The sequence below is a fragment of the Muntiacus reevesi genome, chromosome 11 (assembly GCF_963930625.1).
Source record: "Muntiacus reevesi chromosome 11, mMunRee1.1, whole genome shotgun sequence".
NCBI lineage: Eukaryota > Metazoa > Chordata > Mammalia > Artiodactyla > Cervidae > Muntiacus > Muntiacus reevesi.
In genome coordinates, this window is record NC_089259.1 from 16,579,771 (window position 1) to 16,651,577 (window position 71,807).

The window sequence follows — 71,807 nt, forward strand, 5'->3', positions numbered from 1 at the left end:
GGCAAGAGTCCTGGAGTGGGGTGCCATTTTGTTCTCCAGGGATCAAACCAGGGATTGAGCTGGTGTCTCCTGCATCGGCAGGAGGATTCTTTAGCACAGGGAATGCTGGTTCCTGAGGCCAGTGGAGTATAAGGCATAAACAGCCAACATTTAATCTAGGCAAAGGGACACATGAGAAGAATCATTCCCTAAACTGTGACCCAGTGGACTGTATCAACCCAAAAGGCATGGCTTTCAGGTCTGCCAAATGCACCCTCCAGGTTCACTGTGACCTTGGCTGGGAAAGTGCTGACCTAAGGAAGAGTCAGATTTCAGTTAAGACAAGGAGATGGAAGGGATGGCAGAGAAACCCTGATTAGGGTTTAGCCCAGGGTACAGTCTAATAAATAGTCACTCACTCACTTAAGAGAAAACTTAAGACTAGCTCTCTCTATGGTTTTATCTCTCGATTGAAACCTGGATGGACAGGCTGCAACCTGTTAACCCCAGGGCCCAGCACTATCTCGAACAGATAGCAAGTTCCTGAAATATGTTTGTTAAAAGTAGGAATGAATTTCCTGTTACTACAGTTGTAGTATGGAAGGAAATGGGGCACTCGCCTGGTGGTCCAGTGGCCAAGACTCCAAGCTCCCGGTGCAGGAGGCCCGGGGTTTGATCCCTGGTCAGGGAACTAGCTCCCACCTGCCACAACTAAGAGTTCACGAGCCACAACTGAAGATCCCTTGTGCCACAAAGAAGACCCAACACAGCCAAATAAACAGATAAAAATGTTAAAAAAGGAAGGGAAATGGGTGAGCAAAAATAGTGGTACACACGTTACACTTCCATCAGTAGAAGTAAGGTGTGGATATAGAGCACAAAGGAAATGGAAAGTCTCTGCCCTCAAGAGAAGCTCTGCCAAGTGCCCTTGTTCCAGGCCAAAATCATTGTTCCTGAAACAGGCTGTACCCTGGGATACATCCACCCAAGATGAGTTTTCAAGTACTACAGTAGAGGTGAGCAGTAGCTAAAGTGGGGGAGAGAGAGGGTGGAGAAAAAAGGAGAGTTGTCTCTATTAGAAGAGGGTGTAAATTCAAAAGTGGAGATTCAAACCCCAATTGATCTTACCCTGTTTTATATGAAGGAAGAAGAAGAATAGATAGATAAGATGCTTATTAATTTTGCAGCAGTGTCCTAGGAGAGGACCTGGAGATACACAGAATAAACTCTCACCCTAGTCATCTCTGGCCGGTAGACTTGGTTTTCCTCTTTGTACATTTCTTCATGGCTACATTTTCTATATTGAATATACCTGACTGATTTTTTTTAGAAAAACTGTAGAAAAATATTATGTCTCTTCTAAATTTCTCACAGGCTCAGACTATCTACTGTTAGGGCAAAATTGGCTGCAAACTAAAGGGATTATAAGACTTCAAACGAAACAATCTCTATAGTCATTTCAGCAGTGGTGCAATTGTGAAGAATCAATAGATACCAATTTAATAAAATGAAATGTGTTAGAAAAGTAAACAACTTGCAAAACACCAGCTGTGTGGCTTACTATTGATATTGATCTACAGTATAGAAGAAGGAAGCGTCAAGGCTACAAGAAAGTTTGCTATTTATAATGGGAGAAAGACACATTTTAGTTAATCTCAGGTAATGACAAGTTACCCAAGGGAAAATAACTAAATTAACTATTATTATAAATAGTCTGAGTGATACAAGTTTGAAACTAGATAAGAAATTCTGAAATTAAATCAAATTTTTCCTTACTTGAAGTAGCTACAAGGCTACATCCTTTATTCCAACTAAGAACAAGAAATATGTACTTGATTTCACTAGATCATGCTGCAGTAACAAACAGCCCCGCAAGTCTCAATGGCTTACAACAAGTGTATTTCTCATTCATATTAAATGCGAGGGGCTGCAGGTCGGCTATGGCTCTCATCCATTTTACCTCTCACTCTAGGACTTGCACTGAAGGAATAGTCTTTATCTGGATCTGACATTCTCATGGCAGAGGAAAATATTAAGTGAGTTAGCAGAAAAACAGCAATGGTTCTTAAAGTTTCTGCTAAGAACTGGCACATTGTAATCTCCTTTTGGTTTGGTAGTGGTTTTTGTGGAGTTTTGTTGTTAGTTGTTGTTGTTAATGAAAGTAACGTGGCTAAGCCTAGTGACAGGGCAGACTTATACTCCTTCCAGGGGATGCACTGCAGTAGACAGGACTGTACAATCATTTTACACGGAAGGGATCTGTGGATATTTGGGAGCAACAATACAATCTCTCACAAAACGTGTTCACTTACACAAGCCATGAAGATGCAAACATTCCTGTATCCTTAGGGACACAATGCGTAGCTACATAGAGCACCTGCCGTGGGGCATTTGTTGTTGATGTTTGGTTGCTAAGTCATGTCTGACTCGTTCCAACCCCAAGAGTTGCAGCCTGCCAAGTTCCTCTGTCCATGGGATTTCCCAGGCAAGAATACTGGAGTGGGTTGCCATTTCCTTCTCCAGGGGATCTCTCTGACCCAGGGATTGAACCCGCGTCTCCTGCACTGGCAGGGGGTTAATTCTTTACCCTGAGCTACCAGGGAAGCCCACAGTAAGGCATATACCACAGCAGGCCCTGTACCCACCATGTCCTCTGTAAGGCTTCAATAACCCTTTCAGGGGTCAGAGGTACTCATTATTCTCTTTTTATTTAAGAGAAAACTGGAGTTGGCTAACTCTACCAAGGTCTCTCTGGTAGCTTATGAAAATGGCCACAGTCTTCTCTTGGCATGCACACCTCGCGGTGTCAGTTGGCAGACGTTCCCATTGAGGAACAGAGGCTATTTTCTTCATTCTTAAATCAGGTTGGCCAGCCATGTGGCTGGCTTTGGCACATGAAACATTAATAAATGTAACGAGCTTGAAAAGCGCTTGTGCACTGGGACTTGCCTTTTTGCTGCTCTTGAATCACTCGCCATGAGAATAAGTCCAGGCTACCCTTCTGAATGATGAGCAACATGTGGCTCACTGCTCCTCTTGTCCCAACCACAGTCTGCTAATCACAAGTAAGTGAGGCCAACCTACATCATCTGGTCACCAGACAAACCACCGCCTGACAACAGATACACGAAGTAGATACAGACATTGAGTTGGGAGTGCTGAAGCTTTATTGATGCTTCTTAAGAAACAGTGATGGAGAAGGCAATGGCAACCCACTCCAGTACTCTTGCCTGGAAAATCCCATGGGCAGAGGAGCCTGGTGGGCTGCAGTCCATGGGGTCGCAAGAGTTGGACATGACTGAGCGATTTCACTTTCACTTTTCACTTTCATGCATTGGAGAAGGAAATGGCAACCCACTCCAGTGTTCTTGCCTGGAGAATCCCAGGGATGGCAGAGCCTGGCGGGCTGCCATCTATGGGATCGCACAGAGTCAGATACAACTGAAGCGACTTAGCAGCAGCAGCAAGAAAGAGTGAGGGAAAAATATTGAGCAGGGGAGCCATCAAACAATAACCTGATCACAAGACTGCTAACCCAGTAGGGAGCAAAAATTGCCTGTTAGAGAATCAATATTGTCAAAACGGCTATTCTATCCAAAGCAATCTATAGATTCAATGCAATCCCTATCAAGTTACCAACGGTATTTTTCACAGAACTAGAACAAATAATTTCACAATTTGTATGGAAATACAAAAAACCTCGAATAGCCAAAGTAATCTTGAGAAAGAAGAATGGAACTGGAGGAATCAACCTGCCTGACTTCAGACTCTACTACAAAGCCACAGTCATCAAGACAGTATGGTACTGGCACAAAGACAGAAATATAGATCAATGGAACAGAATAGAAAGCCCATAGATAAATCCACGAACCTATGGACACCTTATCTTTGACAAAGGAGGCAAGGATATACAATGGAAAAAAGACAATCTCTTTAACAAGTGTGCTGGGAAAACTGATCAACCACTTGTAAAAGAATGAAACTAGAACACTTTCTAACACCATACACAAAAATAAACTCAAAATGGATTAAAGATCTAAATGTAAGACCAGAAACTACAAAACTCCTAGAGGAGAACATAGGCAAAACACTCTCCGACATAAATCACAGCAAGATCTTCTATGACCCACCTCCCAGAATATTGGCAATAAAAGCAAAAACAAACAAATGGGACCTAATGAAAATTAAAAGCTTTTGCACAACAAAGGAAACTATAAGTAAGGTGAAAAGACAGCCCTCAGATTGGGAGAAAATAATAGCAAATGAGGAAACAGACAAAGGATTGATCTCAAAAATATACAAGCAACTCCTGAAGCTCAATTCCAGAAAAATAAATGACCCAATCAAAAAATGGGCCAAAGAACTAAACAGACATTTCTCCAAAGAAGACATACAGATGGCTAACAAACACATGAAAAGATGCTCAACATCACTCATTATCAGAGAAATGCAAATCAAAACCACAATGAGGTACCACTACACGCCAGTCAGGATGGCTGCTATCCAAAAGTCTACAAGCAATAAATGCTGGAGAGGGTGTGGAGAAAAGGGAGCCCTCTTACACTGTTGGTGGGAATGCAAACTGGAAATAGAACTGCCATATGACCTAGCAATCCCACTCCTGGGCATACACACTGAGGAATCCAGATCTGAAAGAGACACGTGCATCCCAATGTTCATCGCAGCACTGTTTATAATAGCCAGGACATGGAAGCAGCCTAGATGCCCATCAGCAGATGAATGGATAAGGAAGCTGTGGTACATATACACCATGGAATATTACTCAGCCATTAAAAAGAATTCATTTGAATCAGTTCTAACGAGATGGATGAAACTGGAGCCCATTATACAGAGTGAGGTGAGCCAGAGGGATAAAGAACATTACAGTATACTAACACATATATACAGAATTTAGAAAGATGGTAACGATGGCCCTATATGCAGGGCAGAAGAAGAGACGCAGAAGTACAGAACAGACTTTTGAACTCTGTGGGAGAAGGTGAGGGTGGGATGTTTTGAAAGAACAGCATGTATATTATCTGTGGTGAAACAGACCACCAGCCCAGGTGGGATGCATGAGTCAAGTGCTCGGGCCTGGTGGGCTGGGAAGACCCAGAGGAATCAGGTGGAGAGGGAGGTGGGATGGGGAATACGTGTAACTCTATGGCTGATTCATATCAATGTATGACAAAACCCACTGAAAAATTTAAAAAATTAAAAAAAAAAAAAAACTTAAAAAAAAAAATTGCCTGTTAGATAAATTCTATGTGGGATAAAAGTGCCTTGTACCTCTGCTCTAACTGTGATCTCAGTCACTGGCTGAGGAACACCATGAGAAGGTGACCTCAGTCAAAACACTGAGGGTGGGAGGATCTGAAGAGCTAATAGCTGGACAATGCTGGGTTATATCTTGGTTCTCTGTTCTATTCCTTTGGTCTATGCATGTGAGCTGAGTCACTTCAATAGTGTTCGACTCTTTGCAACCCTATGGACCATAGCCCGCCAAGGTCCTCTGTCCATGGAATTCTCCAGGCAAGCATACTGGAGTGGGTTGCCATGCCCTTTTAAGGGGATCTTCCCGACCCATGGATTGAACCTGGGTCTCCTGCATTGCAGGCAGATTCTTTACCATCTGAGCCACTGGGGAAGATCAGATAACCTTCTGGTAAAAAGATGACTCAATTATAATAAATAAATAGAAAATGTAAGGAAAATAAACAGGCTTTCATTAAAACAACAATGTATTAAAGTTGGACAAAATAATCAGTCTGGGGGATTTCCAGCACCCTCCATGGTGGGTATTCAATATTTTTGCCTGGACGGGTGGGAGGAGACGTGTGCCCTCCCAGGAAAGTCCTGGGACTGGGCATGGGAGTCCTCTGTGCCTGAGAGCCTCACCCTTCAACTGAGAAGCTAGGTAAGCTAAGAAGAGATGCAGTGATAAGATCTGTCAGGTTCTAATGCTGCAGTAACTAATGGTATGCCCTGTTCAATGGGCTGGCGGTCCTGCAGAAAGGAACTGTGGGATGTGGATTGCTAATAAGTAACATCCATGTGGGCTGATTTACACTTCTCTTGCAGGATCCCTAAACGTCAGGTCGGTGCCTTTTTCCTTTCATAACCATTGGTATTTCATGTCAATCAGCATAAAGATTTTGAGAAAAATTTTTTTCTAGTTTGCTTAAATAATAATGTGGACAGTAGCTTTTGTTCAAGTATTCAAGTATGGGGCACTTCTGTGTTAATTACAGCTCTGAGTACATAAGAAGGGAGATCAAAGACTGATCAAATGGCTTTGACACTTGATGCTCTCTCTAAGCTCTCTGGCCTGATGCCCTTCTTTTTTCTTTATTCCTTCATAGAGGGTAAACTCAGGCCCATCCTAACTCTTCAAGGCAAGTTAAGACCAGGCTGTAACGTATAACCAGACTTTATTGAAGGCTTCAGGATAGTAAAACGAAATTACAGCGTAGTAAGGGAAAACTTCGGGCTTCCCAGGTACACAGTGGTAAAGAATCCGCCTGCCAATGCAGGAAACAAAAGAGCTGTTCCATCCCTGGGTCAGGAAGATCCCCTGGAGGAGGAAATGACAACCCACTCCAGTATTCTTGCCTGGCCAGTTCCATGGACAGAGAAGCCAGGCAGGCTGTAGTCTATGGGGTTGCAAAGAGCTGGACACAACCAGGCACAGAACAAAGGAAAACCCCCATCCGGCTACTAACTGTGACTTCTTCTGAATCTCCTCATCTGCCCACTCCTATTAGCCCAGACTTCCTACTGTGTTTCAGGAGTAGGCTACCCTCCTTACCAAGAATGCCTGTGACCGTGAACAGCACCCACCAGAGCTCAGGCTCCCTGAATCTTCTAAGGCCCAGTGAGCAGAGGAAACTGCCTCCCCTTATCTCCAGTGTAACGCTAGCTTTCCAGAAGATGTCATCACTTCCACAACACCACCCACAAGGATGACAACTTCAGGTACTGTTAATAGAGCAGTTTAGCTCTGAAATGTCTTTTTTTTTGCTAAGTCACCAGCATCTGGGATCTTAGGTCCCTGACCAGAGATCGAACACATGCCCCTCGCATTGAAAGTGCAGAGTTAACCAGCAGGGAAGTCCCAAGCTCTGTAAGATCTTGAATCTTACCATTGGTGAATTGCATCTTGACTTTTCCTTTCTTCAAGTCCAAAGCACACTATGCTTTTTCTTTTTTAAGTCAGATTTACTGAGATTTAGTATACATAAAATAAAATTCACCTCTTTTAGTGTACAGTTCTGAGCTTTGACGAACACATAGCCATGTTACCACCACCACAATCAGGACACAGGACAGTTGCTTCACCCCGCAAAATTCCTCAGGTCCCTTTGTGCTCAGCCTCTTTACACCCTCAGCCCCAGGCCAAGAGTGACCTGTTTTATGTGTCTATAGCTTTGCCTCTTTCAGAGTGTCATGTAAATGGATCCAAACAGCAGGTAGCTTTTTATATCTGATTTTTTTCACCTGAGATCCATCCATGTTGTTTGTTCCTTGTACTGCTGAGTCATTTTCCATTGTATGAACATACTGTAGTAGATTTATCTAATCACAGTTAAAGAACATTTGAGTTATTTTCAGTTTTTGATGATTATGAATAAAGCTTCTGTAATATTTCCATACAAGTCTTTGAATGAACATAAGTTTTCATTTCTCTTGGGTATACATCTAAGAATGGAACTTCTGGGTTGTGTGATAAGCATATGCTCAACATTATATGAAATAATAAGTTGTCTGTCAAACTGTTCGTACCATTTTGCAATCCTACCAACAATGTATGAGAGGTCTAATTAGTCTGTATGCTTACCAGTACTTGGTAATACCAGTGGTTGGTTTTTTTTTTTAATCTTATTCATTTTAATAGATGTGTACAGGCACTTCAGTGTAGTTTAGTTTTTTAATGACTTGAGCATCTTTTCATGGGCTTATGTGCTACTCATATTTCTTTTTGGTGAAATATTTTCTATTCTTTTCAAATATTTCAAATATTTTCAATTCTTTTGACTATTTACTTATTAACTTGTTTGCTTTATTGTTGGGTTTTGAGGATTCCTTACATATTCTAGTTCCAGTCCTTTAGCAGAAATATGCTTTGCAAATATTTTCTCCAAGGCCTATATTTTGTCTTTTCGTTTTCTTAAACAATTTGTATTAGCAGATCAGCTGCTATAATCAAATATCATAGACTGGGTGGTTTAAATGGCAGACAGTTATTTCTCACAATTCTGGAGCCTGAGAAGTCCAAGATCAGGATGCCAGCAGAGTCAGTATCTGGTGAGAGCTCTTTCTGGCTTGCAGACTGCCACCTTCTGGCTGTGTCTGCACATGGTGTGGAGAGTGGGCTCAAGCTCTCTTTATACCTCACATAAAGGTATTAATCCCATCATGAGGATCCCACCTTTATGACCTCATCTAAGCCTCCTAAGTGAGTGAATGACAGTCACTCAGTCATGTACCGACTTTTTTCAACCCCATGGACTGCAGCCTGCCAGGCTCCTCTGTCCATGGAATTCTCCAGGTAAGAATACTGGAATGGGTTGCCATTTCCTTCTCCGGGGGATCTTCCTAACCCTAGGGTTGAACCTAGGTCTCCAGCATTGCAGGTGGATTCTTTACCATCTGAGTTACTAGGGAATCCAAGCCTCTGAAAGCCTCCACAATCAGATAATTGAGGGGGCTAGCCTCCAATATATGTCTGTGGGAAAATAACAATTCAGTCCATAGCAATGTCTCGCAGAGTAAATTTTAAAATTTGATGAAGTCCAAATTAACAATTTTTATTTTATGGATCATGTCTTTGGTGTCACATCTAGTAAGTTTATGCCTAGCTCAAAATCACAAAGATTTTCTCTTATATTTTCTTCTAGAAAGTTTATACCTTCAGCTGTTTTTATGTAGGTCTAATCCATTTTGTTATGTGTGCTTAGTCGCCCAGTCGTATCCAACTCTTTACGACCCCACGAACTGCAGCACGCCAGGCTCCTCTGTTGATGGGATTCTCCAGGCAAGAATACTGGAGTGGGTTGCCATTTCCTTCTCCGGGGGAATCTTCCCAACCCAGGGATTGAACCCGGGTCTCCTGCATTGTAGCAGATTCTTTACAGACTGAGCTGCAAGGGAAGCCCAAGTATACAGGAGTGGGTAGCCTTTCCCTTCTCCAGGGGGAACTTCCTGACCCAGGAATCCAACCAGGGTCTCCTGCATTGCAGGGGGATTCTTCACCAGCTGAACTACCAGGGAAGCCTTGGTAGCCTAAGAAGTATGACTTCTTAGATATGGTGCCAGATACAGATCAAGGCTGTTTCCTTTCACATTTGTATGTCACATTGTTCTGCCGGCATTTATTATTATTATTTAATATCTTGTCTGGGACTTCCCTAGTAGTCCAATGGTTAAGGCTCCGGATCCCAACGCAGGGGACCCAGGCTTAATCCCTGGTCAATGAACTAGATCCCACTTGCCACACCTAAAAGATCCTGCATGCTGCCACAACCAAATAAATAAATATTTTTTAAAAACCCATATAACATAAAATTTATCACCTTAACCATTTTTAAGCATATAGTTCAGTAAGTGATACCCTTTTAATGGTTCCCATTTGCTTGAATGAGTACTGAATTTTATCAGATTTTTTCCTGCATCTATTAAGATTATCATATTTGTTTCCTTTTTCCCTTTTTTAGTATGGTGAATTACATTGAGTTTTCAAATATTAAGCCAGACTTGTATTTCTGGAAATAACCCCATTTAGTTGTGATATATCAATAGTCTCCTTTTCATTTGTTGCCAATTTTTATTTGGGAAAATATCATGGAGAATGTTTCTGGCGCACAATACACTGAAGGCTGCTGAGTTTCTGGGTGGAAGGAGAGATGCTTTAAAAATGTTTAATCAGTTCATTTACCATAACATGTAGTGTAAGCATATTACTTAAAAATATGTAAGCAAGTGTCAGAAATAACAGCTCAGAATTAAAAGTGAACGGAAGCAGAAGTAGAAAATAAGGTTATTCTTCCACTTTTTGTACCACCTGTTAAAATTATGTGCACATTATTTTAGAATTAAAACAATTTAAATTAAAATTTAAAAAGATCCTCCCCAACCAGAAACCAGACAAATCTGATTCAGCTGGGATATTTTTGTTGGTGCATGCCATGCAAACAGGAAAGGTAAATAGGTAACTAATTCGTCCCAGCATAACTGATTAATTGGTCCTTAATTTTCTTCCCATGATTTGTTAATACTCTTGTATCACGGTGTTTCTGTACCATTTGTCCTTGCTCGGATACTGCACTGATTAGAGATACATACAGTAGCATGAGTTTGGGCTTCCGTGGTGGCTCAGACGGTAAAAGAATCCGTCTGCAGTGTGGGAGACTGGGTTCGACCCCTGGGTTGGGAAGATCCCCTGGAGGAGGGCATGGCAACCCACTCTAATTCTTCCCTGGAGAATCCCATGGACAGGGCTACAGTCCAGGGGTCGCAAAGAGTCGGACACGACTGAGCGACTAAGCACAGCATGAGTTAACTGTAGAGACGCTCATTAAAACAAAAAAAAAGATCTGCAAAGGCAGAGAGATTTATATTAAAAAAAAAAAAAAGTAGGAGGCTGGTAAGCGCGTGGAGGAATCTGAGTAGATAAATAATGAACGTGGAAACATCCACAGTAAACGGTACACGTTAAAACGAAAAACTCCGGCCGCGCAGTCCCCTGGGAGGAAACAAACATCACAATTTGAAACCCGTCTAAGTGCATTAGAGACGTAGAGACGCAAACCGCCGAGGTCAGGTTTGCAGGCCCTCACCTGCTCAGGCTGATTGACAGCGGCGGCGGGGGCGGGGCGAGCTGAACGTCACTTCCCGTCGCGGCCGTCCTGGTCCTCTCGCGCGATGACGGCCAACGTGGAGTCGCGTGGGCGGCGCCCGGGGGTAGGAGTGGGTGTCGTGGTGACCAGCGACAGGCATCCTCGCTGCGTCCTTCTGGGGAGGAGGAAAGGGTCGTTCGGAGCCGGCAGTTTCCAACTTCCCGGGGGCCACTTGGAGTTCGGGTAAGCAGTCGCCTGGCTGACTGGGAAAATGAAACGGGCGCGCAGAGGACGCCATCCCCTCCTGCGTGCATCCGTACGTGCGTGCACGCTGACGCTGCGTCCTTTCTCGGGCGTTTGTCTTTCTCGCCCGAGGCCGGAAGGGGGCGCTGCTCTGGGCGAGGCGCGCGCAGAAGTCGCCACGTCCGCAGAAGTCGCCACGTCTGCGTGCGAGCTTTCCTCGAGGGGTCAGCTCCTCTCGCCCTGACGCGGCTGGGCGTTGTGACTTGTCTTTTCCTGCTGCTTGCGCTTGAAAGGCCGAAAGTGCGTATTTACAGGCCTCGAGTAGTGTGTAGTTGTCCCTTCAGATGTTTGCACGGTTTGCTGGCGATTTAAACGCAGGCGGTATATTATTTTCCTGCTCCCGTTAAGTCTCGTAGCGCTCCAACCAAGGGAGTTTATGGAAACCCTGGACCTCTGTGCCTCCCTCGTTAAAACGGGGAAATCGCCCGAAGTACTCCCTAAGGTCTCCCTCTCTGCTTTGACTTTCTGTGAACTGAGGTGTCAAACCGACAGAGAAAGTTTAGTTCTACACAAGGGTGAAGAGAGGCTGAGATTGACCTAGAAGGAGGGTTCACCCGGGCTCTTGTACTCTTGAATCGATATAAATTGGTAAGATGCCAGAGGAGGAATTTAGGCAGAGCTTTGTCGGGGCTCCTGCTGTAGCCGGAGGGAGGGAGCGAGAACGAGAAACAGGTGCCCTTACTCGCTCTCCTGGAGCGAGAGGTGGTGGTGAGCTGGTTCCTTAATGGAGTGGGGCGTAGCATGGATCTGCGGGTTGGGCAGGAGGTGCAGCTTAGGTGGTCTGCCTGCTCCTTTGGTGGTTCTGTGTGTGGAAATCATGCCTGGTAACCCTGCTTCGCTCTCAGCAACTCACAAATGGCTGTAGGTTTGTGGCCAGTCTTTAATTGCCCCCCAGAGAAGACAGTGGCACCCCACTCCAGTACTCTTGCCTGGAAAATCCCATGGACGGAGGAGCCTGGTAGACTGCAGTCCATGGGGTCGCTAAGAGTCGGACACGACTGAGCGACTTAACTTTAATTTCCCCAACTGTGCATGCATTATTTTTAGTCTCTACCTTTGTCCAGGTGCAAGCACCCGGGGAAAGGGTCCCATCCTATCTCAAAGTGAGAATAGGGATGACGTCTGTAGCATATAAACAGCATCAGAAACAGAAACGTTCAAGGAGCTTCCCAGCTGGCGCAGTGGTAAAGAATCTGTGATACCCAGCCCAGCATTTTTTGCAACTGGCTTGAAAATGTGTTTTTACTGTTTTGTACCAATTTAGATAAAAGAGAGGGCATATATTGCATGTGATTAGGACTTCCCGGGTGCCACTAGTGGTGAAGAACCCGCCTGCCTATGCAGGAGCTATAACAGAAGCAGGTCGGGAAGATCCCATGGAGGAGGAAATGGCAACCCACTCCAGTATTCTTGCCTGGAGAATCCCATGGACAAGGGGAGCCTGACGGGCTACAGTCCATAGGGTCGCACAGAGTCGGACACAACTGAAGCGACTTAGCAGCTGCAGCAAGCTATCACTTAATAAAATTACTAGATTAAAAATCAAATTGCACGGACAAGCACACCCCTTGATGGTGCTGGGTGCAGAGCTCATGTGAGGTACCCTGCTTTTGCTCCTGGCAGCTCACAAGTGGCAGTTGTGTTTTTGAATCTTGTTCATAATTTGTGCCAGCTGTGCATGGGTCTAGTTATTTCTGGGCCCTCGTTGTTTCTTTGTGTTCTGCCGGGTGCAGAGGAGAGGAGACATAAGGGTCTCAGCCTGTCCCACCATCAACGAGATGGAGGGAGGGGGATGTACAATTATGACTGACTGCTTTGTTGTGTGGCAGAAACCAACACAACATCGTAAAAATTAAAAAAGAAAAATAAAAGTAGTATTTTGGTGTTCTGGTTCTCTTCCAGGCGTTTGTGTTTCCTTGGTGGTGGGGAGAGGAGGTGCGGGCCCATGTTTTGCGCTCTCTGCCTCCTCCTCTTCTCCCTGTTTCTGATTTCTTTCTCTGCGTTCCATGTGCCCTCTGGGTGCAGTATTCACGTGTGCGCTCTTTCTGAGGGTGTGTTGGTGGCTGGTTGGAAGTCCTCCAGTCCCACAAGGATTTCTGCACTGCACAGTTCCCCGATACAGGTGACTAAAAACTTCTTGTGATGCTGGCCGCCAGCTCCTGGTGTTAGCACACCACGCTCCATTTTCTTTCTGCTGGGTCCCCAGTAGTCTCACAGCATCTGCTTGGCCCGGAGCAAACATGTTGCTTTCACTGCCACTCATTTTCTCTGCTCAGCCATCGTGGGCTGCTCTCGCCAGTCTCCTACCTTCCAGGTGCTTAAAGTGGGGGTGAGCGTTGTGTTCGCGTGCATCCCTGCCACAAGGGGGCGCACTTCCGACACCCCCAGAGCTCGTTCCCTGCTGTTGCTCTGCCCCGAGGCACGGGGCAGCCCTGTGTGCCCCCACAGCTGAGCCCTTTGACTGGGGGCGACACAGCGGTGCCTCCCTGAGTCACACCCAGTCTCCGTGGCCGTTTATTTCTCTTGGAGCACCTCTCAGTTGGTTTGGGGGCGGAGCTGCCCCCCCATCAGGAAGAAAGGGAACATTCCTACAGCATGAAAACTCACAACTCTCCTCCCTTCCCAAAGATTTGTCTGTCTTATGGGTAGAGTGAGGGTAGATTAGATAATTAGAGAAATAGTCAAGGTAGAAAAGATAGAGAAACAGTATTCTTTTTTGCTGAGTATCTCACATACTAAAGTGCTTCAAAAATACAAGGAAATTTAATCTAGAAGGCATATGAAATGACTTTTAGAAAAACTGTATCACACAGATTTCTTTTCATACTTGTTTTCATTTGATACATACTTTATCTGACTATAAAATTCCATTTGGAACCATTTCTAAAGGGAGATACTATATGTTTTTAATCTTGTTTCATATATGAAAACTGTACAGTGAAATGTTTTAATTTATATGCAGGTTTTTGTAACTTTTAGAGTATCAGTTCCTGTCAATATCTAGTTATTATCAATCATGTTGAAGGTGAACTAATCAGTGTATTTTAATTTTTGTGAATGCCTTTTGTTCTCAAGTTTGAGGCACAAAGTGAAATTCTGAACCTACTGGAAAAGACTTTACTCACTTCTTGATACACTTACAAGCCTGTGAGAAAGTAGCATTATCTTTTTACTTATCTAAGGTGGAAAGTAATGAACTTTGAACTCAAACCTAGGTCTGTGCTCTTAACTGATATATCAGACCACCTCCTGGTTGCATGCTGCTTCCAGGTAAGTGAACTAGTGCTGAATTGGCTAAATGTTCATTTTTTGTTGTGCAATATGAAGTCCTTTTGGTCTTCAGAGAACTAGATACAGGATAAACAGTATCCAAGGAGGTTTGTTGATTTATTGTTTTAAAGCATGAATCAATTACAGCTCTTTGGGGGTTACACTGGAAATTTCTAGCCAGGAATTTCATGGCTTTAAAAAAAAATGAATAAATAGAATTGAATATGGTGGTGTGTTTCTGTTTTCCAGGGAAAGCTGGGAAGAATGTGCTCAAAGGGAAACCTGGGAAGAAGCAGCTCTTCACCTGAAAAATGTTCGCTTTGCCTCAGTTGTGAATTCTTTCATTGAGAAAGAGAATTACCATTATGTCACTATTTTAATGAAAGGAGAGGTAGACCTGACTCATGATTCAGAACCAAAGAATGTAGAGCCTGAAAAGAATGAAAGTAAGAGAATTAGATACAATAATGCATTTTCTACAAGAGCATATGTCTGAAGGAAGATTACTTTATGTCACCATATGAAGAGAGTTAGAATGTAATTATACTTTCATTAGAATTTAAATCTACTTAAGTTCTGAAGATATAAGGATAGAACAGGAAAGAGAATGGATCTAGAGCCAGACTGCTTGGTTTGCATCCTGGTTCTTCCACTAAGAGGTTTGTGACCTCGAGCCAAGTTACTTAGGGCTCTGGGCCTCTTTTCTCATTTATTATAATAGTAGCTACTTCAGATGGGTGGTTGTAAGTTTGAAATGAGTTATTACCTACAGTGGGCCCGTCCTAATGAACACAGTAAGTACTCAGTGTTAGTTTTATTTCTAGTGTTTAATTTTGTTTCAGACTGTGATTTTTAAAGCAAAACATTTAATGTGCCTTCCTCAGTTTTCTCACCTGTGCAAGAGAGAGAACTTTCTTTTATAAAAAAATGATTAACTTGCAAAACACCTAATCTGTTACCTTCTGTGTTGAATTGAGTGCTCTGACAGCTTTAATGACAGTAATTGATTTCCTTTTATTTACCATGTACTACACCTTGTTCCTGGGGCTTCCCTGCTGGCTCAGAGGTAAAGAATCCACCGGCCAGTGCAGGAGACGGGGTTCGGTCTGTGGGTCGGGAAGATCCCCTGGAGGAGGAAATGGCAGCCCACTCCAGTATTCTTGCCTGGAGAATCCCATGGACAGAGGAGCCTGATGGGCTACAGCCCATGGGGTCACGGAAGAGTCAGACAGGGTTTAAACAACTCAGCAAGGTATGGGGAGGGGGCATGGATGCGCCACCCTCCCAGCAGCTTGACGTGTTCAACTCTGAAGCTTTCTGAACCCAGTTGTGTGGATTTTTTATGAAGGATCATTATGTGATGGGATTATTATCATTGTGACTGAGTAAACCATTGCCCAGTGATTAACTCAAACCTCCAGCCCCGCTCCCGCCACTAAGGTGGAGCAGGAGTAAAAGGTGGGCTGAAAGTCCAACCTGTCGTCATGCCTCTGTCTTTCTGGTCTGCACCCACCTCCTGAAACAGGGATGAAGACCAAATACATATTTCTTCTTTCATGATATCACATGAAGAAAAACACAAGAAGGATCCAAAGGCCTTCAGCTGGCCTAGGGTACAAGAAAACTTATTCCTGCCTTAAGAATGGGAAGGCAGGATTGTACCAAATTCACTAGGGGAGCTGATACCTAGCCACGGTACAAGAGGCTTGGGGGTCTTTGTTTTATTTATAACACAGGCATGCAAACTCTGCCCCGTGTTCAGCAGGCCCTGGATCTGAACAGCCTGCTTCAGGCTTCCAGTCACCGCATCTTTCCTCCAGCCATCAGATTATAATTAGAGGGATTGTTCAGATGCTTCCTTCTCTACGAGGCAGGGTAGACTACTTCAGGTCTCTGGAGACTCAGTTAATTGAGCATCTTGCAACACATGGTTAGTGTGTACCTCCCCTCTTCCTCCACCACCTCTCCTCCCCACTACCCCCCATACTGTGTTGTCACAGGTACTGATCAGCCCTTCCAGAACATGTTCCAAGTTCATGGATTCTTTGTCCCCTGCCTTCCCAGACTGAAACTACATATTTGTGTATTATAGGCAGAGAAATCCTTAATGGAAGAAACAGTAATTACACATAGATATATACATGTAATCATAAACTAATTTAGAACATAGTGTTCTTAATAATCATTGTATTTTTGTTGTTAATTTCATAATATTTAAACATTTACCTGTGCATCTGTGCATGCTCAGTCATGTCTCTGCGACCCCACGGACTGTAGCCCACCAGGCTCCTGTATCCATGAGATTATCCAGGCAAGAATACTGGAGTGGGTTGCCGTGCCCTCCGCCAGGGAATCTGTCTGACCCACGGCTCCTGCCACATACCCTGCATCACAGGCAGATTCTTTACTGCTGAGCCACTGAAAATTATGTTTGTATAGCCAAGCTAATGTGTAGCATCACTCTGGCACTTTATTTTATTAGTAGCAAATCACTTTTAAAATTAATTTTTCTTAGTACAGGTTAACTAGCCAAAATGAATGTACTTTGTTTCCTTTTAACTGAAGAAACTGCTTTAATATCTTTCTTTTCTAGGTTGGGAGTGGATTCCTTGGGAAGAATTTCCTCCCCTGGACCAGCTTTTCTGGGCACTACGTTGTTTAAAGGAACAAGGCTACAATCCTTTTAAAGAAGATTTGGATCATCTGGTAGGATATAAAGGAAGTCACCTAGAGGTGAACAAGGAGATTCACTGAGTTGTTTTTTTTTTAATGAATTGGCCAAAAAGTTCACTTAGGTTTTTGTAGGCTGACTACAGTCATGCTGAGTTGTCTCTAACTTCATTTGAAACCATTTTGTAAGATTGTATTGTGACACCTGTCACAGCAATGTGCATTTTTTAAAAGAAATTTATCAAAATTGGTGAATTTGGGGGTAGCCATTTTAATATTGAAAATGGAAGAAAAAAAGCAACAATTTCGGCATATTATGCTTGATTATTTCAAGAAAGGTAAAAATGCAACGGATACAAAAAAAAAGATTTGTGCAGAGTATGGAGAAGGTGCTGTGACTGAACGGACATGTCAAAAGTGGTTTGCGAAGTTTCGTGCTGGAGATTTCTCTCTGTATGATGCTCCACGGTCAGGTAGACCAGTTGAAGTGGATAGCAATCAAATTGAGACATTAATTGAGAGCAATCAACATTATACCACACGAGAGATAGCCGACATACTCAAAATATCCAAATCGAGCGTTGAAAACCATTTGCACCAGCTTGGTTATGTTAATCGCTTTGATGTTTGGGTTCCACTTAAGTTAAGCCAGAAAAACCTTCTTGATCGTATTTCCACATGTGATTCTCTACTGAAACGTAACAAAAGTGTTCCGTTTTTAAAGCAAATTGTGACAGGCAATGAGAAATGGATACTGTTCAATAATGTGGAACGGAAGAGATCATGGGACAAGCGAAATGAACCACTGCCAGCCACGCCAAAAGACGGTCTTCATCCAAAGAGGGTGATGTTGTGTATATGGTGGGATTGGATGGGAGTCCTCTATTATGAGCTCCTTCCAGAAAACCAGTCAATCAATTCCAAGAAGTACTGCTCCCAGTTAGACCAGCTGAAAGCAGCCCTCAGTGAGAAGCGTCCAGAGTCAGTTGACAGAAAATGCATAATCTTCCATCAGGATAACGCAAGGCCACACGTTTCTGTGATGACCAGACAAAAATTGTTACAGCTTGGCTGGGAAGTTCTGATTCCTCCACCATATTCCCCAGACATTGCACCTTCAGATTTTCATTTATTTCGGTCTTTACAAAATTCTCTCAATGGAAAAAATTTCAGTTCCCTGGAAGACTGCAAAAGGCACCTGGAACAGTTCTTTGCTCAAAAAGATAAAAAGTTTTGGGAAGATGGAATTATGAAGTTGCCTGAAAAATGGCAGAAGGTAGTGGAACAAAATGGTGAATACGTTGTTCAGTTCAGTTCTTGGTGAAAGTGAAAAATGTGTTTTTTATTTTTGCTTAAAAACCGAAAGAACTTTTAGGTCAACCCAATACATAAAAGGCAAAATAAGGTCCTGTTAAAGAGTGAAAAATATCTAATTTCAAAACAACTCCATTTTACCTGAGAAGTCCCACATGATGGCCAGTTAATTTGTAGCCTCTTAATATACCCAATACCTTTTCATTCAGTACTTGTGAAACATTTTCAGATTGTGTCATGAATTGTGTTTCAGATTCAGAAAATGTGATAATTGGTGATGTTATAAATGGTAATTCCGCTTTCTGTATCTCTCTGGTATTAATGTGTTACCAGTGTGTGTGGAGTAGAATGCAGTAGAACTTGTCTTAGTGTTTCACTTCTAGTAGAGATCCTAATTCAAGTGCTAACACAGAATTTATCACATTTGTTGCTTTTCCTCTCCTCGTTTTTTGTTGTTAATATATTTTGACAGTTCCTACAACTAGAGCAGGCAGGACAGGTCATTAGGGTGTATTTCTGATTGGGAATGTAAACCTAGGGAAGCGAGTTAAACCATCCAGGATCTGTATCCCATTGTTAACAGGCCTTACCATTTTGGATCTCAGTTGATCTCTCTTCTTGGGATTCAACTTCCTTGTATGTGAAATGTGACTAGACTAGGGCAGCGGTTCTCAGTATGGCCTGGAGAAGTCCTCAAGGCCCTTTCAAGTGTCCTCAGGGTCAGTCTGTTTTGTCACATCCTCATTCTTTGCTGAGTGTACAGAGTTTTCCAGAGACTGCATGTTATAGGTTACTCTAGTAGAGTGACTGCAAAGCAGATACGAAAATCTAGCTCTCTCCTAGTAAGCTAGATGTGGAAGAAATTGTCAAAAATGTAAAACAATGCCATGCTTCTCACTTTTTTTTTTTTAAGAAAAACATCTATATTTTTTATAAAAATTATGTTAACATGTAACAGTTTTGTGTTATGGGTTTTTGTTATTTGTAAATAAATAATTCTTAAAATGTATCCGTTTTAATTCCTAGTATGATATTATTACTAGATAACATCCTATAAAAACTCTTTAGGGCCTCAGTATTTTTTTTTTTTATGAACTATAGTTGTTTACAGTGTTGTGTTTCAGGTATATACCAAAGTGATTCAGGTATGTATTAATGCACACACATTTTCAGATTCTTTTCCATTACAGATTGTTGTAAGATACTGAATATAGTTCCATGTATTATACAGTATGTCCTTATTTTTTATCTCTTTTATACACATATAGTGTGTATTTGTTAATCCCAACTCCTGATTTGTCCCTCCCTGTCTTCTTTCCCTTTTGGTAATCATGCCTTTTTCCTGCATCTGTTCGTCTGTTTTGTAAATAAGTTCCTTTGTATCATTTTTTGAGAGTCCACATATTAGTGATATCATTTGTCTTTCTCTGGCTGACTTAGTGTGTCTAGGTCCATCCATGTTGCTGCAGATGGCATTTCATTCTTTTTGTGGCTGAGTAATACTCCATTGTATATATGTACCACATCTTTATCCATTCATCTGTTGGTGGATTCTTGGGTTGTTGTCACGTCTCAGCTATTGTAAATAGTGCTGCTCTGAACATTGGGGTGTGTGAAGCTTTTCAAATTTCTTTTCATCTTTTCCAAGTTATCTGCCCAGAATACGATCCAGTTATCTGGATCGTGTGGTGTCGTTTTTTAGTTTTTTAAGGAACCTCCTTACTGGCCTCCTCAGTGGTTGCACAGTGTACACAGCAGAGAATGGTTCCCTTGTCTTCCCCACCCTCCTCAGCATTTATTATTTGTAGACTTTTCGATGGTGACCATTCTGACTGGTATGGAGTAGTACCTCATCGTAGTTTTGATTTGTGACATTGAGCATCTTTTCTTATGGCTCTTGACCACCTACCTGTATGTCTTTGAAGAAATGATATTTAGGTCTTCTGCCCACTTTTATGATTTTGGTTTGTTTTGTTGGGTTTTTTTTATGTTGAGCTGTATGAGCTGTTTGGATATTTTGGAAATTAAGCCCTTGTCAGTTGCATAATTTGCAGATAATCTCTGCCATTCTGTAGGTTGTCATTTTTGTTTTGCTTGTGGTTTCCCTTGCTTTGCAAAAGCTTAGAAGTTTGACTAAGTCCCTTTTTTTTTTTTTTTTGCTTTTATTTCTTTGGCCTTGGGAAGTTGACCTAAGAAAACATTGGTACAATTTTGTCAGTTTTGCCTATGTTCTTTTCTAGAAGTTTTATAATGTCATGTCTTACTGAAGTCTTTAAGCCGTTTTGAGTTTGTTTTTGTGTATAGTAAAAGGGCGTGTTCTAACGTCATTGATTTACATGCAGCTTTCAAACTTTTCCAACACCAGTTGGTGAACAGACAGTCTTCTCTCCGTTTTTTGTCTCCTTTGTCAAAGATTAACTGGTGTGGGTTTATTTCTGGGCTGTCTATTCTGTTCCATTGATCCAGATGTCTATTTTCATTACTAGTATCACGCTGTTGTCAGAAGTCTGTGAGGGTTATACCTCCATATTTGCTTTTTCCTGGGTTTTCTGTGGCTCCATATACATTTTAGGATCCTTTTATTCTGGTTCTGTGAAAAATGCTTGGGTAATTCGATAGAGATTGCATTAAATCTGTAGATCTGCTTTGGGTAATACGGCCACATTAATAATATTCTTCCAGTCTGGGAGCGTGGGATATCTTTACGTTTTTTTAAATCATCTTCAGTTTATCAGTGTTATATAGCTTTCAGCATATAAGTCTTTCTCCTCCTTGCTCAGGTTTATTCCTAAGTGGTTTTTTGTTTGTTTTTTTTTTAATGTGATTTTAAAAGGGATTATTTCTTACTTTCTCTGATACTCCATTTTTAGTGTAAAGAAATACAACAGATTTATGTAATTAACCTTGTATCCTCCTACCTTGCTAAATTCATTTATCAGTTCTAATATTTTTTAATGACAACCCAACTGCAGTATTCTTGCCTGGGAAACCCCATAGAAAGAGCATGGCAGGCTGCAGTCCATGGGGTCGCAGAGTTGGACATGCCTGAGCACGCACATACGCACCTTACTAAGGTTATCAGTTCGAGTAGATTTTTTTTTAATCTTAAGGTCCCCAGTAATTTTTAAGAGTCTTAATAGGATTCAAAACCAAAGTTTGAGAACTGCTGAATTAGACCATAAACTCATCTTTTTTCTTCATGAACCCATTTCTATAAAATCCCATGCTTCTCCTAGAGCTGGTTATATTTGAATTTTGCCCTTTCAGAAGACTCAAGTACTGTTGTAATACATGCTACAAAAGAATCTTTCTCCAGTGAAAGAAGATCATTTTTAAAGTTGTTTTAATTGCTTGCTTTTTCTAAATTCTATGTGCACATTGTAGAGTTTACCATTTACAAATCTCATTTTGTTTTGACAAATTTTTTTTAGAGGGAGCTCAAGTAAAATTAGTCTATGTTCCTTGAACTAATGAATTTGTTTTTCCTACTCCTGTTTGATTATTCACATCCTTCTTTTGCCTGCTCATTAGTTTTACTCCCTTCAACTGACTTAACCCTTTCTGTCCCTGAAAGTGAAGTGAAAGTGTTAGTTGCTCAGTTGTGTCTTGACTCTTAGCCACTCCATGGACTGCAGCCCACCAGGCTCTTCTGTCCCTGAATTCTCCAGGCAGGAATACTGGAGTGGGTTGCCATGCCCTTCTTCAGAGGATCATCCCAACCCAGGGATCAAACCTGGGTCTCCCACATTGCAGGCAGATTTTTTACTGTCTTGAGCCACCAGGGAAGGCTCCTCCTTGAATGGTAGATATGGGAGACTTGATAAGAACCCAGGCAAGCCTTGTGTATGAAACTCCTCAATAACTTAATCCCAAGTATAGTTGATTGGGAATTCATTGAGATATGTCTTTATTATATAAACAGGTGTTTTGTAGTTTCAGAAACTTAACATAAATGACAAGTTTCTTCCATTATCTCCCACTTTTAAAAATTTTTAGTAGACAAATTCATTACGAGCTTGTGGGCTTTTGCATTTGTTTTAAATTCACCAAACTAGACATAAGGGTTTATTTTAATGGAAAGAGAAAAACCAACCTGGGCTCCTTATTTATAGCAAAAAGTAAAAAAGTTAAGTTTTGTATTTAGTGGGGGATTGCACTTTCTCAGCATCTGACATGTGCAGTGGCATCCAGTAATCACTCTAAATAAAATTTCTCAAAAAGAGCAAATGGCCAGAATAGGATTTAGAGCTCTTGAGTAAAGTTAATTCTTAAATGAGTGAGAATTGCCTTTAATAGAAAAAACTAATACACTACTAGCAATATTCTCCTAAAATGAAATATCTATACCTCACTCTACCAGGAAGCTGGCAAGTCTGAAATAGCTCTTCATGTGTTTATTAAATCAAGCCGAGGTGTCCTCTATCCCAGGCAAGTCCTACACTGACCCTGGAAACATCTGAGGGACGTAAAGGAGAGCTGTTTCTATAGGTGTAGGGAGAGGAGCTCAAGTCTGAAATAGAGATGCCCTGAAGGTTAAAGACCTGTACAACGTCTAAAACCAGGCAGAAGAGCGGAAATCCAATCATCAGTTTAACAGGAATAATGAGGCCAGGTTCCTATGTTGGGGAAATTGGGGAAATAACGTGTATATGTGTGTGTGTGTATATATGAAATGTGCCTAAAATGAAGATTTAATATGCATAATTTATAAGATGCCTCTTCAGTTCTTGCTGGGGGTTTATTCCATAATATTCAATATTTAAGTCCTACTAACTTTCTAGAATATTTTTAAAAATACAAGTTCTGAGATAATTTTAGACCTAAGGGTTTTGGGTGAGAGGTTGTAGAGCTGTACAGATAAACACCAAATGAGCATGTACACAGCAGTTTGATTTGAGATAAACGTGGAACTCCCTTTTATTTTCCAGTCCACTGGTCCACCAACATTCAAAGAATCTGTGTATTCCTTGAGTCCTATTTTTCCATTTTGGTTTATTTTTTTGTTGTTGTCTGTGTTGGTTTATAAGTGAAAACCCCTCAAGGGAAGAGGTGCTAAGATTCTTGGGTTGTGAATGGCAGTGACTGGCAGGGACCTTAAGGGCTTTAGGGCCCCAGTACTTAGATTTGGATGTGAAGGCTTCAAACAGATGCCGCTTCAGCAGATTAAGAAGCAGATTCCTCAGTCTGCCTTCTAACAGCACCCAAGTGATTTTCATACACTTGGCTTGTGCCCACACTTTGAGAAATACCACTTTCGAGATAAAGTTTAACTAGTTATTGTCCTCTGCACAAATCTAACATCCTTAATATGGGCTGCTTTTTTTAAACAATGTATATAGTGTGCCTTTTTTTTTTTAAAGATTCTACACCAGGAAAAAGAAAAAGAGTAAAGGATGCAGTACTGTCTAAAACTGATAAATCAAAATGTAGCTGTATAAGAGTATTATTTAAACAAGGAGGTTAACCACCAGAAAAAAATTAAAAGTGATTCTAGGAGCTGCAGTAAGAGAGAAGGTGAAGCCTGGGAGTGTTTTCCATTCTAAAACCCTTCCTACAATTTATGTTTGTTATGCCATTTCTATGGTAAGTTGTCAGTTATTAAAAAAAAAAAAAAAAAACCTACTTCATTTTGTTTCTTCTAAGAATGGCAGTCTATGCCTTTGAGAAACCTACCGAAGTAGGGATTACTAGTTCAGATGTATGTACTGCATCAGGTTTGTTCATCCTCCAGATTTTAAAGTATGTACAAAAGGCAACTGGATTTACAGAAATATCTTACCTACACTGAAAGTACATTTAAAATTTTTAAAAAACATACAAGAATACAAACAAAAATAAGTTTATTTACAAAAATTACAATAATTACAAAGAGTATAAATTGAGATGATGTCTCCTCTTCCTGTGACAAAAAGTAACAGCCTTTACTTTCAGATGAGGGTTTCTGTTATATAATGCACAATGAGTGATCAGCTGCTCTTGTTTATATGCTTTTCTAAATAACTGCAGGAGGCCTACTAGTGATAGGTACATGGGTCATCTCCCTCAAATCTTATTTCCAGTACTATGCACAAGTCGAACACAACTGGAACAGAACAAGGTAAGACAGCATTGAACTGAAAAAGCTTTACCCCAACAGTAAAGTGTGATTTTTCTGTAAATATTAACCTAGTGGTTTAGAACTGAAACCTAGTTTTTGGCTTTAAAAAAAAAGTCCACTATGATTTTTAATGGGCCGAACAGTTCTACAGCCAACATCACCTTTCCACATTCGCCATTTAAGAAACAGATTTCTATAGTGTTCAATTCTGTGTGCTTTTCGCCTTAGGGTTTCTAATCAGAGTCACTGCTGCTGCTCGAGGAGTCCGTTGACATGACCTCGACATCGTCCTCGTTCTCTTTGTTGTGCCCGGGAGGTTCCAACAGAAAGTCGTGGCTGTGGTTCGGTGGCAGCATGCTCATGGCCATGTCGCTTGACTGCCAGGGGTACTGCGGAGCAAGGACATCTGGAGAGAGGCACACATGAGAGCATTTCTACCAGTAATGCATTTACTTCTTTCCTTCATGCAAACACTTGGAAAAAATATTTTTTAAAGTTTAGAAATCAAAATATACATTTTTTCAAATTAATGATCAAACTTATCAAGGAAAAATGTGATGTTTTAGTAACTAGGATCTATGATTTATTTTTTTTAAATCATACTTTCCTACAGTCACTATTCAAGACGGTCACGATTTCAAATCAACTGTCTCATCTATATATATTATGCACATATATTAACAATATGTAATAGGTCCTGTATAGTACTTTCTATACATTCTCTCTATACACATTATAAATAGCTAATGTGTACTGTACTAAATATTCCAGTTTAAGCTGCCTCTAAGCCTCCACTCTTCCTGGACCCTGAACACCGTCCTCTGCCAGCAGCTACAGTGTTCAGCTCTGCCCACAGAGGGCGCTGCAGGGACTCCACAGGAGGCGGCGGTGTAATCACCAAGTGCGGTGTCCAACTCTTGCGACCCCGTGGACTGCAGGCCACCAGGCTCCTCTGTCCATGGAATTCTCCAAGCAAGAGTACTGGAGTGGGTTGCCATTTCCTTCTCCAGGGGATCTTCCCAACCCAGGGATGGAACCCAGGGCTCCTGCGTTGCAGGTAGACTCTACTGACTAAGCTACGAGGGAAGCCCGTAGGAGCCCGTAGGAGCAACAGGCTTCTTCCCCTGCTGGGGCCTGCATTCCCTCCTGTGGTGCCTGGCTGGTGGGCAGGACGTCAGTGGCATCCCAGCTGGATGGGATGGTGTAGTTTCAGCCTTCTGCCGGGACAGTCTGACACAGGATATGGTACAATCACAATGAGAAAAATGAGATGATAGTAAGGGAAACTAATGCACAGTGAACTCCCAGTTTGTCTTAGTTAACAATGTTCACAAAAGCATTTTTAGTAATGCTACAGGGACAGCCTGACAATGAAACGTTGAATGTTAAAAAAGCATTATCTAGAGTACATTTTTAGCACTGTAAAAAACACAGGGTGGGGCTTCCCAGTGGCTAGGACTCTGCCTGCCAATGCCAGTAACGAGGGTTCAACCCCCAGTCCAGGAACTGGGATTCCACATGCTGCAGGGCAGCTGGGCCGGTGCGGCACAAGTGCTGAGGCTGCTCTGTGCTCTGTAAGGAGACAAGCCTGAGGGGGGCTGAAGTCCAGAATGAGCTCTCATAAAAAAGATACTCCAGTTAGTAAAAAGTCCATTAGAAGCTTTGTTATTCACTTAGTTAATTTGGGGGTTTTTAACAAGTATGTTCACGTGGTATCCTTTAAACTGAATAATCTTACTCTGTTTATAAAGTATGGTTCATTTTAAAAAAACTAAACTATGTCTGGAGCTTAAGTTAATGAAAGGCCTACTGCCTGAGGAAAATGGCACAGTATCACTTTATTCTAATTTCATGGGGCTTCCCTTAAGGCTCAGCTGGTAAAGAATCCGCCTGCAATGAGGGGGACCTAGGTTCGATCCCTGGGTTGGGAAGATCCCCTGGAGAAGGGAAAGGCTACCCACTCCAGTACTCTAGCCTGGAGAATTCCATGGACTCTCTAGTCCATGGGGTCACAAAGAGTCAGACACGAATGAGGGACTTTCACATCACATACATTCTAATTTCATAGCCTCCACCTAGAACAGTCTTAAACAAGAGGAAGCAGAGAGCAGGATAAACTGGTAGAGTTAACTCTAGCAACTAAGATAAGATGGGTCCAGACCCTCAAACTTGTTCAACAGCCAGATCTTTGTCTTCACCATCATCTCTGAAAAAAAGCCTTTATCTGGAAGTACTATTCTGATTAACACATACCTGGCAGTCTGCCTGCTGCAAGTGCGTCCCCTGGGAGATGACCATTTACTCCATTAGTGGAAGGATTGTTCATCTGACCCAGTAATCCACTTCTCATCTCCAAATCAGTTGGGTATGGTCTCCGTGGGTCCCCTAAAAAATAGAGCCTGCTTTTAATTCAATCACATATGGAAATATGCTTAAATACCTTCTTTGAAATATTGATTTTCCTTGGTTCACTTTGAAAAACTCAAGCCACATTTTAAATTTTGGGATATTAGAGTCATCAATTGCTATTAAGGACATGTTAAAATTTTAATTACATGTATTTTTATATCTTCTTTAGATCTTCACAATAACACTATATGAAAACTGTTATTTCAGCAACCATTCCAAATGACAAAATTATAATCCTGATTCCTCTAAGTTAAAACCTTTTCCTAATCAACCTCTTTAATCATGTCATTTAAAGACTAATTCCTGGGGAATTCCCTGGCAGTGCGCTGATTAAGACTCTGAGCTTTCACTGCAGGGGCCTCAGGTTCAATCCCTGGTCAGGGAAGTAAGATCCCACATGCCACACGGCACGGCAAAAAAGACTAATTCCTATAACTTTCAGGTGGAGCATCAGAAGCCAATGATGTTCATTTCCAAACATGAAAGCACACTGTTTAGTTTTGGGTTGATGAAAAGTTGGCCAGATTTGGACAAATACTGGGGTATTTTCTCACCAACTCTAAATTACTTACCCTCCAAACCTGCAGCAACCCTTAATGTTTCAAGGTATGGCAAAATATCACTGCCAGGAGTGACTAAAAATAACTACTTCCCATCCTCCCAAAAGGCTGCAGCTCTACCTGAGGTCTCTGGCTTATAAGTATTTTATCTGCTGTCAACACACGCTGCAGCTTGTCTCTCTGCTGTTTCTTAACTACTCCAGCTTTCTGCAGTCCCATGCACCTGCTACCTGGCATCCAGTACTTCATCTTTATACCCTGAGAGTTGGGACTGTCTGCTTCTCAGGCTGCAGCCCTTGTGGAAATCCCTCGACAAAGTTGGCTTCTGGCCAGCCAGGGTTTTCCAGGTATATAAATAATACAGCTTTAGAATCACATGTTACCTTGTACTTTAAAATACATACATTCTATATTTAAATCTTTTTTCCTCTTTTTATGTATAGTTACCTACGAATTGTGAAAACCACATATATCTAGTAGAAAGAGAATTATTTTTACCTGGGACCCAGGTCAGTGGGGCACACACAGCATTACTTGCACTAATCCTATGTGCATACTTAATTATTTCTTCAGAGGAAATAGCACCTAAAAGAGTCAAGAGGAGAGTTTTAACATTTCAGTCTACTAACATACAAGTTTGTAAGTGCATATGTCACAGTTACACTTCATACTTATATTCATTAGGTAAAAAAAAGTGCACGTAAGTATTAATACGTATAGCATGACCTGGTTTTATGTATTATTATTGCCACATATGTATCTAAGAAAAATCTGGAAGAACACACACCAAACATTAACAGCAGTTAATCTAAAATAGGAAAAGAGGGAATTTAGATGTAAATCATACCTACAAATCATGAAAAGCAAGTAACCAAGGTTTTCATTACAATTCTGACTTTTAGTATCCAAACTAAAAGATCCAAAATGGAAGCCGTTTAACAAGAGAAGCAGGACAGGACGAGAAGGCAGACTGAGCATCTGCCAGCACCACTGAACGTGCACACATCCTAGAGCCTTCCTGAGGCTGACCTCACAGTGCTCTGGTCCTACTCGAGTTGTCCACTGCATGCTCTTTCATCCTCCATCCCATCTTTCAAGGTCCACCTCAAATCACATTGCTTCCAGCCCATATTCTCTCCCAACAATGTAAAAAACCCATTGTCTTTATTACACATTTAAGTAACAGCCACAACTTCTTTATCTCATTTTGTAACCTGAAAAAGGATGTGACACCTCCCTAACACCCAGCACAGGGCTGTAACATGGCAGACACTTCACAGTGAAAATTCATTGGAAACTTTTTAACAGCATGACACCATTACCAATACTACTCTCATCAGTTTCTTGAAACCAAAACTTGAATCTTTCAGAAAGTCATTTAATGTTCCCACATTACTAACCTTTTCTTGCTTTTTCTATTGACTTGAGTTTTTCTTTTGCTTGGTAAACAGCTGTTGCCTAATGTAAACAACATTTTAAAAAGAAATACAGATTATTCAGAACTATACCAAGTCCAGTTTTTCGCCTAATTCACAAAATCATTTATCCCATAGAAACAATATATAAAACTTGGAAACCCCCACAATTTACTTCTAATATTCTGAAATGCCACTTGGACATCAATGACGTCAGCTATAATCAATGAGAAAAAACCACATTTATGTATTTATGAGTTAACCTCCGTTCACAAATTAGTTGTTGGAAACAAAACATAAATTGGATTGTTTGCTACCATTTTTGCTTCATGTTTTCTATCAAAAGAATGTAGAAAACCGCTCCGGACGTGCGTGGCTTCGGCCCGGGGCCGCGGTCCCCGGAGTCTCCTGCGGGCTTGGGGGCGGCCCGGCCGGGGCCCCGGGCGCCCATCCTGCCCGGTGCCCAAGCCCCCCGGAGCGCGTCGGCCCCGCCCTTTCGCCCTGCCGAGGCCCGCCCTGCCCCCGCGCCGCGGGCCCAGCACGGGACCTTCCTGGGAGAGCGGACGGGCGACAGCCGGGCGCGCGGGCAGGCGCTCGCAGGCACCCACGCCAGGCGGCGATGGAGGTGAACTGGGCATTGCATTGACCAGGTGAAGTGTGGCAATGCATGGGGCGTGGTCGGTGCAGCATTTAAAAGATCACAAGATGGGGGGAAAACTCATTTTCAAAAAAAAAAAAGAATGTAGAAAACCGACCAGGTACTACTCCCAGAACAATCCTTACATCTGGTTCAAGGATAAAATACCAAAACTGTTTTTTTCTAGTTTACAACATAAGTTTGTGGATTGATGGTGTCATTCATTTATACATTATCAATGCGTAATGACTATATTACAATGAACTCCTCCACGTACCCACCCTGGGCAAAGACAAACTCAGGGTAAAATGAAGCTGACCATAGCATATGCAAACTCAGCCATAACACACTGGGTAAAAGTAGGCAGTCAGAGAGATCTAGGTTTAAATTCCGTTTCTCTACTTTTACCCTCTTAGGCAAAATAGGTATTCATTTAAAGTCATGGTTTCATCTGTAAAAATAGAAAAATGGTACTGACCTCATAAAACTGTTAAGATTAAGCTAATACACTAGTGCACCAGGGTCTGGCACACTAGTAAAACTGTCAGTTGCCATTACCTAACTCATAAGATTTATTCTTTTTATAGCCCTCATATTCACTGTCTTTAGAGAAGAGCCTGCAAAGTCTGGTCCAGATGAGAATCAAACTCAGCTCCTCCTGCAATACCGCCACGTAACAATTGCGTTGCTCAGCACTGAGAGAAATAACTGAATAAATTGTCTCTTTGAAATAACAGCCAAGAACAAGAAAGGAAAAACTAAGAGTCCTTGACATATATCCAAAGTCCACCTCATTTAAGATGGAAGATGACATAAATTAATGTACATTTTAATCAATTTATAAAATCATTATATAATTTTTTTACCGACTGCAAAAAATATTTCTAAAACTGAAGATTTAGACTATTAATAAATGAAACATATCAGGACAGGATAAAAGTAAAATGTCACATTTCTGTGAATTCAATCTTGTCTTTAAATAATGAAAATATGGTTCTAAAGAAATGCAGAGTATCTGAAAACAATAATTAAAAAGTGGTCTTTCATCTAATGAAAGTCACAAGTTTGGTTAGATTTTAGACCTGGAAATTCAAGTTTTCTGCCACTTCAAAATTCTGAAAATACGTTTATTTTTTGAAAATAGAGTAAATAATATCCCTTTTTACATTAAGAACCAGCCTCTATCAGCTTACCAGTATCTGTTCTGCTTCCTTTAGCTGTTTTTGTAGTTGCTGAATATCACTGTCTCTCTTTTCTACTTCTTTTTCTAAAACTTGCATTTCATGATGGATTTTTCCCTGATTAAGTGCCAATTTCATTAGTTCCTGAAATTCCCCATCTCTGTGAATTAACAACTCCAGGACCTGTGAGATAATAGTTGGTTAAAACAGACAACAGAATACTGAAGAACTACATTTCCAATGAAAGAAAGAAACCTCAGGTGAACTGGCTAGTCCTCAAAATTTTAACACCTTCAAAGTATTATTTTCTAATCATTATTAGAAATAAAAATAGCCTATCATGATTATTTTAGAAAAGAGATTAATCAAGATTTTCTACTTTTTCTAAGTATATGCTATTCTTTCATACAAAATAAATCTTTCAGAACTAGCAATATGCCAAAATGAGCAGACTTATTCATTTCTCAGGAAAGGCAAAATTTATTTGAGATGATTTTAGTTGACAGCCCTGGCAACCCACTCCAGTATTCTTGCCTGGAAAATCCCATGGACCGAGGAGCCTGGCGGGCTGTCCAGGTTGCAAGAGTCAGACACAACTGGAGCAGCTAAGCATGTATGCACGTCAGCTGACACCGGAGACTGAATGGGCGCGTCTCCAGAGGTACACAAATGGACCAAACCAGAATAAAGGCACCCGGTATCACTAATCATCAGGGAAATGCAAATCAAAACCACAGCTGGATATTACCTTGCACCAGCAAGGTGCTATCATCAGAAAGACAAAAGATAACAAGGGTTGGCAAGAACGTGGAGAAAGAGGAACTCTTAGTACACGGCTGGCAGGAATCTAAATTAGTGTTTCTGGGTATTTATTCAAAAGAAATGAAATCACTACTTGCAAAAAGATATCTGCACTCATGTTCACTGCAGCATTAATTCACAACAGCCAATACATGGAAGTAATCTAAGTGTCCATGAATGGATGAATGGAAAGAGAAACTGTGATGTAGATCTATACATATGCACATCCACACAAAGTATCATTCATCCACAAAAAGGAAATCCTGACATCTGGGATAACAACATCACATTAAAGGAAGTAAAGTCAGACAGAAAGACATGGTATGATCTCAGTTATCCGAGGAATGTTAAAAAAGCCAAACACACTGGAAAAGAGCTCAGGTTGGTGGCTGACAGAGGCCAGAGGGAAGGGAGTAAAATGGGTGAAGGTGGCCAAAAGGTACAAATTTCCAGCTATCAGACAAGTTCTGGAAATGTAACATACAGCATGGTGACTATAATAAAGAATACAGTACTATAAATCTGAAAGTTGCAAAGAGTACATCTCAGCAACATAAAAGTTCTTTAAAAAATGTGCCGGATGCAACAGACATGTTTCCAAACACATATAAATTGCCAGCAGGTACATGAAAAGGTGCCACCTCCACCATCTTTGCAATTTTCTTAAAAGTTCCTATCATAAAAAAAGACTTCCCTGGCCATCCAGTGGTTAAAACTCTGTACTTCCACTGCAGAAGGTGCAGGCTGGATCCCTAGCAAGGGAACTAAGATCTCGCATGTTAACTAAACTTATAATGGTAATCATTTTGCAATTTGCAAATATATCACATCATCATGCTACACATATTAAACTAATCCAGTTTAATGTATCAAATATATGTATTATATTTTGTATCAAATATATTATTAACATTAAGTATAATATAAATAAGATTACATATATTAAATAATGTATTAAATATAACATATAATTATATCTCAATTATATCTCACCTAAATGACGCAAAAAATATCAATTTAAAAACTGCAATTAATAACTTAATAGTCTGATCTTCCTGTTCTCACACAAAGTAAACATAAACAGGAAAGTGAAAAAATGATGGAGGTTTTTTGTTTTTAATCCAAAAAGAAACCACTTACCTGGTTCTCCTCTCCTGACTGTAGCAACTTTTGGTTTCTCGAAATTGCCAGCATTTCTATAAGTTCTCTACAAAACAAAAACAAAATCTGCAAAGTAAACACAATAGAGGCTCTCTTACCTGACCGATCTGCGGGACTGACGGTCCTCACAGCAAGCTGCCCCAGAGCTCCTGCCCCACGGGCACTCTGACTGTACTGCAGCTCTCAGCAGCACAGTGCACCCTCAGCAAGACAGCTGTGTTCATGACCAGCCCCATTTATTCAAGTTTTACTATTACTATAAGTATATAAATCAATATGGAGTATATAAACACAAATGAAGTATGACTGTGAATAGGAAGAACTATTTCTATAAAAACCTAAGCTCGGAAATACTCAACAGAGGTGTCACAAAGGAAAACTGTATCTAACCAAGAGAAGTCAGGTCATAAAAACTCAGCAAGAGCCTGCCCTAAGCCTGCCTGATGAGTGGCCAAGGGCTCATTTCACTTTAAAGACACTGAAGGAGAAAACGCAGATGATGAATTACCGCTGGTTTATGCAAGAAAAACTCCCACTCCATCAGGGTTCTACAAATCCAGCCCATCTGTGGTTTAGGTAAGTAACTATTTTAGAAAGAGAGCCGCCTCTTCATTTATATATTGCGAAAAGCTGCTTTCCCATGACAAAGGCAGAACACAGTACTTGTGACGGAGAACTTCTGGCCTGCTCATTTTTTAATTAACCAAACAGGTATCAACTAAGAGGGATTCTTACACATAATAAATCACACATACTAGAATGCTTCTCTGTTAGATATGTTAACTTTCCTATATGAAAAATACTAGAATGATTGGGAGGAAATGTGCACCAGGCATTTTCTATACATTAATTTCAAACTGGACTCAACATTCCCCACCACTACCTCCCTCCCATACACCATTACATATGAATTAATTAAAGCTAATTAATGAAAAAAGTGGATAAGGGGTGAAAAGTCTTCATACATTCAAGTATTTCTTGAGTGCCTGTTATGGGTCAGGCAGTTTCTAGATGATTGAGTTATAAAAGTGAATTAAATTCTAATACAGAAGAAAATATATAAATAAAACCAAAGTTGACAAGGATTAGGAAGAAAATTAAGTGGAGTGTTATACCAGAAAGTGTCAGTGAGGTAGTCTGGCTCCTTACACTGTGTGGTCAGGAGAGGTTTCTCTACAGGGTTATCTTTGGAGTAAAGAAGAACTAAACAAGAGAAGTCAACCAGCAGGTGTGGGAGGAAAGAATGCTTGGTCAAACACAGCCAGCTCATCAGCCCACAGATGGGCTGGAGGAAAGGCACAGCAGGTACCAGCGAGGAGGACCCAAAGCAAAGACTCGAGGGGTGGGGGGGGGCTGCACTGTGTGGGGCAGGGGTGCCCAAGCCCGTGAGGAATTTCCTGAGATCACCACCAAATGGAAAATAAAGTGCACAATACATGTAACGCACTCGAGTTATCCCGAAACCATACCCCTCTCCTTCCCCACCCTGTCCCTGGTGCCGAAAAGGTTGGGGCCTGCTGGTGCAGGGCCTTGTAGGTCAGGTTAAAGGATTAGTATTTCACTCTAAGTGCAAAGAGAAGTTACTAAATCATTTTAAACAGGAAAAGGACAGGACCTGATTTATGTTTTTAAACAATTACTGAGCTATCTGGAGACAAGACTGTAAGAGAGCTAGAGTGAGAATCAGGTTAGGTGATCTTTGTAGGATCTCAGGCAAAAGAATGACACTGGCTTTGACTAGGTCCTAGGCACGAGGATTTAGTGATGGAAACGGGAAAACGTGGCCAGACTTAGGGTATATTTTGGAGGCAGAGCTGACAGAACTTGCTAATACAACCAACTATTTTAGCTCATTTCTGTATCCCATTAATGAGATGAAGAGAGTTGAGAACTCCTGGCCTAAATACAAGCTGGTCTCTGGGGGCGGAGGTGGGGGTGCGTGGGGAGTATGGTGGGAGATGTAGAGAAAGGAAGTACAGCTGGCTGACCAAGAACTCAGGTACGGACATCAGGCCATGGATTCAAGTCCTGTACTCCTTTATTCTTGTGCGACTTGGAAAAGATGTTGTGATTTTCTGTACTGTGGATCCCTCATCAGCCAAATGTAAGTAATCATAGTGCTACCAGACAGAGCGATTTTAAGGAGGTGATGTCTGTATATATCTGGAGGACTTAAAACAGCACCCTGGCACCCTTCTACACTGTTGGCTGGAATGTAAATTGATATAACCACTATGGAGAACAGTATCGAAGCTCCTTAAAAACTAAAAAGGGATTTCCCTGGTGGTCTAGTCTGCCTGTCAATGCAGAGGACAAGGATCTGATCCCTGGTCAGGGAACTAGGATCCTACATGTGTGTTATGTTAGCAGCTCAGTCGAGTCCGACTCTTTGCGAACCTAGAGACTGTAGCCCACCAGGCTCCTCTGTCCATGGGATTCTCCAGGCAAGAATACTGGAGTGGGTTGCCACTCCCTTCTCCAGGGGATCTTCCCAACCCAGGGAGCAAACCCAGATCTCCCACACTGCAGGCAGCATAGTGCCAATATAAATTTTCATCAGGAGTCAAAGTAACCGGAGAGAATGTAGGGTGGAAAGTGTAGCCAATGGTGTTGGGCTGGAATTGTTATAATAAATCATAGATAGCCATTTCAAGACCTTGGAGCCATACATAACTCCCTAGAGCTAAAAAAAAGGCCCTTGAAGGAAGGAAACATGACTAAAAATTAGAACTATGCATCAATATACACCTGAAATATGTAAAAGTATGCCAGTTCTATTGATACTACAAATTATTTGGATTTCCCTGGTGGCTCAGATGGTAAAGAATCTGCCTGCATTGCAGGAGACCAGGTTTCGATCCTTGGGTCAGAAAGATCCAAATTAATAGGAATCAGAATTTGGAGGCAAATTATTATAGCCCTTAGTTGAAACACTAACACATTCCTAATGCTACATCTTATCCAAATTCCAGTTTAATAATGCATGACAAGTAGTCTACTGCAAATAGCAGTGAACTGAAAGTACAGGACATCTCAGTTCTCATCTCAATTGAGCCACTAACTAGTCACACATCCTGAGCCAGGATCCCAGCAAATGGGATGTTAAATCCATAAATCTAACTTCTTTGAATCGCTAATTCATTTGTAATAGAGATCACTGGATTAAAAGATCCTACATGTCACAGGGCAACTAAACCCGTGTACAACTCCTGAGCCCATAAGCATAGAACTCACCATGCTCTGCAACAAGAAACCACAGCAATTTGAAGCCTGTGAACCACAACTAGAGAGTGATCCCTGCTCATCGTAACTATTAATACAAATAAGTAAGTTAATTTTTTAATAAAACTAAAAATAAAACTACCATGCGATGCAGCAATCCCACTCCTGGGCATATATGCAGAGAAAACCGTAATCCAAAAAGATACATGCACCCCAGTGTTCACTGCAGCACTATTTACACTTGCCAAGGAAATGGAAGCAACCTAAATGTCAATGACAAAGGACTGGATAAAGAAGATGTGATACACATATCAACTGAATATTATTACTCAGCCATAAAACAGAATGAAATAATGTCATTTATAGTAACAAGGATGGAACAAGACATTATCATACTAAGTTGGACAGAAAAAGACAAGTATCATATGATATCGCTTGTATGTGGGATCTTAAAAAAATGAAACAAATGAACTCATTTACAAAACAGAAACAGACTCAAGACTTAGAAAACAAATTTAGGGTTACCAAAGGGGAAAAGTGGCAAGTAGGAGGGATAAATCAGGAGGTTGGGATTAGCATATACACACTACTCCATAAAAAACAAATCATCAAGGATCTACTGTATAGAATAGAGAACTCTACTCAATACTCTGTAATAACCTATATGGGAAAAGAATCTGAAAAAAAATAGATATGTAATAGGTAAAAAAAAAAAAAAAAAAACCCTGGTATTCTTCTAAAAGTTAAATCACTAAAGACATGTTGCCTCTAAGCTTAAATTATACAAAATGTCCCATCTCTGGGAACCCTGCCTCCCAAGTAATAAAAGCATTAAGCTAAAATACCTTGTTTAGCTCACAGGGAACATCCTGACCAGGCCCACCCCTGAAGGACTGCAGGGAGGAAGAAATTAATAATTCCCCTCCAGAAGCTGAGGGAAACATTTGATTTGCCTCCCCTTCTAGTATAAAGGAAGCCTGAATTCTAACTCAGACAAGCGGCTCTTTAGGGCACAACTCTACCATCTCCTCGGTTTGCTGGCCTTCTGAATTAAGTCGCTACTCCCCTACCCCAACAATTCATCTCTCTGTTGGCCTGTCATGAGGCAAACAGTAGGCGCTAGAACTGGATAACTGATATATATACATATACATACACACACATAACTGAATCACTCTGCTGTACACGTGTGTGTGTGTGTGTGTGTGTGTGAGAGCTGCTTAGTCGTGTCCGACTCTGCAACCCCATAGACTGTAGCCCACCAGGCCCCTCGGTCCATGGGATTCTCCAGGCAAGAACTCTGGAGTGAAGTCGCTCAGTTGCGTCCGACTCTGCGACCCCAGGGACTGTAGCCTACCAGGCAAGAGTACTGGAGCGGGTTGCCAGTGCCTTCTCCACTGTACACCTCAAACTAACACAGTGTCTGACTACACCGGGGACAGGCCTTGGGGAGGCTCCGCGCCACAGTCACTGTTGACACAGACGTTCCTCTGGGTCAGTGGGCTCTCCCCACTGACACCAGGCTCCTCGTCGCCGTCGGCGTCTGGTCTCACCCCTGGGGACCGTCTCCCAGCGCGCAGCACCCACGGGAGTTCCTCATACGTCTGTCGAGTGTCGGTGGACGAAGGGACCCACAGCCGGCGACCTCTAACGTCCGCTAAGATTCCCATATTCTGGGGATCCAGGGTCACTGTCAGTAATCTGATGGACGTGAGTCTGAGCAAGCTCCGGGGGATGGTGAAGGACGGGTAAGTCCGGCCTGCTGCAGTCCACGGGGTCGCAGAGTCGGACACGACTGAGCGACTGAACACAACAACAAAGAGGGCTGTTGACCCCGAATCACTGAGGGTTGCAGACGCACTTCCACGACGCTCGGGCACTGTCCCCCGGGGCGCGGCCCTCCCCTTCGAGCCCCGGGGAACCAGCCCAAGGCAGGACGGTGGTCCCGACTCACGCCTCCCGGCCCAGCCCTAGCAAGGGCCTTGGGCCGACGGCCCCACCTCGACAAGACCTCCAGATCTTCCAGCGCTGACAGCAGCCGCTCTCGCGTGCTATTACCGCCGGCAGCTCCTAAGCCGCCGCCCGGCCGCTCCTTCTCCTTCTCGCCGCTCGACGCCGCCGCCATGCTGCCCACAGACTAGCGTGCATGCAGCTGCGCACTGGCGACGAGAGGCGGGCTCCAACGGCGGAAGAAAGGATCGTCGAGGCGGGGAGGAGCGGCAAGCCAGAGCGCCCCCTGCGCGCCTGGCGGTACGCTGAGGACGCCACCGCCCCCTGCTGGTCAGTGAAGGCTTCTCCTTCCACCACCCCACCACTCCCCACACTGGTTCGGTTCAGTTCAGTTCAATTCAGTGGCTCAGTCGTGTCCTACGCTTTGCGACCTCATGGACTGCAGCACGCCAGGCCTTCCTGTCCATCACCAACGCTCGGACTTTACTCAAACTCATATCCATTGAGTCAGTGATGCCATCCAACCTGATGGCATTGCCAACATTGCCATGCAATCTCAGCCTCTGTCTTCCCCTTCTCCTCCCGCCTTCAGTCTTTCCCAGCATCAGGGTCTTTTCCAAAGAGTCAGTTCTTCACATCAGGTGGCCAAAGTATTGGGGTTTCAGCTCCAGTTCCATCCCCTGGAGGCAGAGCCAAACGAGAACGGCGGGCCAACGCGGTCAGAGTGGGCTAGCCTGTGCTTAGTCGCTCTGTCCTGCCCGACTCCAAGTCTCCTAAGCCTTTAGGTTATTCAAGCAGGAATGGGAAGCTTCTGCTCAACGGATTTTCAGCATTCAAAGGAGTTCCTTAATGGCCTGCCTCTGTGTCAGTTTCTTCGTGAAATGGGCTGGACGGGGGCTGGCGGGGGGGCTCCTCTTATTATCCTCTCTCTAGTCTGCATTCCCATAACGCTATTCCCACTTTCCTGTTTGGGCTTTCAGGAAGGCTGTAAACAACTTAGGGCAGAACCGAAATCTATCATATTTCCTCCCCCCCCCCCCCCGTTTGTTTTGGTGGTAAAATGCACTTAGCATAAAATGTACCATCTAACCACGTTTAAGCATACAGTTCAGTGACATTAAGTACCTTCATGTTGTGCTACCATCACCACCATCCTTCTCTCAGTTCAGTTCAGTTCTGTCCCTCAATCCTGTCCAACTCCTTACAACCCCATGGACCTTTGTTGGCAAAGTAATGTCTCTACTTTTTAATATGCTGTCTAGGATGATCATAGCTTTTCTTTCAAGGAGCAAGCGTCTTTTAATTTCATGGCTGCAGTCACCATCTGCAGTGATTTTGGAACCCAAAAAATAAAGTCTGTCACTGTTTCCATTTTTTCCCTATCTATTTACCATGAAGTGATGGGACCCAATGCCATGATCTTAGTTTTCTGAATGTTGAGTTTTAAGTCAGCTTTTTCACTCTCTTCTTTCACTTTCATCAAGAGGCTCTTTAGTGCCTCTTCACTTTCTGCCAGAAGGGTGTTGTTATCTGCATGTCTGAGGTTATTGATATTTTTCCCAGCAATCTTGATTCCAGCTTGCGCTTCATCCAGCCCGGCATTTCACATGATGTACTCTGCATATAAGTTAAATAAGCAGGGTGACAATATACAGCCTTGACGTACTCCTTTCCCCATTTGGAACCACTCTGTTGTTCCATGCCCAGTTCTAACTGTTGCTTCTTGACCTGCATACAGATTTCTCAAGAGGCAGGTCAAGTGGTCTGGTACTCCCATCTCTTTCAGAATTTTCCACAGTTTGTTTGGCATAGTCAATAAAGCAGAAGTAGATGGTTTTCTGGAACTCTCTTGCTTTTTCGATGATCCAGTGGATGTTGGCAATTTGATCTCTGGTTCCTCTGCCTTTTCTAAATCCAGCTTGAACATCTGGAAGTCCACAGTTCACGTACTGTTGAAGCCTGGCTTGGAGAATTTTGAGCATTACTTTGCTAGCATGTGGGATGAGTGCAATTGTGCAATAGTTTGAATATTTTGGGGCATTGCCTTTCTTTGGGATTGGAATGTCAGCTGACCTTTTCCAGTCCTGTGGCCACTGCTGAGTTTTCCAGATTTGCTGTCATATTGAGTGCAGCACTTTCACAGCATCATCTTTTAGGATTTGAAATAGCTCAACTAGAATTTCATCACCTCCACTAATTTTGTTCGTAGTGATGCTTCCTAAGGCCCACTTGACTTCACATTCCAAGATGTCTGGCTCTAGGTGAGTGATCACACCATCGTACTTATCCGGTGATTAAGATTTTTTTTGTACAGTTCTTCTGTGTATTCTTGCCACCTCTTCTTAATATCTTCTGCTTCTGTTAGATCCATACCATTTCTGTCCTTTATTGTGCCCATCTTTGCATGAAATGTTCCACTGGTATCTCTAATTTTCTTGAAGAGAACTCTATAGTCTTTCCCATTCTATTGTTTTCCTCTATTTCTTTGCATTGATCACTGAGGAAGGCTTTCTTATATCTCCTTGCTATTCTTTGAAACTCTACTTTCAAATGGATATATCTTTCCTTTTCTCCTTTGCCTTTAGCATCTCTTCTTTTTTCAACTATTTGTAAGCTATTTGTAATCCTATTTGTAAGCTATTTGTAATCCTATTTGTAAGCTATTTGTAATCCTTCCCTAGAGTTCTTTTTATCTTGCAAAACTGAAGCTCCATATCTATTAAATAATAGTTTCCCTTTCCTCCCTCCCTTGTTGTTTATCCATTCATCTGTCAGAGACACTTGGGTTGCGTCCACAATTTTACAGTCTATCTTTATAATCATGTATCTCCCACCAAAATGTTTTGTTCATTGTTCAAGATGACCAGTGAACTGAATCAATGAATATGGTATGTAAGTGGTGTCTGTGTTGTTAGTCAGTCATGTTGGACTCTTTGCAACCCCACAGTTTGTAGACTACCAGGCTCCTCTGTTGTGGGATTCTTCAGGCAATAACACTGGAGTGGGTAGCTATTCCCTTTTCCAGAGGAGCTTTGTGACCCAGGGATCAAACCTGCATCTCGTGTATTGCAGGCAGATTCTTTACCGACTGAGCAACCATGTAAGCGGTAGTTATTGAAAATAGTTCATTTGGGCTTTTTTTTTTTTTTTTTTTTGGTCTGCTCTGCGAGGCATATGCAATCTTAATTCCCTGAACAGGGACTGAACACACACCCCCTGTGCTGAAAGTGTGAAGTCTTAACCACTGGACCACAAGGGATGCCCCTGAAAATAGTTTAAACAATTGATGTAGTTTAAATAATTTTAAAGTTCAATAATTTAAATAACTTAATTCCAAATCAACCAAAAATGTGATTTAACCCACTTTTCAGCAGGGAGAACAATGTAGTAGAAGACCTTCCTTACCAGGAAAACCCAGGGTTAAACAGCCCTGAGTGTGGGAGCTCTGCATCTGACCCAAGCTGCTGTCACAGAGAGTGAGTTGCAAAGTTGTCACTTACAGACAACAGCTGGAAGTGAGCCAGGAGTGCCTGTGGTCCTGTCCTCTGGACTGTCCTTTTTGGAGGTGCCAAACGTGATTCTGCTGGAGGATTTCCTCAGGACTCATGCTAAATAAATTCATTCATTGCAACTGCTGAATAATAATAATAATAATCTAGAATGCCATTTTATTAACTTAAGATGAGCACAATTATATGCATAGACAAACCCACACCGAAAGCCACAAATTATCACCAAAATGTTGACTGGTGACAATGTTGACAAATGAAGATAAATACAGATTTAATTGATGCATTCATCAGGATTTACACCACCATGGTGTAGGGATATCTGTGTTAAAGAGATTGGCGTGTTTGTGTTCATAGGTCAGAGTTGCCTTCTTCCCTACACAGGACAAGAGATTCATGGACACCTTTTATTTTCTTACCATGCCCCACTTCTGCTGTGGGCTCACATCTTCATTTACTACAGTCAATTCTCAGGCAATAGACTTAATTAGATTTAGGCTTTCTTAATTATCATTGCATTCTAAGCATGCCTCCCAGTAGCTCTAATCAATAATTTTCTTATATTAAGTTTCCAAGGAGCTAAACTCCTTCAATTTATGTGGCTTTTGTTTGTCTTGAGCCAAGATCTGGTGGGGGGATGAGGTAGATCATATTAGTGTAACTTCCACATAAAAATCCTGGGAGGATTCTAATTAGTTAAAAATGTCCGGTTATAAATCCTCTTTTACAGATAACCAGGGTCAACATGTGGACTGTCTGTGTGACGTGAGGGCTTCTCTGGTGGCTCAGTGGTAAAGAATCCGCCTGCAGTGTAGTAACTGCAGGAGACATGGGTTCGATCCCTGAGTTGGGAAGATTTGCTGGAGAAGGGCATGACAACCCAATCCAGTATTCTTGTCCGGAGAATCCCATGGATAATTTGATGGACTACAGTCCATAGTGTCGTACAGAGTCATACACAACTAAAGTGACTTAGCATGCACTCATGCACTTGTGTGTTATAAACTCCATACCTCTTCAGATTTGTGCAAATTCACATGTATACTGAATGTTGTCTATAGACTAATAAGCAATGGTACTTCCTACTGACATACTCTTTTGCAAACTGTAAAGATCTAAGTATGATAAACAAAATATGAGCTATTTTATAATATATTATACAATTGGCCACTGAGCAACATGGTGGGTAGGGGTGCCAACTGGAGTACTGCTACTGTTGCCTTGAAAACAAAGAAACTGATAAGTGATTCACCCACGGCAGAATTGAACAGAATCAGGACTCAAATCCTAGGTTTTTTTTATTGCATATGTTGTGACCTATAATCAAGCACAAGCTTTTCCCCACACTTATTTAGCTTAAAGATCTGTAAAAGGAAAATGCAGTTTCTATATTTATTGAAAAAATTCCACATGTAAAGATGCTTACTCCTTGGAAGGAAAGTTATGACCAACCTAGATAGCATATTAAAAAGCAGAGACATTACTTTGCCAACAAAGGTCCATCTGGTCAAGGCTATGGTTTTTCCAGTGGTCATGTATGGATGTGAGAGTTGGACTGTGAAGAAAGCTGAGTGCCAAAAAATTGATGCTTTTGAACTGTGGTGTTGGAGAAGACTCTTGAGAGTCCCTTGGACTGCAAGGAGATCCAACCAGTCCATCCTAAAGGAGATCAGTCCTGGGTGTTCATTGGAAGGACTGATGCTGAAGCTGAAATTCCAATACTTTGGCCACCTCATGCAAAGAGTTGACTCGTTGGAGAAGACCCTGATGCTGGGAGGGATTGGGGGCAGGAGGAGAAGGGGACGACAGAGGATGAGACGGCTGGATGGCATCACCGACTCTATGGACATGAGTTTGAGTAAACTCTGGGAGTTTGTGATGGACAGGGAGGCCTGGAGTGCTGCGATTCATGGGGTCGCAAAGTGTCGGACACAACTGAGCAACTGAACTGAACTGAACTGAAGAGGGACCCCAGCAGTTCAACTCTGTGTTGTTTAAGGGTCAACTGTAACTAAATATAAATACTTTATATATTTATATTATTCTTATGGTAACTGAATTCACAGTAACTTTGAGTGTAAATTATTTTCTCAATCTATTGATTCCAAAAGGATAAATACTACAGTGCTGTATTTAAAATGGATAGCCAACGAAGTCCTACTCTAGAGCACAGGGAACTCTCCTCAATATTATGTGGCAGCCTGGATGGGAAGGGAGTTCGGGGGAGAATGGATACATGTATTTGTATGACTGAGTCCCTTTGCCTTTAAAGGTAGGGCCTTTAAAGAGGTAGTTAAGTTAAAACGAAACTATTAGGGTGAGCTCTAATCCCATCTGATTCGTGTTCTTATAAGGAGAGGACGTGAGGACACATTGAGAAACCAGGGATGTGCCAGCGCAGAGCAGAGATGGTGCGGATGCTGCAGTCTCCCACGAGGAAGGCAGCTACAGAGGAAGGTAGCTGTCTGCAAGCCAAGAAGAGGCTGCAGAAAAACCAAGCCTGCCGCCACCTTGGTCTTGGACTTCCAGTGTGTGTGTGTGTGTGTGTGTGTGTGTGCACACGCGCGCGCGCGCACACACTTGTACTCAGTTGTGTCCAGCTCTTTGCGACCCCATGGACTGCAGCCCGCCAGGCTCCTCTGTCCATGGGATTCTCCAGGCAAGAATACTGGAGTGGGTTGCCATGCCCTCCTCCAGGGGCTCTTCCCAACCCAGGGATCAAACCTGGGTCTCTTGCATTGCAGGCAGATTCTTTACCATCTGTGTCACTAGGGAAGCCCAACTGGCCTCTGTACAGAAGAGCATTTTAGGGCCACTTACAGGTTCTCGTCTCCATCTGGCTCACTTGAGATTACGTCATTCAGTCCAGTGGCTTTAAATGCTACCTGTAAACTGACTCCCAAATTTTTATTTCCTGCCCAGATCTGTCCTCTGAACTCAGACTTGTAAATGCAGCTCCTCCCAGATACTTGACAGTCCTCCACTTGGGTGTCTAAAAAGACATTAGCAAGCTGGGATTCCTCATCTCCACCCCACCCAGCCAGCCACACTGCCTGCAGCCTCCCTCATCTCAGTTCAGTTCAGTTCAATTACTCTCGTGTCTGACTCTTTGCGACCCCATGAATCGCAGCATGCCAGGCCTCCCTGTCCATCACCAACTCCCAGAGTCTACTCAAACTCATGCCCATTGAGTCTGTGATGCCATCCAGCCATCTCATCTTCTGTTGTCCCCTTCTCCTCCCACCTTCAATCTTCACCAGCATCAGGGTCTTTACAAAGGAGTCAGTTCTTCACATCAGGTGGCCAAAGTATTGGAGTTTCAGCTTCAATATCAGTCCTTCCAATGAACACCCAGGACTGATCTCCTTTAGGATGGACTGGTTGGATCTCCTTGTAGTCCAAGGGATTCTCAAGAGTCTTCTCCAACACCAGAGTTCAAAAGCATCCATTCTTCAGCACACAGTGTTCTTTATAGTCCAACTCTCACATCCATACATGACTACTGGAAAAACCATAGCCTTGATTAGATGGACCTTTGTTGGCAAAGTAATGTCTCTGCTTTTTAATATGCTATCTAGGTTGGTCATAACTTTCCTTCCAAGGAGTAAGCGTCTTTTGATTTCATGGCTGCAGTCACCATCTGCAGTGATTTTGGAGCCACCAAAATGATGTCTGCCACTGTTTCCACTGTTTCCCTATCTATTTGCCATGAAGTGATGATCCCGATGCTATGATCTTAGTTTTCTGAATGTTGAGCTTTAAGCCAACTTTTCACTCTCCTCTTTCACTTTCATCAAGAGGCTCTTTGGTTCTTCTTCACTTTCTGCCCTAAGGGCAGTTTCATCTGCTTATTTGAGGTTATTGATATTTCTCCCAGCAATCTTGATTCCAACTTGCAAGTCATACAGTCCAGCATTTCTCATGATGTACTCTGCATGTAAGTTAAATAAGCAGGGTGACAATATACAGCCTTGACATACTCCTTTCCCCATTTGGAACCAGTCTATTGTTCCATGTCCGGTTCTAACTGTTGCTTCCTGGCCTGCATACAGATTTCTCAAGAGGCAGGCCAGGTATTCTGGTATTCCCCTCTCTTGAAGAATTTTCCACAGTTTATTGTGATCCACACAGTCAAAGGCCTTGGCATAGTCAATAAAGCAGAAATAGATGTTTTTCTGGAACTCTCTTGCTTTTTCGATGATCCAGTGGATGTTGACAATTTGATCTCTGGTTCCTCTGCCATTTCTAAATCCAGCTTGAAAACCTGGAAGTTCCCAGTTCACGTACTGCTGAAGCCTGGCTTGGAGAATTTTGAGCATTACTTTGCTAGCATGTGTGAGGTAATGAAGATACTGGCAGCCTCCTTCAAAAGGTCCCATGCACACGCTACCGCACTCAGTGCCCCCGACCCTGCAGCAGTCTACCATCAACCCACGCCTCCACTGGAGACGCCTGGACACTCACAGGCAAGTCTGGGTCAGTCTTTTGTGGGGCAATGCCAAAGAATCACAAAGAAAGGCAATGCCAAAGAATGTTCAAACTACTGCACAACTGCACTCATTTCACACGCTAGCAAAGTAATGCTCAAAATTTTGCAAGCCAGGCTTCAACAGTATGTGAACTGGGAACTTCCAGATGTTCAAGTTGGATTTAGAAAAGGCAGAGGAACCAGAGATTAAATTGCCAACAGCTGTTGGATCATCAAAAAAGCAAGAGAGTTCCAGAAAAACATCTATTTCTGCTTTATTGACTACGCCAAAGCCTCTGTGTGAATCACAACAAACTGTGGAAAATTCTTCAAGTGATGGGAATACCAGACCACTTGACCTGCCTCTTGAGAAATCTGTATGCAGGCCAGGAAGCAACAGTTAGAACTGGACATAGAACAACAGACTGGTTCCAAATTGGGAATGGCGTACCTCAAGGCTGTATATTGTCACCCTGCTTATTTAACTTACATGCAGAGTACATCATGAGAAGTGCTGGACTAGATGAAGCACAAGCTGGAATCAAGATTGACAGGAGAAATATCAATAACCTCAGATATGCAGATGGCACCAACCTTATGGCAGAAAGCAAAGATGAACTGAAGAACCTTTTGATGAAAGTGAAAGAGGAGAATGAAAAAGCTGGCTTAAAACTCAACATTCAGAAAACTAAGATCATGGCATCTGGTCCCATCACTTAATGTCAAATAGATAAGGAAACAATGGAAACAGTGACTTTATTTTCTTGGGCTCCAAAATCACTGCAGATGGTGACTGTAGCTATGAAATTAAAAGACGCCTTGCTTCTTGGAAGAAAATCTATGACCAACCTAGACAGCGTATTAAAAAGCAGCGACATCACTTTATCGATCAAGTTCCTTCTAGTCAAAGCTATGGTTTTTCCAGTAGTCATGTGTGGATGTGAGAGTTGGACTATAAACAAAGCTGATCACCAAAGAATTGATGCTTTTGAACTGTGGTGTTGGAGAAGACTCTTGAGAGTCCCTTGGACTGCAAAGAGATCCAACCAGTCAATCCTAAAGGAGATCAGTCCTGAATATTCATTCATTGGAAGAACTGATGCTGAAGCTGAAACTCCAATACTTTGGCCACCTGATGCAAAGAACTGACTCATTGGAAAAGACCCTGGGAAAGATGTTGGTGAAGATTGAAGATGGGAGGAGAAGGGGAAGACAGAGGATGAGATGGTTGGATGGTATCACCACCTTGATGGACATGAGTTTGACTAAGCTCTGGGAGTTGGTGATGGACAGGGAAGCCTGGTGTGCTGTAGTCCTGGGGGTCGCAAAGAGTTGGACATGACTGAGCGACTGAACTGAACTGATAGTTGAGTTACAATGTTGTGTTAGCAACTTCAATTTTTTTTTATTTAAAAACAATGCTGTGCATTTATTTGTTTATTTTTGGCTGTGCTGGGTCTTCCTTGCCGCGCGGCTTTTCTCCAGCTCTGGCAGGTAGGGGCTGCTCTCTAGATGTGATGCAGCCTTCGTATTGCAGTGGCTTCTCTTTTTGCAGAGCATGGGCTCTGGGGTGGGGGTGGACTCAAGGGTGCAGGCTTAGTAGTTGTGGCGCACTGACTTAGTTACTCCACACAGGTGGGATCTTCCGGAACCAGAGATCGAACCCATGTCTTCTGCATTGGCAGGAGGACTCTTTACCACTAAGCCACCAGGGAAGCCCCTGGTAGGCGGATCCTTATCCACTGTGCCACCAGGAAAGTCCAGCAACTTCAATTTTTAAATCAATTACAAAGCCTCAGAATGTGTCATCTTAACTGCTTTTAATAAGCCAAGTTCTCTCTGCTCAATCCAACTGGCGTTGCTCTACATCAGAAGTTTTGCAGGCTGAACATGGCCCCTTTATCTTCCTCGTCCTCCCGTCCTGGCTCCAATGGGAAGCTTTCATCAGAAGAATCTTATCCTCCTCTTTCCACAACACAACACGGCAAAAAACTCCCACTGTCCAAAATTGCTCAGTGTTAATTAAAGCCATTAGTCCTGTGGAAAGTTCAACAATTTGTCTTTTAACTCCCTACATTCTTGGGCCTTGAGAATAAAAAGGAGTTTAGGTTAAACATCTGATTCTCTTTAAATATTCATGGTGTGGTTTCAATGGAAAGGTTTTCTAGAATTAACAATCCTGCTAATAATAGTCTTAGCTCCTGCCAGAAATTCTCCAGGCATCACTGAAAACTTACCTCTTCTCAGTAACTCCAGAGAAGGTGGGCATCATCCTTGGCCTGCTTTGATAGATTCATTTATTTTCTCCAGTATTCTAGCCTGGAAAATCCCATGGAGGGAAGAGCCTGGTAGGCTACCATCCATGGGGTTGCAAAGAGTCGGACACGACTGAGCGACTTCACTTCACTTATGTGCCAGGGATCACACTGAATGTTGGGCCTGCAGTGGTCAGGGAAGGCTTCCTGGAAGAGATGCACTCTGAAACTCCTAAGAAGGTAGAAATTGGCTGGGCTAAGTGTTGGCCATGGGGCGGGAAGGTAGGCAGGGATAGAAGGAAGAAGAACTAGAGTAAGGAATCAATGTCAGAAAGAGAATGGTTCAGATATCTCACCATTCTTGATTCAAACGTGTAGTGAATTAAATGGAGAATTCACTCCATGTATATGGAGAATTAAATAGTGAATTCACTACACATTTGAGTCTCTCTGAACCTCCAAAGAGATATGTCCATGTCCCAGAATCTGTGAAAGTGACCTTATTTGGAGATGTGTGATGTTCCAGTTAGCCCAATAGCCTTGATGTCTTCAAGAATTTTCTGGGACACAGCAGCCATCAATTAATAAATCAGTGCTGTTGGGGTGTGAACTATGAAGCACACAAATCCACCTACTCTACCTTCACCCTGTCCATATTTCTTTGTTTGATGCTCACGGAATTCATGATAGACTCTGCCAAATTCAAGAACTTCACTTAGGATAATTTTTATTTTTTCTCCATTTAATATTCCTAAACAACAATAACAGCAACGAAATGAGATTTGAGGAAAAGGAACATACTTTTGTATAATACCCATTTTTGACAGAATACGTTTAAATTTGTCCTTGTGAATGCCAGCCACGTATTTTTCATTTCATAAAACCAGTACCTACCACAGAGCAAATGTTCAGTATTTTTACTGAAGCTTTTTGACCTATCTAGCATCTGAATGTGAAGGTCAGTATCACATTCATTTTAACTTTTGTTTTCTCCCAGATCAAAATATTTGTTTTGGCTATATTGAGGGAGCTTTCCCAGAAAAAGTCTCCTTTTTGGCTGTTAGTGAGTTAGTTCACTTCCTGTCTCTGACTGTGGAGACAATTCAGAGAAGATTAACTATAATCTCCAGGCTGCCGGTTTGTTTTTCATTTCCTCGCGTTTCAAATCCTGTTCATTTTTGTGTATCAGCTTTTCACACGATAGGCAGATTCCCAATCAATGTTGACTAATTTAATTGAGGCAAACACCTCGTGAGCTAAACACATAGTTCAATTGGCAAAATTGGCTTCAGATTGCTCTCATCGTCTCTGAATGTTTCACAATCCGGAATGTACCACGGGACCATGTATGCAAATGAGTCTGTGTAAGGCCTCCCCGCAAAAGCAAAGAGATAAACACTCAAATGTGAGGAGATGAAGCATTGATGAAGAATGGAAGCCCCCTCGAAACCACCAAATTTCCAGGCCATTTAGCCGTCTCGATACAACAACATCATCATCGTTTCCCATTGTTCTGGGAACTTTCAAATACATCTGCATTCGGGTCATCAGCTTCTGATACTAGCCAGATTTTTACCCTTAAAGCAATACAGATGAGTTTGCTAATTGTTTGAGTAAAAAGCATGAGGTCAAAGGCGGTTTCTTGGCCCTGGTCAGGGAGAACAGGGGCCCCTTTGTGTTTCCAGACTTTCTGGGGCTTGGCCCTTGCCTCTTCTTGGATAACTCGTTGCTCTTGGACATGCTGGGCTTCGGCCAGCACTGGTCCGCACCCCTCCCCGCGAGCCGCTCCCCTGGGGCCGCTGGCCAGCGGTGAACACGCTGAATCGCTGTCCTGCAGGTCTGTGCTTCCAGAATGTGGCCTGCCCATTTTGTGAACCTAACACCTGATGTAAAACTTCTAATTACAGACCCCAAATTCTCTCTCCTAGGAGATCTGAAACTGCAAGCTGCTCTTCGTTAAGAACTTGTATTTTCCCTGGAAAGCCCGTTCCAAACGTTGGCCACAATTCCCTCCATCTGATCCACGCTTTTTATCTCTTCTCAACCAGACAATTGCATAATAAAGCTTCATTTGCTGCATGATCAGGCAATCCATTTTCAAGACTGGATGTACACAAGCCCCCTGCCGGGCCAGTGGGCTGTATAAAGTGCCCCAAAGGTATTTCTCGGGTTCTGCCTCAGGTTCTGGCAGAACAGCCATGACGTTCCTCAGCAAAGGCTTTACAGTTTCAAAGGGAGCTTAGATCCCTTGATTTTAGTAGTGTCAGTGGTTCTTTTCTGAGTCTTCAGACATCCAGTCTGCTGTGTGTTTAGCGCTGGATTTTGATGTGAAGTGGTGGAATTATGGAACACAAATATCACTTGGCAAGGGACCATTCTAACAGATTTTTGCATATTTCAATCTCTTCACAACCTATGCCTTTTGGATTGCTTGCAGCCTAGTGTGTTGGTCAGTAAACTTTACATCCCTAGCATGAGGGAAGGGCCCATCCCCAGTCTTGCACCAAGGACAGTGAAGTGGGGAGAAGTCCAGGGATATAAATCTCCAATCAGTCCTCTTTCTTATTCCAAGTCACACTTGATGTACATGCATTTTCTATTCGGCACACACCCCTGGGGCCCAGTCAGGCTCAGGGTGGCCCCAAATATTAAGGGAAAGAAAGGTTGCTGAGGTCTGGCACTGCCCTGAATTGCCAGGAGAAAAGGTCAAGTCAGAAATGGGGATGGGGGCAGGATGAGGGAGCCTGGGGGAGCCCCCAGGGGACAGCAGATGACACAGGGGCCTCAGTAGGGATAGTCGGCATATATTTGGTTAGACTGTCCCCTTTCTGCATTTCTCTCAGGAAACTGTATTGCAGTAAAAATATCTGAAGAGGGTTCAAATAGAAGAAATCTTGTGCCAACTTTGGGCGCAAGTCTTCCTATTCATTCATTCAGCAACTTATTGAGCAACTATGATCCTAAATACTGTTCTAGATTCTGATGACGCAGTAGAGGATGAGCCAGATTAATTCTCTGCCCTCTTAGAGCTTGCCTTCTAATGGGGGAGGCAGAGAATTAATAAGCAAATAGATCTAATAATTTTGTTGTTTCTGTTTAGTCACTAAGTCATGTCCGACTCTTTGCGACCCCATGGACTATAGCCCGCCAGGCTCCTCTGTCCATGAGATTTCCCAGGCAAGAATACAGAAGTGGACTGCCATTTCCTCCTGCAGGGGTCTTCCCAACCCAGGTATTGAACCACCCAAATCTCCTGCATCTGCATTAGCAGGCAGATTCTTTACCACTCAGATTTTAATTTTAGTTTATGATAAATGTTATGAAGGGGTGGGTGACATGTTATACAGGGTGGCCAAGGAGGGCATCAATGAGGAGGGTGATATTTTAGCTAAGAACCAAAAGATGAAAAGGAAGTTCTCACTGTGTGATGATCTAGGGATCATTCTGTTCATTCCAAGCAGAATGAAGAGCAAATGCAAAGGCCCTGAGACAGGGAACATCTGGGAGTGTTTGAGGAAGCCTGCAGGCTGAGCACAGTGAGTGAGGCAGAGTACGAGGGATGAGGTGAGTGTCAGACAGAGGCAGCATCCTGTGAGGCCTTGTAGGTCACAGCGAGGAGCTGGCATTCTAATTCTGTTACAGTGGGAGTGGAGAGGGTGATCAGCAGGTGGCTTTGGGTTGAACTTCATGGGATCCCTACAACCTGGAAAAGTCATGTAATACTCAGGGTCATAAAAAGAGATCCGATTTTGGGTGTTTGCTATTGTTGTTTAGCCACTAAGTCATGTCCAACTTTTGGGGGGACCCCATGGACTGTAGCCCGCCTAGCTCCTCTGTCCATGGTATTTTCCAGGCAAGAATACTGGAGTGAGTTGCCATTCCAGTTCTCCATGGGATCTTCTCAACCCAGGGATTGAACCTGGGTCTCCTGCACTGCAGGCAGATTCTTTACTGCTGAGCCACCAGAGTGCTGAACACTTCAACCATGTTGCCTATCAGGACTACAGTCCCTACCAAAGGCAGCTTTTCTTCCCACCAACCTACTTAAGATCTGTCAATTGGGATTAAGGTGCACCCACTTGTCATGAACTATTCCCATCCCGCAGTGCCTAATAGCACCAGTGACCTATGGTGGGGCCCTCACTCATTTATCAAATATTTATTAAGTGCCTGTTATGTCCTAGGGATACAGTGGTGAGCAAAATACACGTGTTCCTTGCTTACTATGGAACTTAAGGATAGGGAAAGTGCAGTGCTAGGGGAGCATATAGCAGCGTAGTCAAGTAACCTGGTCAAGGAAGGCTTCCTGGAGGAAGCGATGTTTAAGCTGAGAGCTGAAGATTAAGTAGGAGAAGACAAGTTGTAGAAGAGTTTTCCAGTTGGAAGGAATGGCATATAGCCAGAGCTAAGAGAGAATGTGGTGCATTTTAAGAAATATTTTCAATAAGATGGGAGGCAGAGTACAACATTGAGAAGTGGGAAGAACTGAGGCTGAAATGTACTTAAGGATCCAGGTCATGAGGCTAAATCATGAAGAGCCACGTAAGGGTGTTAAAGCGTCTGTACTTTATCATGAAGGTGATGGGAATTCTCCGACGGGTATGGAAGATGGATTGGGAATGAGGGAAGACGGTGGTAGAAAAAGTCATTGTACTAATTTGGGGGGATATTTGTGATTTGATCAAAATAGTAGCCATGGAAATGGAGCAAAGCTGACTGATTACAGATACATTCATCACAGCTTAAAAAGATAACTTGGAGCCAACTCTAAGGAAATGAAGCCAAAAAAAATATGGGGAGAATGAAATTGATGCAGAGAAAGAATGAAGAGAACATGATGGGTTATGTAAGCCAAATTTATAAAGGAGCAAAACCCAAGCATATGTAGATGCTATGAAGAAGATGAAAGATATGCAGAGAATAGGGAGAGAAAAGGGTGGTGGGAAAAAAGAGAGGATATGGCCCCTGAGAGAGGGAGGGGGCAAGTGGTAGTCCCCGGGGCCAGCCCACTTCCTGGCAACTTTCTAGGTTCGGTTCCCATAAGCGTCAGCCTTATCACGTGTTCTAGTCATGAATTTTCATGACCCCTGTCTCTCATATTGCTCCATATGAAGGTGCTTCTCCCCCTCCACATGCAGGCTAGCTTGACTGAGCTTTGCTCTTTGAAACTTAAAAGAATCTGAATCAACCATTATGTTATACAAACTAATTCTTCAAGAAAGTCATTAATTAAAGCAAGGCAAAGTGATGCAGTTATAATGAGAACTATAACTTCTGAGTGTTCATAGATGTCCCTGTCCACGGATCAACTGTTTTTCAATTCGATGAGTCCAACTACGATCAAAAGGTGCCTTGGAGAACAAAAAGCATTTAATGGTCGTAATGTCTGATCTCTCTCCAACTCCTTCTCCAGGGCTTGAATCACAAGAAACCACTTCTGAGGCCAGAGACCACAAACCCGGAGGAAGTGACCCAAGGAAGGATGAGGAAAAAGAACAGGGGAGAGAAGCTGACTCTTGCCAAGAAGCACTCACGAATATTCTGGAGAAGTCAGAACAGCAAAAGGGAGTGAAGGGTTGATGGAAACCCAAGATGATAATCACATTGGGCATGATGAGGATGGGATAGGATGAGATAAGGCTCAGATTGAGCTGGTGGATGGAAATTGTTCGGTGAGGTACAGCGTGAGAAAACTGAGCAACCTACCAAGTTTCAGACCTTGTGTGGTCACAAAAAGAGAGGGTGGTCTGCTCCATATTCTTAAGGACTTACAGTCTGGTGAGAAACCCAGATGTAGTCACAGATTACATAATGTGGTGAGAAGCAGGTTAGCACAATGCTATGAGTTTACAAAGTGCATTTAGATTAAGCTAGGAGTTCAAGGTATCACAACTGGACACAGTTATGTTCGGTTATAACAGTTATATCAGATATAAACCTGAAACATAGTTATGCAGGGAATTTCAGGACCAGCAAAATTTTACGTGTATCTGAAAGACTCTGAAGCACTCGTAGCAGGTCGTACAATTAATATCAGAATATAAAGTGGTAACAGCTGAAGAGAAGGCTGGGAATTTAAAGAGAAGCCGTTCCATGAAGGGCATTTTTATTTCCAAGATAAAAACCTTAGACTTATTCTTTTTTATAGATAAATATTGGTAAAAGTTTCAGTCACAAGAAGATGCAAAAATTATGCAACAGTGTATCTTCCCACTTTAAAAAACTAGAAATGAAAATTTTTACAAAACACTGTTAAATTGTAGCTGTAAATACTTAGCTTTTAAAATTCCAAATATCAAACAAAAAATGACAAACCAGATATTGAAGAATATAATCATGAAATCAATGTAGCAGAAACAGGGTGAAGCTATGGACACTGTAAATAGTGAATATATACCTTTCTTTCTACAAATCCGAAACAGAAAATACACATCCTTTCCTATGTTGTTGGTGTATCTTCTAATATTGATCATGCATTTAGGTACAAAGAGAATCTTAACAGACTATTCTAAATGAGATTTTTTTTTTTCTAAAAGAGATTTTATAGATCATTATCTTCTGATTAGATTCTAAGCTAGAAATCAGCAATAAAATTGGACATGGTTTTCCAAGTCACTGAACGGTGTTTAGCAAGAGGGTGATACAACCATGTGCGGAATGGAATGTCTCTCCAAGAGTTGGGAGACACCGGAGGAGGAAACCAGTTAGACAGATATTGCAACAGTCTAAGCAAGCAAGACAGTAAGTCCCCTACCTAGGAATCTTCAAGTTGCAAGCTTTCAAAAAAGCAAACGTGTGTTCACATGTCCAATCAGGTAAGTCAGTTCACATTGTCTCACATGCGTACACCCTCTGCAAGCGGCTGTGCTTCTGCGTACCTTACTCTGCAGTGCTACATACAGCACAGACGTGCAAGAGCTTTAGTTCAAGCCCAGGATGTCCAGAAGCAAGTGTAGAGGCAGCGGTGATGTGGTTGGTACTGCTGAGAAGTTCTTTTACAGTTGTACTGGACTACTGTACTTTTCCAGGTTTTATACTGATTCAGAATATTTTCTTTATTGTTTTTGTGCTTGTTTTTTATTTGTGTGAAAAGTATTATAAACCTATTACATTACAGTAGTATACAGCCAATTGTGTTAGCTGGGTTCCTAGACTAACTTTGTTGGACTTAACGAAAAAAAATTAAACTTATGAAACATGCTCTTGCGACAGAACTCATACATATGTAGGGGACTTGGTGTAATGTGAGTTTGAACCAAGACAGGAGATGCAGGGAATAAAAAGGAATGGACAATTTAAGAAGTATTTAGTAGATAAAATAAAAAAGGACTGGCTGACTGAATTTAGGGGAGAGAGACAGACAGAGAGGGGAAGGGAGAGGAGGAGGAGGGAACGAGAGAGAAAAGAGAAAGGTGAGGGGATGGAGAAAAGGTAAATGATGAGGTTGGGTGGTGATCCAATGGAGGCAGTGCCATTAACTCAGGCGAGCAACACAGGAGAAGGACGAGGTCCTGGGGAAACAGGCAGTGCTCATCTTGGGGCTGGTTCGGTTTGCGAAACACAGACTGTAGTGCAGTTTGTGGAAAGAAAGCTGCATTGCCATCGGCAGCAGGATTCTTCCTTTGTGCAGATGAAATTCACAACTCAGGCCATGAAAAGGGAGAGCATGTCAGGGTTCCTCTTTTATTTGGTGCTTGGTTGGGGACGGGTGTGCTTATCAAAAGTTCTTAATAGGACTTTATACCACCTGCCTCTTACACCCACTGCTTACCTGACTTGTTTAGGAGGATGAGGGGGTGATAATTGCCCAAGCTAGCTGGAAAACAAGACGAAGGACTCTACAAGTGCCACAAGGGCCGACTAATGCTATAGTGAATCCAGAAAAGGAGACAGGACTGTGGGTGAAATCAAGAGAGTGGCCTTGCTCTTTTTCATAAGTCCGGAGGAGGCACACAAGTCTTTTCGGTGCTGGGATGGATCACAAGCAGTGGCCCACAGATAGGAATAAGCTTTGGGTGGAAGAATCAGGACCTGGAGAGTACACTGGAAGGGAGGGGGAAGGGAGACGGGTCCTTAAGCCCAGACAGGGGTTAGGACTCAGCAGGGCAGACCAACGGCGATGTGGCAGAGATTTGGGGTCTGTAGACTACAGTTATTTCATGGGCTTTTATGTAAATTGAAGTCATTAAAATTAATTTTGCCCTGTGAATTTTCTGAAGAGTTTCTCTACATTTCTTTGGATAGTTGATATCCTGAGACCAACGAGATTCAGCAGAGACCTTTATCTAACAAAGATAAAGCCTTGCTTTCTGTGTTCACAGTTGAGGATTAAAGAACTTTCGATTACTTGAGGGGGCTTAGTAAGTGTTGATTTCAATGACTTGGAAAATCCTTAGGGCATCAGATGGTGATGCAGCCTAAGTCTTCCAGAACACATTCCACTTTGAAGCACACGGTCCAGACGGCCTGGAGAACGAGGAGGCAAGTCAGCTCTGGCCACTGAGTGATCTCAAGCAAAGGGCATGACCTTTTTTATCTGCAGTTTTCTAGTCTGTAAAATGGGAATTGTAATTTCTTTCTTCACTCAATGAATGCTTTATGAGCATCTTCTGTGTACCAAGCAAGATTCTACCCATGTTATAGAGTTATTTTGAGAATTAAATGAAGCAACGTAAGTGAAAGTGCTTAGTATAGGGTCTAGAATCTACCAGGTGTGAATTGTATTCACTTTTTTATCCAAAAGAATTTTTTATTTTGCTACAACATGAATGGGCATTTGAGCCAATATTGGGTCAGGCCAACAATGAGCCAAGGTATTCAGAGTGTTTGTTATAAATATCAGGATGTTTTACAGGGGGAAAGGATTGACTGTGTTGGGGATCCAAGAAGGAGATGACTCTTAATTTAAAGGTACATTTTAGAAGCAGTAGGATGAAGGGCAAAATGTTACTCTCGGGAAAGCGAACCCTATGTCAAGGTCATTCTGGGAAGTCTGCATAGGGTGTAATGAAGCAGCACAGATGTTCCGAGTTATGACTTGTTGGGTCTAGAACATTGAGAAAGAACTATCAGGTAGCTTGCTTCATCAGCATGTCTAGAGTTATGGTGCATGACAAAATAACTGTTCTCCTGAGACATCTTAACTGCAAACACTGCAATGCACTCACTGAAGCCTGGGAAGTGAATTTGCAATTCAGAATAAATATTTGGAATTAACTGGTAAGGACTCTGATAATTCATATATTAGCATTTCCCAGTGCCCTGGGTAATTCATTTTTTTAAAGAGTAAAGGAAGAAAGCCTGACTCAAGCTGGAAAACATGTTTTCTCTCAGTATTACTTTTGCTTCCAAAATGAGTTGATTCATTATCAAAGGGTGTGGGGTTTTCCATTTTCCTTTTATAAACTGGACTTTAGCCCAGACTGTGAAGAGCCTAATGAGGTTGGTCAGAAGTCACAACGAGATGGAATATACCTGATACTCAAAGAGAGAAGGGGAGGATCCAGGCTGCTTGCATGTGTCCCCCTGGTACTCTGAAAGACAGTAACATCACTTATTACATTATGATAACTGTCACTGCCAGATTATTTTTTAATCTTCCCAGTAGACTTTTAGCTCCTCAAGAACAAGGACTGTGTGTTATTTTTAAATTTTTTAAAAAATTAATTTTTTTTGGCTGTGCTGGGTCTTCTTTGCTGCAAGCAGGCTTTCTCTAGCTGTGGGGAGCAGGGGCTACTCTCTAGTTGCCATGCACCGGCTTCTCATTGCGGTGACTTCTCTTATTGTGGAGCACAGGCTCTAGCCACATGGGCTTCAGTAGTTGTGGTGCATGGGCTTAGTTGCCGCGTGGCATGTGGGATCTTCCTGGACCAGGGATCAAACCCACGTTCCCTGCATTGGCAGGTGGATTCTTAACCACTGGACCACCAGGGAAGTCCAAAGACTGTGTATTATTAATCACTGTAACTCCCGTTGCTTAAATACCCCTCATAGGAGAGGCTCAGTAAACGCTTTATACGGAGCAAGGGGTTCCGCGAATTAGAGGGGTGGATGCACCGAGAGAGGGGTAGACAGATGAATCTTGGGTTCCTGACGTTAAAGAGATAAATGCCATAACAATACAGAAACGGTGCTCGGGTTAAAGGGGAAAAGAGACTGATTGATTGGGGCCCAAAAGAGTCACTGAGGAGGGATCCGATTTTAGAGTCTTTTAAGAAAAAGCAAACATGGATCTGTTTCAGCTCAGTTTCCCCTAATCCATCCTGCTGGGACTCTAGAAAGAAAGCTGGTATGGGGTAAATGAGGCTGCCTGGTGGTGATCAAGAACCAGGAAGAACTCCAGGGCCTTCCCGAGGGACAGAAGGCCCTTCTCCTCCTTGACTATGGATCTGTAATCCTGAGAGGCAAATCTCCATCACCCCGAGGTGGGAGGGTTACAGGGTTGTAGCGCCCACTGAACAGCCTCCAAATGGTCGCTTCTCATAATGGATGGACAATGGTGGAGTAAGGGGTGGAGGAGCTTCTGGGAGTGGAGGCCGTGGGGGTCAGCCTGAAGACTTCAGGGTGGCAGTGTGAGGGCCAGGGGCCATATTTCATACCAAGGGATTTGGTCAGGTCAGCAGCCGCAGGGCACCGGAAGCATAACCCTTTCACTTCCAGGGCATCTCAGACTGAGCCTGTCCACACAGAGTAATAAAAAAACTGCAATGGGCCAGAACCGGAAACAGCCAGAAGAGGGCGCCTCCAGGGACAACTCTCTGGTCTGCAGAGGAGCGAAAGGTGAAAATGTTAATTGGGGCCCCAAGGACTGTAGCCCGCCAGGCTCCTCTGTCCATGGAATTCTCCAGGCAAGAATACTAAAGTGGGTTGCCATTCCCTTCTCCAGGGGATCTTCCCAACCCAGGGATCGAACACAAGTCTCCTGCATTGCAGGCAGATTCTTTTCCATCTGATCTGCCAGGAGCTAAAAAGCTGTGGGGAGGAAGGGACTGCAGGGTCCCCTCCCTGGGCAACACTGACCCAAGGCCCTTTGAGAGAAGGTTGTGCCACAGAATGGTCATTAGAGAACGTAGTCTCTGCCTTTCTTCTGGCCAGTGAAACTTGAAAAAATAGATCGACTCTCAACTAACTGCATGGAAAGCAGCAGATACAAATACATCTGTACAAGGGAAACCTCTCCACTCCCCAATGTTTTACATGATTCACATGAAGATCTGAAATTTCTTTTTTTTTTTTTAATCTGAAATTTCAAATTTATAATCTACACATTCAACAGGGTGGGGGATATTGGAGGGGCGGGATCAAACGTGATGTGAAAGGGAAAGATTGAATTTATAGATTATTCTACTGCTGTCATCTCTAACCATTAAGGATGTAGCAGATCACCATTTTTAAGAGCATGTGAGCCAAATGCTAGGGTTTCAATCCAGGCTTAGATGCCTTTTACTCTGAGACCGTGAGCGAGTCTCTTTACCTCCTAAGTCTCTGCTTCTTCTGTAGAAGGGGATAATAAGAACACCAGTCATAGAATTGTTAAGATTAATGAAAGTAATCCAAGTAAATGCTGGCACATAATAAGAACTCAGGCTTCCCTGGTGGCTCAGCTGGTAAAGAATCCCCCTGCAATGAGGGAGACCTGGGTTCCACCCCTGGGTCAGGAAGATCCCCTGGAGAAGGGAATGGCTACCCACTCTAGTATTCTGGCCTGGAGAATTCCATGGACCATATAGTCCATGGGGTCACAAAGAGTTGGACTCAACTGAGTGATTTTCACTTTCACAGTAAGAACTCAGGAAATCAGCATTCATATAAAATATGACTTGAATGATAAAATTTGAATTGCCTCACATTTGGCCAAACATTCCCAAGTTTCCTGGGCTTCCCTGGTGACTCAGTGGTAAAGAATCCACCTGCCAATGCAGGAAACCGCCTGCAATGCAGGAGACCAAGTTTCGATCCCTGGGTCAGGAAGATCCCCTGGAGAAGGGCATGGAAATCCACTCCAATATTCTTGCCTGGAGAATCCCTATGGACAGAGGAGCCTGACAGGCTACAGTCCATGGGGTCAGAAAGAGTCACACACAACTTAGTGACTAAACCACCACCACCACCATCACCACTAGCTATTTTTCCTACATAATTACCGGTAGAGTGAACTCGTGAGACAAATCAAAAACATATATTCGGATACATTCTTTTCCTTCTAAGATACTTAAGGATCTCTTGTTGAGCCTCCGAAGTTTTTACAGAATGTAGTTTGGAAGCAATTGCTTTATTCTGCCAAAAATAAAAGCCATACATCCTAACCTGATTATAGTGAGTTCAATACTTTACATCTGGCCCACTCATGCTGTAATAACCATAGACAACGTCTGAAGTTGGCTCCATTGAAGCTCCTTCTAATATTTGGTGTCTGTCTGAGCTGGTATGATCCTGAACCTATGTGAAGGGTACATAATTGACACTGCCAAGGAAAACAGTTTAGTAGGAGACCTTAGGTTAGAGGAAATGAAAATCTGTTATTTGGAGTCACTGTGAATAGACACAGAAGCTTTTAAAACATATATAATAGGATGTGAGAGTTGGACCATGGAAGAAGGCTGAGTGCCAAAGAATTGATATTTCTGAACTGTGGTGTTGGAGAAGACTCTTGAGACTCCGTTGGACAGCAAGGAGATCCAACCAGTCCATCCTAAAGGAGATCAACCCTGAATATTCATTGGAAGGACTCATGCTGAAGCTGAAGCTCCAATCCTTTGGCCACCTGATGTGAAGAGCTGACTCTTTGAAAAAGACCCTGATGCTGGGAAAGATTTAAGGCAAAAGAAGAAGGTGGCAGAGGATGAGATGGTTAGGTAGCATTACCGACTCAATGGGCGTGAATTTGAGCAAACTGTAGCAGACAGTGAAAGACAGGGAAGCCTGTTGTGCTGCAGTCCATGTGGTCACAAAGAGTCAGACACAATTTAGCGACTGAACAACAATGGAATGATGGTAAGATGCTCAGTAAAAAATCTGGGTGCTTGTGAACTTCACATAAAAAATACACTGGCACAACATTGTAAAGCAATTATACTCCAATGAAATTTTTTTAAAAATACGAATAATGGGGCTTTAACAAAGAATGTAGAAAGATAGAGTGATGAGCAGATATGAAAACAGACTAAGAGATTAACAACCACATCAAATTTGCTCAGAGGCCTAAGAAAAATTGGCCACTGTTTCTGTTAAGTTATTTATGTCATTTAAAACTGTGATATGAAGTGTAATCTCTATTTCCATTAAAGAAGAAAAAGGCTTTGGAATTAGATTGTCACTTAAAGATGACTGGAACTTAAGTCTATGGATCACTGACTTCTTTTAAACCTGTGTTTTAAAAATATTAACTGTGGGTGGTGATGTTAAGCGGAAGGCCTGGGGAAAATTTTGTTTCATGTCTGCCCTCCCCTCTGTTCTCTTCTCCTTTCCATTCCTTACCCTATGTCTCCTCCATGTAGCAAATAGCTGGGAGTTGAATTTCATGTGCTTAATTACATGAAATAATTACCTAAATTTTGTGTTTTGCCTGGAAGCAAAACCACAATGGACAAGGCTATAACCAAATGCTAAGGTTATGACAGCAACTAATTAGGAAAGCCCAATATACATGAACAGAGTTTTGCCATTTCCAAATAAAGACTAATGAAGTCAATATTATTAGGACCTAATAATACAGAGCTATATTATTATGCTGGTAGACAATTAAGCATAATTGGTAAGTAATCATATATGTAGCCTGTGTTACTTTTATGTATGCAAATTACACTTCTACAGGTTAAGTCTTCTCATTTTAGGTTCACACAACAGTATTATCTCAGCAAAGCAGGGTTGGGGTGAGAGAACTAAACCAGAAGTAAATGACAAAGCAGAGGACCCATGAAAGCAGACCCTGCATTCCTGGCAATTGGAGGTCTTGGATAAAAAACTAGGGTGAGTGAAGGGAAAGCGATTCATGATAAGGCAGGAAGGAACACAATAGGGATGGAGAAGGAATTTAGGGATTTTTTTTTTTTTTTAAGGAGGGGGTTTTGGTCAAGGGTAATTGAGGTTTTTTCTGTTCTCATCACCCACATTTCACCACTCCCTCAAAACATTTATGGTATCCAGAACGCCATAAGCAGTAATTATCTCCACAATTAGAGACAAAGTTTGATAAGCAAGCCAGCTGGCAGAGGTAACATGAAACTCTTTCTCACTAAAATGTTAATGGCTGATACTGGATCCTCTGCTATTTCCATAGGAAGAAACAGTATGGCAGGACTGTGGCACCAGAGGTCTTCCCAAGGAAGGAAAGCGTATTAAATGGCAACAGGAGAGATAACTAACATTTACTGAGTACTGTGGCCAGGTTCTATTCTAAATGCGCTCATGGGTTAACTCATTCCCTCCCAAAGCGCTTTGTCTGAGGAAGGTACTCTTACTAATCCCTATTTTTCAGATGAGAAAGCTGAGTCACAGAGAGATTAGGTGACTTGCTCAGGGTCATGGGAGTGAGACCAAGATTTGAATTTTAGCATTTCTAGTCCTAGAGCCCATACTCTTGGCCATTGTTGTTGTTCAGTCACTAAGTCAGGTCCAACTCTCTGTGACCAAATGGACTGCAGCATGCCGGGTTTTCCCTGTCCTTCACCATCTCCCAGGGCTTGCTCAAACTCTTGGCCATAGGTAAAAGGAAATTGATTTGGAGAGAAGATGGCCCAGGAGACAAAACTCCCCTACGTGGACGATGTTGCCCAAAGTCACACTGTTTACTTCTGAGTACTGGAATGAGAAGGAATCCATGCAGAGGTGTTTTATCTTGTCACAGAGTCATGTATTTGCTACTTACAAGAACACCAGTGCTGGGGAGGATATTACATTGGATCCTATGGAACATTTTGATACCGCCTTGGTTCCCATGTGTGTATGGCTCTGCTGCCTGAATTAGTGATCCTGTTGCAGTTATTTAAGCTTTCTATGCCTCTGAGTGCACATTTGGAAACTGGGTTATTTCCACTTGTCAGCTTCCTGACTCAGAGGAATGCCAAGGGTAATGGACTGATACATGCAAAGTGCTTTGAGCCATCTCAGAGCTAACTGAACTTTGAGAGAACAGTGTGACTTGGCAGCTGTATTTGGATTAAGAGAAGTGGTAGCGTAGTCTCATAGTAGCCTCTTTAGATGTTCTTGGTTCAGCCACCTGGTCTGCTATGGCCTCCTAGATTCTTCTCTAGACTTTCAAATGGCATGCTATAATGAAGGACAACTGTCTAGTAGACTTGGGCCATGTCCATATAGTCTGGGATTGTTCAAATTATGTAGAGATAAGAATTCCTAATTCAAAACAAGAATCATCAAGCCAGGACTTTGAAAGCCATTACTTATCAAAAAAAGGTTAAAAAGAACTGGATCTACTCCAAGGAAACTTTTAACCTAATAGTAAACACCATACCTTAGGATTCAATTCAAATGATAGTGATCTAACTGACATCACAAGGGCAGAGCCATTGCAAAGTTGTTTAAAATCATCATCATAATAATAATGATTTACAAAGAGGCATGGGTAAGAAGATGCCCAAGACAAAGATGATGGGGAGAGAAGATGTCTCAGTTGTAGCTACAATTAAGAAACCGCAAACCCAAAAGGAGTATAAAGCTACTTTTTTTTAAAAAAGAAAAATGCGTCTGATTAATCCACACTATCTAGTGGAATTTCTTTTCCATTTTTTAAAGCATACAAATATTAATTACCAACCTATGTCTTCAAATAAAATAGATTAAAGCAGGAGGGTGCATATATTTTTAATAGATGCAGTTATTAACTCAGTGATTTAACCTTGGGTTCTTGTGATCTAAGGACAGAGTTATATCTTGGGGCAGTCAGGTCTCTCTCGACCCAAGAAAGGATCATGTGAGCTAAAGAATAAACACAACCAGTGGGAACCAAGGTGGAAATTCAGAATCAGAAATATGACAGATTAAAATAGTGTACGGAAAGAGTTTGAGAGCAAAGGAAGGAAATCGAGTGACAGAAGGGAAGACCATATAGTATTAAGGAGCAACAAACCCAAAACAAGAAAAATAAGAGAGAGTTTTTCTGAGTGCTGCTGTAATTCAAACCATTTCAAATAAACGCTATGACTGATTTCAGAAACCTTGAGATACAGATTTGGTTTCAAGAGGTTTAGACTTCCTTGTGGGAGCTGCCTAGGCTCATCAGTGTTTTGTTGGTGTTAGAGGCAGCTCGTTAGTCTTAAACTTGGCAGTGTGTTTTCATATCTATGGATTCTTCTCTTTAAACACTAAGGCCATGTCTATTCCTCACAAAAGGAAAATGGTGATACAGACTTTTTTTTTTCCTTTTTATTTTATTTTTTTTATTAGTTGGAGGCTAATTACTTCACAACATTTCAGTGGGTTTTGTCATACATTGATTGATACAGACTTTTTAGTGTGAAAGTAAGGCACGGTATAATCTTCCCAGGAGAATTTGGAGACTAAAGCATCATGAGAAGGAATTTTTCAGGTCAAAAGCTGGTGGACGAGGTACAAGAACCTTCTTGGTGTCCCTTCTCCCAAATCTCATGGAAGGCAGTTTCTGCATTTGCCTCTGTCTCCCACGACCCCATTTATGATGGCGGTTACCTGGTTTACAGACACATCTTCACGGGGTCTTTGCTGGATTGAAAGAGGTTCCTTTCACTAAAGAACAGTGGGATTTGTGGGGGAAAAGGGTCATTTAGGTAAACTCACGCCACTGAGACAGGAGGTTAGGGGGCAGGCCACAACCTTAAAAGAATGGCATAGCCATTGAGGATACAACAAAAACTGGTTAGCAACTACTAGGCCCCAAATGGTGGGTGATTCTACTTCTAGTACACTGAACCTCATTATACACTCACTGTAATATATTAACATCTAAATGACAAACCCACAGGCACTATGACAGTAGTGAGGACAACTACACAAGGCCAAATCGTGGGCTGTGGACCAGTTCCTGATAATCCCCTCCCCTTCCCCAAAATAGTTGGAGTAAGCCTCCCACTCGATAGCCTATGAAATCACCCAGCCCATAAAAACTAACCATCCCTTACTCCGGGCCCCTTCACCTTCTGAGGTGGCCCACACTCCGCGAATGGAGTGTACATCTCCCTAAATAAATCTGCTTTCGCTCTGCCTGCTCTTGAATTCTTTCCCGCAGGAAGCCAAGGAGCCTCCCTTGGCGGCCGTCCAGCGGACTCACCCGAGACCAGGGACGTGACCATCCTCTCTTGTCCCCATATTCCTGCAACACTATGATTCTTCGTTATGTTCAATCTGTGATAAGGTCTTTGAAGGTCCACTCCCGAGCAGTTCCTGTTTTATGTGTCAGGGAGACAGATAGTCACTAAACAGCCCATTTCACGTAGAAAAAAAATGTTCGTTGCGTCTGCTGGGGATGGGGTTGCCAGGGCTGGTGCTCTGCGTCTCCGTGTCTAAGCCTGTTTACAGGAGGTGAAGGATGGCTTCCTTGCCCACACTCTGAGCCTGCCGCACCCTGCGCTGGCCTCAATGGAAGGAAGGGTGGAGCAGTCACACAGAGTTCTGACAATGCTCCAGGACTTTGCACCCCAAATATTTACTGAGACAGTCAGGTAATTCTTTAGAGAGGCTGGGCCTAACCTATAAAAGCTGGCAGAGGGACAGGAGAAGAAAGAAGTGCTCCCTCTATCTGGAAAAGGCGTGCTCCGTGCGCCTGTAATAATTGCAAAAGCTGTGATACAGAAACACAGGGATGGTCCTCCACACCCTCTTGCAACTGGTCAGCCTTCTGACAGATCAGCTTCAGGGCAAGAAGCCTAGGCAGCTCCCACACACCACTCTCCTGGGTCTACAGGCAGCTGTTTCCTCTGCCTGGAAGAGGCTCTTCTCACTTAAAGCTACCTTTTCTTCACAGAGTCCTCTCCAGCCCTCTCCATATCCCACTTCCTGTATTAAGCTTCTCCCAGCTGTCTCAGCCCACAGTCATCACTTTGTTCTTTGGCCTCCCACACCACTCACCCAGCACTTGGTAATTTCTGTGGTTTATCTGTTTATCCCTTCAACTCCCCCCGCCCCACAGCCGGACTTTGTCCGAAACAGTCAGCCTTGACGACGTGCTTATAAATGATGATAAATCATTGCAGTAGAGTGGTTTAGGCATGCCTGACACAAGTTCATGTTTATGTAATTTTTAAACTCAAACGAAAAGTTTCTCATGGCTAGAACTTTTGATATGCAGCAAATCCTTAGCGTGTGACTGTTTTCAAACATCGTGGATTTGTTAAGGAGGCATAAGGAACAGGCCTCATCAGATCTGGGGAAAGAGAGGAACAAACAGCAGGTTCAGAGTCCTAAACGTACACTGGTGTGACCCACTCGCCCTGTTCACCGGAACTTTGCCAGTTTCAACACCGAAAGTCCTGTGTCCTGGGCAAGCTCTCAGTCCCAGGCAGACCCGGACAGTTGGTCACTTACCAGGTGGCCAATGCAAGTTTTGACAAGAAGCAAATGGAAGTCTTAAATAATGGACAGCCCCTATTTTGTCTTCTCTCACCTCAAATCCTGGTGCCGCAGCCTCTCCAAGGACACTCCACTCTCAGTGACAAGTGGAGAGGCAGGCAATGATGCCCAGTTCTCAAGAAGGAACCTTGAGTTTATTCAGCCCTGCTCACTACAGAAGCCTTCTCAGGCCTGGGAGGACAAATGGTCGAGGGAAAAAGCTTTGTACAGAGTTCTCACAAAACAGAAACTAAAAGGAATATTTGGAACAGGAAACAGTGACCTTTATGGCACGATTCCCAAAGGGAAAGGCAATGGCAGAGATTCAGCAAGGCAGAAGTCCAGGGTCCACGGGAACTCCGTCTTACACCGAATGCTCCACACCCGGCCTGCCTGCTCAGTGCCTCTCCAGAGCATCTGTTTTGATAACGCTCCTGGGTAATAATCAGGCCAACTGTGACAATTCAAGTGGCTTGGCGCTAGCGGTAAAGAATCTGCCTGCCAATGCAGGAGACGTAAGAAACATGGGTTCAATCCCTGGGTTGGGAAGATCCCCTGGATAAGGGCATGGCAACCAATGCCAGTATTCTTACCTGGAGAATCCCATGGACAGAGAAGCCTGGAGGGCTACAGTCCAGGCAAAGAGTTGGTTGCAAAGAGTCGGACACAAGAAGTGACTTAGCACACACAGAACAGATAAACAAGAAGACTGGAATCTACGACCACAAATACCTCTGAATGTCACAGCAATCAGCAAGACTAGTAATACTTTCTGAGCACCCAAAATCTCTTATAAGAATGGATACATTTGGAAAACCCAGATGGTCCTGAAATGAGCCTAACAATAGATACATCATTAATAATGGTACACACAAAAATCCAGTCCAGGTTGATAGTTTGTATAATGATGAGAAATTTTTCCATAATAAAATAACAAAATGAAGCATTTTAATCTGCACAGCATATAACCCAGTAACTCACAACAACAAAAAGCGTAATTGGGAAATGGAAACATTACTGCCTGTATCTCTTTATATCACTGAAGATTAAGATGGAGCTGATTTCTCTAAGTGTGGTTTCCTTTGACTGACAATGCTCATGTGTCCCAGAACCAGCTTGGCCAGGGGGTGGGGGGGCTGAAATTTGGGGTGTCCAGGGTGTACAGTGCAGGAATGCGCTCTAACCACCAGAGGCTATTCTTTACTCCTCTGGATTGTAGGCAAGTTTATGGAACCACAAACTAACCCTAAACCAGCCCCCTACTAAAAATGGGCCAGGCCAGATCACAGGAAAGTGCATTGATTTGTAATATTCACACAAATTCCCGCTTGCCCTCCCATTTGAGAGAGCATTCAGTTTTCTTCATAAAGGGTTCAGAGAGAATCATGCTGGCAGCAGGCCAACCTAAACACACACACACACACACACACACACACACACACACACACACACACACACACACACCAGATCACAGGAAAGTGCATTGATTTGTAATATTCACACAAATTCCCGCTTGCCCTCCCATTTGAGAGAGCATTCAGTTTTCTTCATAAAGGGTTCAGAGAGAATCATGCTGGCAGCAGGCCAACCTAAACACACACACACACACACACACACACACACACACACACACACACACGGCAGAAAACAAATCATATCTCTCCTGCTGGTCAAAACAAGAGAGGAGTCACTTCAGCAATAAGCCCAGGTGGTTATTTCAGATCATCCACCCCACACACACCTCCCCCCAACAACTCCCCACCCCAGCCCCCACTCCTCAAGGTAGAGCAGGATTTTCAAGAAAGTGAGAATGCACTGGTCAGAAAGAAAGAGCTGAGGGATTTCAGGGGCTGTGGGGCCTCCTGCCTGAATTTTGATCTAGGCTAATTTACAACTGAAAAAGGCCAAGGTCTCATTGGAGACCAGAAAGCCTAGGAAAGCTACCAGAGAGATTTGACAATGTCCAGAGTCAGCCTGGGAGTCTGTCCCAGCGCATTAATATACCAAGTTTAGAAAGCAAGGTCCTGGAAAGATGCCCTAGGGAGATGCCCTGGGGAGTCAGTTTGAATCCAGCCAAATGCTTACTCTGGAAAAAGGAAGACTTTGTCCTTTCCAGCTTGTTCAGTGCCAGAAGCTCTGTTAGGGAGAAAGGCCGTGAAATTGAGAAATATGGGATATTGGGTCATCTGCCCAAGTGAAGGCAGCTTCAGCAAACCCAGACTTCAAGTTGATAGTTTCCTCTTGTTTTTCAAATGACTTCAAATAATACTTATTCGCTGCTAAAAATGCAAACAGTACAGGAATAAAAGTAAGAAGTGAAGCACTTTTATCTCAGAGCCAGCCTACTCCCTACAGCCCCACTCACCAGAAATACTGTGGATAATTGGCTCATGCTTTTCAAGGCTTTCGATTTCCATAAATTACAAAAAACTGATCTCTCTACTCATCTAGTTCTCCATCTCTTCATCTCACATATCTCTTAATCATCCACTCGGGGGATTTTTGTTGTTTTGTTTTGTAAAAATTGGAGATCCTGAAACAGGTAGATATTATTTGACTTGAGATGTTCATTGCACAAATCATCGCATTTTTCCAGGTCCTCATTCCATTTAGTGGTGACACTGGGTTGTTCCATTGCTCAGATGTGCCCAAAACCAGTGCCCTATGGATGGACATTTATTTTGTTTCCAATTTCTCTTCCTATTACAAAAATGCTATAATGCAATTCTTAATTAAAAGAAATAACTATTACTGAGTATTAATGAGTATTGATTAATTAACCCATTAATAACTATTAATAGGTTGTATTATGGTTCAGCCCTTGCCTGTGCTAAGCCCTCTAAAGGATGTTAAGGTGAATAAAATAGATTTTTTTTTTTTTTTTTGCCTTCTTGGAGCTTGCTCTCTAGTGGGGAAGATCTATAAGCATCTTACTGATGCAAGAAAAAATGACTTAAATACTAAGAACTTGGACAAGTAAGATATTCAAATATACAATATATTCCCTGCCTAGGGAGCATACCGAAAGAAGTTATCCAATACTGACAGCAGGAGTGAGAGAAGGTTTCATAAGCGGGCTTCATCTATGGAGAGATTTGCTTTAGTGTGTTTGATGTAGGGAAACTGATATGGGAGTTTGTAAAACTTCTTTAAAAAAAATTTTTTTTTTTTTAATTTATTTGGCTGCACTGGGTCTTAGTTGTATCTTATGGAATCTAATTCCCTGAGCAGAGTTTGAATCTGGGCGCTCTGCACTGGAAGTGTGGAGTCTTAGCCACTGGGCCACCAGGCAAATCCCCCTAAAAGCCTTAAAATCATCCTGTTGACCGGGACAAAGGACTCTAGGAGTTTTGCTTTTGAATTTCCTTTAACGAATATAATCTCAAATAGGACTAGGAATGCTCTGTCCTTCTTGTAAGCATGCTTGACTGAGTTTAGTTTACAACTTTGTCTGGCAACCTGAAAAATTCATTTACAAATACCCAACATGCTTATTGCTTTTGCTCTATCTCCAGATTTTCTAGGCAAGAGTGTGATCTCCACATAAGCGCATCACAGTTGAATTACCTGTTACATCTGGTGTGACTGTCCAGAGAAAGAGGTTTTACTGGTACTCCAAATCCAACGGTATCTTATGAAAAGAAAACATGAAATGACTTGCCTGTGATAACAAATCTCTGTAAGTCAGAATCTTCCCAGCCATCACCTACATATGCTGAAAGGAGAAGTTTTCTTTTCAAGCAACCTTAATGAGCAGGTCTTTTTCTTATTAACATCTTCAAAGTGCTTTGAGCTCCTCCCCAGACGAAAGGTCCTGTGTGAGTACAAATTATTATTATGCTCACAAAATGCGTATTCACTAAATGCAGGAAAAGTGCGAACGATTTACCTCCATGGCCTGCAATGCCCTTGGGACCCTTTGATCTGCCGATATAACCACCAATTATTCTATATCCTTTTCTCTCTAAATGCATGCATCAAAGCATTCTCATGCACACCCTTGTAAATCCAGCTGTTTATTCCACAGTAGCTCCTCTTAATTAACCCCGTTTCCTTTCTCTTTAGTTGGCAGCTGCTGATTCAGCCTTTCTTCAGCTAAAGAGAAGGTATATGCAACCCTGGGTATGGAATGGAAAATAACTCCATTTTTTTTTTTCTCTACAAAGAGGGCCATGACATAGAAGATGTGTATTAGTAAAGATTCTTTGATGATCCTAGAAAAATGCATATGATACAGTAAAGTGAAAAAAACATGATACAAAAATGTAGAGATTGAATGACATGTACACACTGCTATTTTTTTCTATGCATCTTGAGATTTATTGTTAGCACACTGCTATATTTAAAACAGACCTACTGTAAAAATAAAAAATAAGTTAAAAAACAAAGTAGAGAGTTATCTCAACTGTAATATGAGTAATTGGTCACGTGAAGTGAATAAAACCATGCCAGTCACTGAACTGAATGCCTTGCCTAGTGATAGACTTTCATTTTCAGTATGAGGTAAGTACTGTCATCCCTCTTTTAAAGATAAACACACTGAGACTTAGATAGGTTAAGTGATGGGGTTCTCTCTGGCATTGTCTGGCTCCAAAATTTGTCCCTTTAATGAAAGTCATGCTGCCTTTTAACAATCTATCTATCCTTAGATAGAGAAACATGAGTTTTTTCCCCAAACATTTTATACTTACACAGTTTTAAAAGGAAACAAAACTAACATATTAATCACATGAGTTAATCAAATAAAAATGAAGAGGACTAAGTCACTCTTTTATTGATGGGTGTGATGACAGGGTAAATACAGGCAATGTGTCGTTAAGCTCAGAGTTCTCTAGATCTCTGCTTTCTTATCTTTAAAATAATGGGTTGAACCAAGGTACCTTAAAGCACTTTTCAGTTCTAATATTGCTTTAGTCCCTTTATTTCTGTTTATGCTTCAGAGATGGCACTTTTGTTGAACAATAAATAGATTCCAGTTCCTTAAGTCTGCTCAAAGAGCTCTGCTAAGTACCAAAGAAAGAATCAGGGAGCTGAGTGTTCAGTGAATTCAGTTTGTGAGTCATCTTTAAACACCAGGAAAGAATAAAGACTATTTATGTTAATGATAAGTGTTGAAAAGTACTAATTAATGTAAAATTATTACACAATTATAAAATTATCATTGTGAATCAAGAATAACATACTTTTCTGATCTAATTCTAGAGTAAAAGACAAGTTACCCTGGAAATCAGAGC

The 71,807-nt window shown here is 42.4% G+C and overlaps 2 protein-coding genes and 1 long non-coding RNA gene across 4 annotated transcripts; 1 reads left to right on the plus strand and 2 right to left on the minus strand.

Moving 5' to 3' along the window:
• The first annotated feature begins 10,872 nt into the window (after positions 1-10,872).
• NUDT15 (nudix hydrolase 15) lies at positions 10,873-19,278 on the plus strand. Its single transcript, XM_065902219.1, has 3 exons — positions 10,873-11,057; positions 14,637-14,833; positions 16,981-19,278. The coding sequence occupies exons 1-3, from the start codon at positions 10,900-10,902 to the stop codon at positions 17,139-17,141; spliced, it is 516 nt and encodes a 171-aa protein (XP_065758291.1). The 5' UTR covers positions 10,873-10,899; the 3' UTR covers positions 17,142-19,278.
• A 4,916-nt stretch (positions 19,279-24,194) lies between these two features.
• Positions 24,195-38,006, minus strand: MED4 (mediator complex subunit 4). Of its 2 annotated transcripts, none has more exons than XM_065901821.1 (7): positions 37,855-38,006; positions 32,612-32,678; positions 30,683-30,853; positions 28,838-28,895; positions 27,936-28,022; positions 26,722-26,853; positions 24,195-24,874 (listed from the first exon to the last, which is right to left on the minus strand). In XM_065901821.1, exons 1-7 carry the CDS (start codon positions 37,977-37,979, stop codon positions 24,702-24,704), a joined length of 813 nt encoding a protein of 270 aa, XP_065757893.1. In that variant the 5' UTR covers positions 37,980-38,006; the 3' UTR covers positions 24,195-24,701. The 2 variants fall into 2 exon arrangements, with proteins under 2 accessions (XP_065757893.1, XP_065757894.1); XM_065901822.1 differs by having other exon boundaries at positions 32,612-32,698; positions 37,855-37,954.
• Positions 38,007-64,417: 26,411 nt separating this feature from the next.
• On the minus strand, positions 64,418-66,764 carry LOC136144496 (uncharacterized). The gene is made up of 3 exons (XR_010658557.1): positions 66,629-66,764; positions 65,297-65,409; positions 64,418-64,755 (listed from the first exon to the last, which is right to left on the minus strand). It is a non-coding gene; the product is annotated as an uncharacterized lncRNA (long non-coding RNA).
• Between the last annotated feature and the right edge of the window lie 5,043 nt (positions 66,765-71,807).

Excerpts from the sequence above, each read along its gene's own strand:
- NUDT15 (XM_065902219.1), top strand. The coding sequence starts at position 10,900 with ATGACGGCCAACGTGGAGTCGCGTGGGCGGCGCCCGGGGGTAGGAGTG. Across the intron at positions 11,058-14,636 it reads GGGGGCCACTTGGAGTTCGG|GGAAAGCTGGGAAGAATGTG; the intron begins GTAAGCAGTCGC and ends TCTGTTTTCCAG. Across the intron at positions 14,834-16,980 it reads AGAGCCTGAAAAGAATGAAA|GTTGGGAGTGGATTCCTTGG; the intron begins GTAAGAGAATTA and ends TTTCTTTTCTAG.
- MED4 (XM_065901821.1), bottom strand. The coding sequence starts at position 37,979 with ATGGCGGCGGCGTCGAGCGGCGAGAAGGAGAAGGAGCGGCCGGGCGGC. Across the intron at positions 32,679-37,854 it reads GATCTGGAGGTCTTGTCGAG|AGAACTTATAGAAATGCTGG; the intron begins GTGGGGCCGTCG and ends TTTGTTTTGTAG. Across the intron at positions 24,875-26,721 it reads TGCAGCAGGCAGACTGCCAG|ATGTCCTTGCTCCGCAGTAC; the intron begins GTATGTGTTAAT and ends GCCTCTCTCCAG.